Source organism: Arachis stenosperma, chromosome 3 (assembly GCF_014773155.1).
Source record: "Arachis stenosperma cultivar V10309 chromosome 3, arast.V10309.gnm1.PFL2, whole genome shotgun sequence".
NCBI lineage: Eukaryota > Viridiplantae > Streptophyta > Magnoliopsida > Fabales > Fabaceae > Arachis > Arachis stenosperma.
The window spans coordinates 21,951,062-22,015,483 of record NC_080379.1 but is presented as its reverse complement, the minus strand read 5'-3'; the positions used below and the strand labels follow the sequence as shown (position 1 = coordinate 22,015,483).

General features: G+C 36.0%; 2 protein-coding genes across 3 annotated transcripts; one reads left to right on the top strand and one right to left on the bottom strand.

Moving 5' to 3' along the window:
* Positions 1 to 25,512: 25,512 nt before the first annotated feature.
* On the top strand, positions 25,513 to 27,860 carry LOC130970299 (universal stress protein PHOS34-like). The gene is made up of 3 exons (XM_057896336.1): positions 25,513 to 26,109; positions 27,158 to 27,459; positions 27,555 to 27,860. The coding sequence occupies exons 1-3, from the start codon at positions 25,766 to 25,768 to the stop codon at positions 27,560 to 27,562; spliced, it is 654 nt and encodes a 217-aa protein (XP_057752319.1). The 5' UTR covers positions 25,513 to 25,765; the 3' UTR covers positions 27,563 to 27,860.
* Positions 27,861 to 29,549: 1,689 nt separating this feature from the next.
* On the bottom strand, positions 29,550 to 34,952 carry LOC130968988 (pentatricopeptide repeat-containing protein At3g49170, chloroplastic-like). 2 transcript variants are annotated; one of them, XM_057894529.1, is made up of 4 exons: positions 34,511 to 34,952; positions 33,230 to 33,573; positions 30,567 to 32,644; positions 29,550 to 29,835 (listed from the first exon to the last, which is right to left on the bottom strand). In XM_057894529.1, the coding sequence occupies exon 3, from the start codon at positions 32,591 to 32,593 to the stop codon at positions 31,091 to 31,093; it is 1,503 nt and encodes a 500-aa protein (XP_057750512.1). In that variant the 5' UTR covers positions 32,594 to 32,644; positions 33,230 to 33,573; positions 34,511 to 34,952; the 3' UTR covers positions 29,550 to 29,835; positions 30,567 to 31,090. The 2 variants fall into 2 exon arrangements, with proteins under 2 accessions (XP_057750512.1, XP_057750511.1); XM_057894528.1 differs by having other exon boundaries at positions 34,516 to 34,952.
* Between the last annotated feature and the right edge of the window lie 29,470 nt (positions 34,953 to 64,422).

Below are 64,422 nucleotides of genomic sequence, written 5' to 3'. Positions count from 1 at the left end.
AGGCTGTGATTGATGCTGACAGAGGAGAATTGATCATTCAAGTGAATGAAGAATCCTTGGTATTTAAGGCTCAAGGATATCCCTCTGTAACCATGGAGAGGAAGCATGAAGAGCTTCCCTCAAAATAGAGTCAAATAGAGCCCCCACAGTCAAACTCTAAGTTTGGTGTTGGGAGGCCACAAGCAACTTCTAAGTTTGGTGTTGAACCCCCACATTCAAACTCTAAGTTTGGTGTTGGGAGGTTCCAACATTGCTTTGAACATCTGTGAGGCTCCATGAGAGCCCACTGTCAAGCTACTGACATTAAAGAAGCGCTTGTTGGGAGGCAACCCAATGTTATATTTATCTATTTTTCTTTGTTATTTTATGTTTTCTGTAGGTTGATGATCATGTGAAGTCACAAAATTAATTAAAAAAGAAAAAATAGAATGAAAAATAGAAAGAAAAATAGCACACCCTGGAGGAAAACTTGCTGGCATTTAAACACCAGTGAAGACAGCAATTGGGCGTTTAACACCCAGTCTGGCACCATTCTGGGCGTTTAATGCCAGAAAGGGGCACCAGACTGGCATTTAACGCCAGAAAGGGGCAAGAAGTTGGCGTTAAACGCCAGAAATGGGCACCAGCCTGGCGTTTAATGCCAGGATTGGCAGAATGGGCATTTTTGCTCACCACTTGGTGCAGGGATGAATTATCCTTGACACCTCAAGATCTGTGGACCCCACAGGATCCCCACCTACCCCACCAATCTCTCTCTTCTTCTTCCATTCACCAATCACCTCAATACCTCTTCCCCAAACACCCCTCACCTATCAAATTCCACCATTCTCTTCACCACTCACATCCATCCTTCATAAAACCCCACCTACCCCACCATCCAAATTCAAACCACTTTCTACTCCTTTCTTTCTTCTTATACTCTTTTCTTTCTTCTTTTGCTCGAGGACGAGCAAACCTTCTAAGTTTGGTGTGGTAAAAGCATTGCTTTTTATTTTTCCATAACCATTTATGGCACCTAAGGCCGGAGAAACCTCTAGAAAGAGAAAAGGGAAGGCAAAAGCTTCCACCTCCGAGTCATGGGAGATGGAGAGATTCATCTCAAGGGTGCATCAAGACCACTTCTATGAAGTTGTAGCCATAAAGAAGGTGATCCCCGAGGTCCCTTTCAAACTCAAAAAGAGTGAATATCCGGAGATCCGACATGAGATTCAAAGAAGAGGTTGGGAAGTTCTTACCAACCCCATTCAACAAGTCGGAATCTTAATGGTTCAAGAGTTCTATGCCAATGCATGGATCACCAAGAACCATGATCAAAGTGTGAACCCGGACCCAAAGAATTGGCTTACAATGGTTCGGAGAAAATGCTTAGATTTTAGTCCGGAAAATGTAAGGTTGGCATTCCACTTGCCCATGATGCAAGGAGATGAACACCCCTACACTAGAAGGGTCAACTTTGATCAAAGGTTGGACCAAGTCCTCATAGACATTTGTGAAGAGGGCGCCCAATGGAAGAGAGATTCAAGAGGGAAGCCAGTTCAACTAAGAAGGCATGACCTCAAGCCCGTGGCTAGGGGATGGTTGGAGTTTATTCAACGCTCAATCATTCCCACTAGCAACCGGTCCGAATTTACTATAGACCGGGCTATCATGATTCATAGCATCATGATTGGAGAGGAAATAGAAGTTCATGAGGTTATATCCCAAGAACTTTATAAGGTGGCGGACAAGTCCTCTACCTTGGCAAGGTTAGCCTTCTCTCATCTCATTTGTCACCTCTGTAATTTAGTTGGAATTAACATAGAGGGAGACATCCTCATTGATGAGGACAAGCCCATCACTAAGAAAAGGATGGAGCAAACAAGAGATCCCACTCATCATGAAATCTCTGAGATGCCTCAAGGGATGCACTTTCCTCCACAAAACTATTGGGAGCAAATCAACACCTCCCTAGGAGAATTGAGTTCCAACATGGGACAACTAAGGGTGGAGCACCAAGAACATTTCATCATCCTCCATGAAATTAGAGAAGACCAAAGAATCATGAGAGAGGAGCAACAAAGGCAAGGAAGAAACATTGAGGAGCTCAAGCACTCCATAAGATCTTCAAGAGGAAGAACAAGCCGCCATCACTAAGGTGGACCTGTTCTTTAATCTCCTTGTTCTTCATTTTCCTGTTTTCGAATTTTTATGCTTATGTTTATTTATGTTTGTGTCTTATGATCATCAGTGTCCTAGTGTCTATGCCTTAAAGTTATGAATGTCCTATGACTCCATCACCTTTCTTAAATGAATAATGTTCTTAATTGAAAAAGAGAAGAATTGCATGAATTATGAATTTTATAACAGATTAATTATATTGATGTGGTGGCAATACTTTTGTTTTCTGAATGTATGCTTGAACAGTGCATATGTCTTTTGAATTTGTTGTTCATGAATGTTAAAATTGTTGGCTCTTAAAAGAATGATGAAAAAGGAGACATGTTACTGAGGATCTGAAAAATCATAAAAATGATTCTTGAAGCAAGAAAAAGCAGTGAATACAAAAAAAAAGAGAGATTATGTGCGAAAAAGAAAAAAAATCGTGATCCAAGGCAAAAAGAGTGTGCTTAAGAACCCTGGACACCTCTAATTGGGGACTCTAGCAAAGCTGAGTCACAATCTGAAAAGGTTCACCCAGTTATGTGTCTGTGGCATGTATGTATCCGGTGGTAATACTGGAAGACAGAGTGCTTTGGGCCACGGCCAAGACTCATAAAGTAGCTGTGTTCAAGAATCATCATACTTAACTAGGAGAATCAATAACACTATCCGGATTCTGAGTTCCTATAGAAGCCAATCACTCTGAATTTCAAATGATAGAGTGAGATGCCAAAACTGTTTAGAGGCAAAAAGCTAAAAGCCCCGCTCATCTAATTAATACTGATATTCATAGATGTTTTTGGAATTCATTGCATATTCTATTCTTTTTATCTTAGTTGATTTTCAGTTGCTTGAGGACAAGCAACAATTTAAGTTTGGTGTTGTGATGAGCGGATAATTTATACGCTTTTTGGCATTATTTTTAGTATGTTTTTAGTATGTTTTAGTTAGTTTTTATTATATTTTTATCATTTTTTAGTTAAAATTCACTTTTTTGGACTTTACTATGAGTTTGTGTGTTTTTCTGTGATTTCATGTATTTTCTGGCTGAAATTGAGGGACCTGAGCAAAAATCTGATTCAGAGGCTGAAAAGGACTGCAGATGCTGTTGGATTCTGGCCTCCCTGCACTCGAAGTGGATTTTCTGGAGCTACAAAAGCCCAATTGGTGCGATCTCAATTGCGTTGGAAAGTAGACATCCCGGGCTTTTCAGAAATGTATCATAGTTCATACTTTGTCCGAGATTTGATGGCCCAAATAGGCGTTCTAAGTCAGCTCAAGAATTCTGGCGTTTAACGCCGGAACTGGCACAAGAATGGGAGTTAAACGCCCAAACTGGCACAAAAGCTGGCGCTTAACTCCAAGAAAAGTCTCTACACGAAAATGCTTCAATACTTAGCCCAAGCACACACCAAGTGGGCCCGGAAGTGAATTTTTTCGTCATTTACTCATCTTTGTAAACCCTAAACTACTAGTTCTCTACAAATAGGACCTTTTACTATTGTATTTTTAATCTTGGTTCTTCTGGTTCCCTCTCTGGGGCCAAAGCCAATGACCACCATTATCACTCATGTATTTTCAACGGTGGAGTTTCTACACACCATAGATTAAGGTGTGGAGCTTTGCTGTACCTCGAGTATTAATGCAATTACTATTGTTCTTCTATTCAATTCAGCTTATTCTTGTTCTAAGATATTCATTTGCACCCAAGAATATGATGAATGTGATGATTATGTGATGCTCATCATCATTCTCACTTATGAACGCGTGCCTGACAACCATTTCCGTTCTACGAGCAAACAAGGCTTGAATGTTTATCTCTTGGATTTCTTAATCGGAATCTTTGTGGTATAAGCTAGAATTGATGGCGGCATTCAAGAGAATTCGGAAGGTCTAAACCTTATCTGTGGTATTCTGAGTAAGATTCAAGGATTGAATGATTGTGACGAGCTTCAAACTCACGATTGTGGGGCGTTAGTGACAGACGCAAAAGAATCAATGGATTCTATTCCGACATGATCGAGAACCGACAGCTGAATAGCCGTGCTGTGACAGAGCGTGTTGAACATTTTCACTGAGAGGACGGGATTGTAGCCACTGACAACGGTGATGCCCAACATACAGCTTGCCATGGAAAGGAGTAAGAAGGATTGGATGAAGACAGTAGGAAAGCAGAGAGGCGGAAGGGACAAAGCATCTCCATACGCTTATCTGAAATTCTCACCAATGAATTGTATAAGTATCTCTATCTTTATTTTATGTTTTATTTAATCATTTATCCTCCATAACCATTTGAGTCCGCCTGACTGAGATTTACAAGATGACCATAGCTTGCTTCATACCAACAATCTCCGTGGGATCGACCCTTACTCGCGTAAGGTTTATTACTTGGACGACCCAGTGTACTTGCTGGTTAGTTGTGCGAAGTTGTGATAAGGAGTTGAGATTGCAATTGAGCGTACCATGTTGATGGCGCCATTGATGATCACAATTTCGTGCACCACTTGGTAATCAGAAACACAACAACTATGCTCTTATTTATTTCTTGTATTTCAATTATAATGTTGAAATCTGAGAGTAACCAAGTTGATGCATGAGCCAGATATGCCATTTTGTTGCTGAAATCGTATTTGGGTCCGGTGACATTTTAAGTTGATTCCATCGAATACCCAATTCTGCATGCAAAATTATTATCTTGCTGTTTGAAGTTCCAATCTTTATGGATTAATTGAAATGAGTTTTGGTGCTGTTGCTATGTTAATTTTCATTTTTGCTTGATTCTAGCTCATTGTTAGTTCGAGAAATTGGTTCTGGGTTTGGAAATTTGAGCTTTGTGCTATAAAAATACTAAATTTGAAGCCTTAGAATCGCCTAAATTCCATGTAAGTTAGGTTTTGTGTGTGATCCATTGGTCAATGGAGTAAAATTGATGAACTATTTAATCCTAAATTTGTGTTGTGAGGTTAGCTACTTGATTGTAAATTGTGAGATATATTGAAGCTTTGCAAGTAACTGCTTGAATGTGCTTTGTTTTAAAGGGTTTTTGAATTGATGACATGGTATTCGTGATTGAAATCAAATAAGCTTTTAGTAGATTATCTTGTTACTAGAAATTATTGATTTCAAGAATATGATGATAAACTCTTATCTAAATTATGATTTCAAGAAGAGTTAAAGAACACTTTTTATGATTTCAAGAAGAGTTAAAGGACACTTTTTTTATGTTATTTTCTTTTCTATTATGAAGTGGGTTGAGTAGTGTCGGTTTTGGTTCATTTAACTTTCTACTGTGCTACTTCATTTTATTAACTAGTAATATTCAAACTATGGTTTTTAACCTTGCAGGCCACTTTTTGCTAATAGTTTATTAGGGATCATTCGCACTCTTATAGAGCAAACTCAGGCAGATGAACTGTGGATCTTAGGCTGCAATACTCTTGTTGGGTTTATAGATTGCCAGGTATTTGGCAACCTTTCTGACTTCTTAGCATTAAATACAGTTAGGTTATGATGCAAGAGTTTTGCTGCCACTTTAAGGCATATTCACTGATTTTAACTTCTATTTCTATCTATATCAGTCCAACTTTCTGAGTCTTGCTACTTGATGTTGTTGCCTTTATAGAAAATGTAGAGTACTCTTTTATTCATATTCTTTGAATGGCTTTAGTGTAGAGGTACTGACACTTCTGAGTTAAAAGTAGACAGATGGTACATACATGTTCAACTTAGAAGGTTTTATCCCAAAAATATGTCAAATGGCTCAAGAAGTGAGAGATGATGATCGAGCTCTGTTTCTACGTTCTGTTGGATTGCAAGCTCTATCCTGCATGGTAATGCTTCTGGTCTGGTTCATTTGTTATCTCCTGCAGAATATGCTTATGCATTTCTGTGTTCATGTAAGAAAGGGTTTTACTTTACTTTATTGATGAATATACACAAGGATCTACGTGTCCTATTTTCTCTACAAAAAGGAGTGCAGTGGGTATACATAGACAATTGAAAACATGGTTATTAGAAGTTTCAATTTGTCTGGTTTATAGTTTTTAAATAGTAAAAAGGGTATGTGCTGGAGGAGATAGAGTACAAACTGGTAAAACCCAGTAATTAGAGCTGAAGAAGGCTAGAAGCTTTGTTCGCAAAAAGTTTTAAGAATAGTACTTTTAAATCATTTAAATGAGCTAATGGCTTCCTTGTTCAGTTGTTCCTACCACACTATTCTTCTGTTAGTTTTCTTTAAAGGTCATTCTTTTCTTCTACTGATGCCTTTTGTTCTCACCCCTTTTTCTTTTCTTGACTAGGTGCAGTTCATGGACGAACACTCACATCTTTCCATGGATCTTGACAAAGTGAGTATTATTTTACACTATTTTTTTCAATTATTGTTGATTCATGCAAGCAGTGGCATATAGATGGGTTGGATTATTTTAGTGTGTCTGATTTTTTTTATCCTCTAACTTTTGCACTGAAACTTGGGTGAATTTTGTGGTTAGTTTGCACTTGAACCAAAACTATTTTTTGCTAATCTCATTGTTTTTCTTTTTTTATTTCTTGTTCATTATTTGGATTCTGTGATAGATTATATCAGTGGTTTTGGAAAATTACATGGATCTCCAATCTACGTCCAATGTTACTACGGTAGAGAAACTTGATTTACAATCTCATAATCAGTTGGCTCAAGGATTTCCTAAAGAAGCAGATGGTGGACATTCTTTACCAGATATCTCTACAAATAATTCTTCCTCGTTGACAAGAACTGAGATGGAGTCTAAGTTGTATGTCTTATTGTTATTTTTGTCCCCTCTTTATTATGAATCTGACACTGTTGACACCTGAGAGCCTCACCACTTTTACAGGGACATCACTAAGGATCCGACGTATTGGTCAAAGCTTTGATTGTATAATATGGCCAAATTGGCAAAGAAAGCTACAACTGTGCGGCGTGTCCTTGAAATATGATTAAATTCTCAAAATTGTCCAAGGTAATATCTAATATGAGTAATATGCTTGGGCTAACATTATCTTAAAATCAATTTCTTTTAGTTTTTACAAACACATTCATAACAAGTGTTACTTAGGCCTAATTAACCCATTGGTATTATGCATTTATGCACATCTTATGCAAGGTATGTTCACAATATGTGTTGATAAGCTAAAGTTGCAGTCTAGTAGCTTGTTGAGGATGTTTTATAAGCACATTTGCTGAAATATGATTTTTATTTTTGTTTAACAGGATGAGTTGTCCAACATAAAGACACAAGGTCATCAAATGGATCAACTCATTTTCCGAACTTAGATGTGGTATATCCTTATTTATTCCTTGTTCCATAGTTTTTTACTTGCATTTACATTAATTGCTATGGCTGGAAATGTTTGTTGGGTTTATTAACACTGAAGTTGTATTGCTATGGCTGAAATTTATTTGTGCAATTCTGGTTGTTGTATTTTTGATTTTGTGTACTTGGTACATATGAATTTGTCCCTATATCTAATTTAAGTGTGAAAGTCTGGTTAATTAGTGCATGAAAAATGCTATAGGGACATATCAGGATTGTGTTAAAGGAAATGGAAGAAAGAAACACCTGCAGATTTTCATGGTTTGAATGAAACAAGATAATATATAATTCCTTGAATTCACCTCTTTTGCTGTGACCATGTTATTTTTTTTAGTATATGCTTTCTTGGTTTACTATGTCTACGTGTTCCATTTAATTTTTATAATTACGAATGTCATTATGAATATTTTTTAACTACTTTCCTATATAATTATGTAGGGTAACAATGAAGATTAAGCAATGAAAATTAAGCTGACTATTATTGTGGTTTATTGGCTAAAATAGAGTGCTATTTAGAATATTTACATGTATGGTTGATTAATGACTTTTATTAGAAGATACTTTTATTGGCTAAGTGATATTATGGTTTTGATATGGCTATGCTTACTTTAGTGTGAGATGTATGAATTTTTACAGTTAACTTTATTCTAATACTTTTGGATCAATATTATAAATATATTTTGGTTAGAGATAATTTTTATTATTTAAAGAAATTATTTAGTATAATTATGTATTTATTTTTATTTTGTAATATTCAACTCATTTAAATAAAAATGTAGAATTATTATACATGTAATCATATTAATTATTATATTGTATTAATAATTATTAGATAATTATATATATATATATAGAAAATAAAAAAATGAGACCTAAGGCTACACTTATATACAGCAGCTATAGTATAAAAAAAAACGAGACATAAGACTACACTTATATACAGTAGCTATAGTATACAAAAAAAAAAGAGGGACCTAAGGCTACGCTTATAAAAAGTAGCTATGGTATACAATGTGGTTACGCTTTACAGGTGATGCAGTAGGGTTGAAAAGCGTAGCCTATTCTGGAAAAATGAAAGCTAAAAAGCGTAGCCTTTGGTCCTGGACAGCATCACTTGAAAAGCGCACCCTATTCCCAAACGCCAAAAGGGTAGCCCTTGGTGTAGAAAAGCGTAGCCTTTGAGAATAGGCAACGGCCGAATAGGAATCGCCCCAAAAAGCGTAGCCGTAGCCTAAGGCATCATTTTTTTTTCACTTTCAGCTACACTTTTCAAGTGTACCTGAATGGGTGTTTTTCTTATAGTGAACTTACAGTGTAGTTGAATCTGGACTGAATTTCTACAATAATAGACTTCACCTTTATCGACGGGTCTACTTCAACCAACGACCTAATAGCATCTGCAATTGTATCTGAGTCCAACTTGGCATGATCTTGTGAAATTGTCCCCATGGTGCACGTGTATTTGCCGTTGTATCTCCTGATCTCCCAACAACCTTTCTTTCAAATCATGCTAACTTGGATAAGCCAATCGCACCCTACACCATAACCCTTGCATTTCGCATAGAATGTCTACGGCTCAGACTCATACACAGTGTAATCAACTCCTCTCGAGATAGTGCAACTTTTGATTGTAGATATCAAGGACTCTCTAGAATCAAATTCTATTCTGACACTAAACTCACCATCTTCAGCCGCAACATTGCCTTCGCCTATGACATGCAAACCACCGTTATTCGGACAAGGTAAATAAAATAAATGGTAGTGGTAACTTTAATTAAAAACCATAACATACCCATATTCGCATACTCGGGAAATTTCGGGACATGCATGGCTTCGAGATGCAGAGTCTGCATAAAAGATGGAACACCAAAGGCATGCTAGCTTACAATCGCATCCGCTTCATTTTGCACCGCCGGATTTCCTGTCAAGTCTCCGTCCTTTTTTTCGTCATCGACTTCATAGTTGGCTTCGAACTCCTCTTTACTGTCATTTTTATCTTCTTCCCAATCTATATCCATGAGCTCATCAAAATTGACCTCCTTACCAACCGTATCCATCCCCGTATGCTGTTCGAACTCAACGTACAACTCTATCAACAGCACGTGAGACTGGGTTTGTTGATAAATATATAACATCTTATGCATACTTGCATCGTCAGTGATGGACATTATTTGAAATTGTATCAGCCCACCAAATATTTGTACAAGATTTCTATACAAAATATTGCTCACCTTTTTTGAAATGTGACTTTGTATGTTCTCACAAAGACCATTTTGCAACTCTACAAAACTCATGGTGCATGGAATAGAAAATGAAAACGAATATTCACAAACAAAAGTCTTTTGTGTGTGTTTGCTATAATCTCACCGTTATAATACACTCGCAAATTTGTAATACTTTCCATAACCTCAACATCACCTAACCCGACTTTTTTTATATAATTAATTGCCAAAAAAACTCACAAGTATGAAAATATATGAAAGAAAAAGGAATGAGAATAGAAGTGACTCAAGTGAAGTACAACTTTGATTGAATTGAACTTCGTATTTATAGGTAAGGATCTCGATTAAAATATTTATTTTTATACAAAATGTTGGGTGCATTTTGCAGTTTTTGAAAATATTTTCTAACCCAATAAAAACGCAACCTGCATTTTATTGTTTCAAAAAAAAAAGCCCATTTTCATAAACGCAACTTGCGTTTTGGGCTAAAAACAAAGACAAAAAATTTAAAAATGGCAACAGGTCATAAATGCAACATGCGTATTGGTTGGGTTTCATAATGGCAAAGAATAATTGAAAATGTGATAAAAACAAAACGTAACCTGCGTTTTACCTTACACCCATAGCAGTGCAAATACTCAGGGATGGACCCAGTAAGAGCCATGAGGGGGCACTTGCCCCCACTGGGTTTTTATTTAAAAAAAAAAATAGTTATATATATAATAATGTATCTCTACTTTAAATTTTAAATAATTTTACTACAAATAAATTACATTCAATTGGCTAAAGTTTCAAATTAATTTTTTTATTTTTCTATTATTTTGACTATTATTTAACCTAATTAAATTTAATTTTTGTATCGTCGTTCTTTTATTCTCTTAAACTCTTTTTTTATTTTTATATTTTTAACAATTTTTTCTATTCCTTCTCTAGTAGTCATATTCTGTTCATCAAAAAGTAAATTTTAAATTCTCCATGTTTTTTTATATAACTTTCTATGACTCTATGTATCTTCCAATTTCTTTGTTTTTCTTTTTGATATTTTCAATTGCAAATTTTAATTCAAACAATTATAGTTTAGGTATTAATCTAATATTTCTCTTCATGATTTTATATATTTTATTTTATTCTCAATTTATTCATCTTTATTACTTATTTTTTATCTTTTGTTCTATTATATGTACCTGTGTTGCATATAAAATCTTAAAATAAATTAATTAATTTACTAATTTAGAATATATTTTTTATTTTTGAAAATAGTAAAGACAAAATATTTTAATTATAATACATAATTAAACAGATGAATAAAATCTTTCATCTAACATTATATCAAAATTAAATTAAAAAGTATATAACAAATTTAATTATTTTAAAAAAAAATTGTAAATTAAGGTTATATTATTTTATATAAACATATTTTTATATACAGATTTAATTTTTTTAGTATTTATATATAATTCTAGTTTTAAATTATAAATACTAGTGTGTCATTAGTTGCTAATGTGTCAATTGAGTCCGTCTTTTATTATTAAATGTGTATAAAAAAATTAGTTAAGATAATAAGTTATCTATAATTTAATTAAAATATTTTAAGTTCAAATTTTAGAAATAAAAAATATTTTTTATAAATTATATATAATGAATAGTATTTTAAGAATAAAAGTGCTCATTAATTTTTTTTAATTTTATATCTTTATATAATTAATAATGTTTAACAAAATTTATTTTAGTATTATATTTTTGCCCCCACTTCTAAAATTTTTTGGGTCCGTCACTGCAAATACTTGATACAAGTTTATTACATTGCATTACACCATAATCATTTTTATTTTTAAAAAAATTAACTTTTAAATTGATTCCTTACTAACTTAAGAACTTTATACATTTTTTTCTCAAGTCTTTTCAAAATAAAATAATAATTCATATCAAATATCTCACCAATCTAAAAATTTTATATATTGTACCGATCTTTTTATGCAAATTCATATTAGATACTCCTTAATTTAAAAACTTTACATATTTTTTTTATAGCTATTTTTAATGTTAAATATTACTATTAGATCAGTCTGCAGAAAAATCTATGATGTATAAAGACACACAATATATACATACGAACATTAAGAAGTTTAAAAACTTAACAGCTTCAGTTTAAAACCTATCTTTATTTTAAAAGTAGTTTAAAAATATTATCTAATGGATACGAATTATTCTTAGATTTATAAAAATGTATTTTGAACTAAGATATAATGATAAAATTTCATATATAGATTACAATCTTAAAATCTCTGTTAAGATAGAAAAGTTATAGAAGAGAATAATAAGGAGTTAGAAGAAAGCTTAAAAAAAATTTGCAGCACCTTATTTCAATTCGTTAATTCTTTGTATTACTTTTAAGGTTTATTCGTTTTTTTATAGCGAGAGAGAATTGAAGATCTATTGAAAAATCATCTTTTCTCTCCATCTCTTTATTCCTAAAAATGAATATAAAAGACAAATGACTTTTGCTTATAATTGTATTATTTTCTTTTAAGGTAGTTTTTGTATTAATACACTTGTATTAGGTGAGAGAACAACTACATTGAAAAGGTTTAGCTTGTTAGATGACGTGCGGTAAATATAATACTAAATAATAAGTGTATTAGCCGCTTTAAATTATAAAAATGATGAGTAAAATATTATTCTCACGAGAAATTATCAAATATTAAAATTGTTTTTTTCATTATTATTTGGATTGATAAAATTTAGTAGTTGTAAAATACAATAAAATATAAAACAATAACAAGAGCATTTGAAAAACTTTTTGCATGTAATAAATCATAATTGCTAGAACGTTTGATTTCACTACATTATAGACTTAAATATGTTGGATTTAATGCTTTCAGTAGTTTATTTGTGTGTAAATTCAAATTGATCAAGTTTTCTTTCTAATGTAGCTTCTAGTTTTTCTCAAGATTAAAAACTTTCTTAAACTCATATAAATGTACTAATCTCTTAGATACAACTTATGTGAATAAAGGACTATATTTTTTTAGAACTTGTATAATTAACCATATAAATCGCATTTGTTTATGTCTAGTTTTCGTCCATTTTATGGTATTTATTATTAGTAGTTTCGTCTACAATTTCTTTTTCAAGTAAACTGTAAATCAACATACATCTGAAAGTATTAAAATCAATTATAAATACATATAAATCATAACATAAATAATTAAATAACATCATTTCATCACATATCAATTCATATAATAAGTTATATCAATATTTTAGTCTATAATTTTAGTTCATAACAAAAGAAAGTGAAATAAAAATTATAATTGAAATTGAGAAAAAAAAATACATGACTGTAGTTAATAAGAATTAGGTTTGAAGTTGCTATTCTGATACTTCATTGCTTTTAAAGATTCTAAATCAATTTTCTAACATTCTGTGTTTTTCTTTGGTTCCTCACTTCTCTCCCTTTCTTTTTTTTCTTTTTCTTTTTGTGACTCTTTTATACCAAAATGAGTAAAATATGATTATGAAATTCTATTCTTACTTGATTGCCATTTTTTCTATTTTTAATAAAAAGGTATTTTAAAAATAAGCCGATTGAAAAAATAATAAAATTTTTAGTGGAGAATAGATTATAATAAAATGAGCTGGTAGATAGAGCATAATGGTGGAATGTGTTGTTATTAATGCTGCTGCTTTTTAGTGACTTTTTGCATTAGTATACCTAAAAACAAAGAAAGAAATTGATGAAATAAAAATTACATTAAATAAGAATAAAATAAAATATATTTTTTGCAACTCTTTGTTCCGTTTCGTTAATTCTTTGTATTTTATCTAGAGTTTATTGGTTTCTTATATATTATGATGCATGGATATTATATAGAAATGATATGACGTGGGATGTTAGACAGAACAATTTTAAAATTTTATAAGACACAAGAATATCATATATATAAAATATAAATTATTTTTTTATATAAATTATAATGATATTTTGATATTTTATTAATATTAAAATATAAATTAATTTTTTAATTATTTTAATATCTTATTTTAATTATATAAAATATTTAAATTATTTTTTATTTTAATAAATAATAATATATACTATTTTTAAATTTATTTTAATAATATATATTAAAATTAAAATTAAACACGCTAACACGTGATAATATTTAGAATGTGTGAAAAAAAAATTTTATTTTTTTATTAAGATACGCGATTAAATATAATAACCATACATGTCGAACGAGTATCGTATTATGTCTGAAATGTGTCCATAACTTTGCATCAATAATTTAGAAAGCATTAAAGATTTGGGGAAAATTCATCTTTTATCTCCATATCTTTGTTCTTATATATATATATATATATATATATATATATATATATATATATATATATAAGACAAATAATTCTTCCTTTTACGTGCGTTATTTTCTTTTAAGGCAAAGTATTCGATGGAGTAGCATATGAGAGTTCCATTTGATGGAACTACAAAAGATAATTACAAGATTGACCCAATTCACTTTCTTATATTTATTAATAATCACCAACTTTTGAAAATTAATTTTAAATTCTAAAAGAGGGTAGTCTACAGTCTATATCCAAGGACGGTTGATAAACTATTATTTTATGATTTATATTGTGCTAACTTGAGTGGTTTTTATTAGCTTTTCACCCACTTATTTATATGATTAGCATGATATTACAATTCCTTTCCAAAGTTGTTCTATGGTTAAAAACTTGCTTACTAGAGATCTTTTTATTGTGTATTTTAATTCTCCTTTATACCATTCGATGCCGTGATCCATATGTTAAGTGTTTCAGGCTTTATAGGGCAGGAATGACTTAGAGAATGGAGAGGAAGCTTGCAAAAAAGGAAGGAGCACAAGAAATAAAGGAGACAACCAGCGAATAGCGACGCGAACAAATGGCTGACGCGTGCGCGCGATTTGGACAAAATCACAGCGACGCGTGCGCGTGCTTAACGCGTACGCGTGGATTGGAGTTCGCGCAAATGACGCGAGCTCGTGCCTGACGCGCACGCGTGGAGAGGAAAATCGTCAAACGACGCGTACGCGTGACCGACGCGTACGCATGACAAGCGCGATCTACAGAATTAACAAAAATCGCTGGGGGCGATTTTGGGCTGCGTTTTGACCCAGTTTTCGGCCCAGAAACACAGAATAAAGCCAGGAAACATACAGAGACTCAAGATATACAGGACACAACATTCATAATACATAATTTTAGGTTGAGATGTAGTTTTTAGAGAGAAAGGCTCTCTCCTCTCTCTTAGGTTTTAGGTTTTAGGATTTCTTTTAGGATTAGGATTTCTACTTCTCAATTTCCAGATTCAATGTCCCTTTTATTTATTTTTTCAATTTAATTTATGAACTTTTCTATGTTAGATTTGATTTCTTTTATTAATGCAATTTGAGGTATTTCAGATATATGATTTTTATTTAGCTTTCTATACTCTTGGCTTTGGTTGAGTAATTAGAAACTCTTGAGTTATCAAACTCTTTTGTTGATTGATAATTGGAAGTTGCTAATTGACTTGAATTCCACTAACTCTAGTCTTTCTTTAGGAATTGACTAGGACTTGAGGATTCATATTGATTTATCCACTTGACTTACCTTCATAGTTAGAGGTTGACTAAGTGGGAGCAACGAGCAGTTCTCATCACAATTGATAAGGATAACTAGGATAGGACTTCTAATTTTCATACCTTGCCAAGAGTTTTCTTAGATATTGATTTATTAATTCCTGCAATTTATTTCTCTTGTTCAAACCTTTTAAAAACCCAAAAATAATGTTTTCCATAACCAATAATAAAACACACCTCCCTGCAATTCCTTGAGAAGACGACCCGAGGTTTGAATACTTCGGTTTATAAATTTTATTGGTTTTGTTACTTGTGACAACCAAACTTTTGTACGAAAGGATTCTCTGTTGGTTTAGAAACTATACTTACAACGCGATTATATCTTTGTAAAATTCTTTGCTAGCAGAAATTCGCTCGTCAACGGTATGAAAGAGGAAGATTTTCCTGTGATGGAGTTATACCCAAATTCATCTGTTATAAATTCCAAAAAAGCTAATGAGATTCTCCACCGAAAAAAAGTCCATTACCGCTGAGGTTCAAGAAATGCAAGGTGTTAGGAATAGAAGAGCATTCTCGGCGGAAAAGGAGATGCTACCGTAAAACTGGTTTGCACTCAAATCAACATATTCTGCATAGTGAACGACAGCAAAAACATCAGTTATGTCATCCCAGCGTTTAATGGAGTGTAAATGGAGGACCCAAAGCTGTGGAGGTTTTGGAGGGCATTGGGGAAGCCACCCTTAAAGCGGTTAAGGGAGAGGTTGACATGGACGAGGCCCCATAGGTCATTGATCCGTGTAGGATGAGGCTATAGAAGGCGTTGTGTGAGAGATCGAGGTGGTGTGTCAAGAGGGAGGGAGATAGGCAACCGGTAAGTTGGTTACCAGAGAGGCTGAAGTTACGGAGCATCTTAAGGTTAGTAAGAGTATGAAACTTGTAAACTCTGTAAAATTAGCAAATAATTAGTCAATAAATCAAATTTTAAATAGAAAAATTAAAAATTTAAATCCAATATCAAAATAGGATAGAGTTCTTTCAAGTGAAAAATTTGATACCAATTTCAAAGAATTCGGCCCAAAATTGAGTCGAACGGGCTGAGCCGATCGAACCGGGTCCCTAATGGGCCCAAGCCCAACTCAACCCCACTTAATTAAGTAAGCACAGCCCATTCTCTCTCCCCATACATGCAAGGAACGCTGAAACATTTCAGCAAGGGGAGGAAGAACACTTCCATTACCAAAACCCTCACTCAATCTTTAATTCCACTCAATCTCTCTCCCCATACAAAGTCCAGTATGTTGCAAGGTGAGGAAACCACATTCTTAATTTCAATTCTTTCTTCTCAAATCCGAAATTTCATGGTTTTGGGGGTGTTGAAATTTTAGTTAATTTGATGTTTTAGGATCAAATTGACTTGAGAGATTAATGAATTTTTGCTATATTGAGGCATATCTAAGGTAAGGATTATTAATCCTAGTCAATTCCTTGATTACATGTGTTAGGTATTGAATTTTGTTTATAGATATGTGATGTTATGTATTAGGTGATATAAGTATAAGAGTTGATGCATATTTGTGGAAATTGGAGGCTTGGAAACTGGTATTGGTGGCTGGATTTTTGGTGTAAGGGCTTGCAATCTTGCCTTGTAGGTTGTCTCGGAAAATACACGAAAATCGGCTAAGGTATGCTTTAGGTTTCATGCGTTTAATATGTAAGGTTGTGTGAAAACTTAGGCTAGAGAACTATAGAATAAGTTAAAAAGGGTTTTATGCATTAAATAGTTAGTTTCGTGATGTTGATGGTAAATTGATGATTAGGCTTGTGTTGGAATAAATGGTCATGAGATGAATAGAATTAACGAGAATATGTTATTGGAACTAATAATGGTGAATTGATGATGTTGTCGGTATATGTCCAGGAGATTTTGTGGTTATGACTTGTTGATTGGTTAATGATGATTTATGGGTTGTTATTAATGAATTGAAGAAGTAAATTAATGAAATTTCAAAGCTGTAGCTTGTGGTTGGAATACTGTGTATTAATGTGCTATTGGTTGGTGTTAGTGAAAAGGGACTTGATTTGTGGTAAATTTGCAGGTTTTGTGGGTAACGAATGTGAATTTGGTAAAAAAGTGGGGTTTGGTATATTTTGGTAAAAAGTGAATTTTGATGAACTTTGGTAGTCCATAATTTACTCTACAAATTTTTGATAAAGATGAGGTTCATTTCAAATTAAAGAAGGATTTGAAAGCTTGAAAATGATATAAGGTTTACGGAAAACCAAATTCTGTAAAGGAAGTTATGGTCACCGAAAATTTGGTGCGAAAAATTGAAATTTTGAATCTTGCAGCAGAACCAGGTTTTTTTGATGTGTGCCCACGCATACAGCTGTGCGCACGCACCCAACAGAAGCAAAAATTTACCTGTGCGTACGCACGCCTTTGTGCGCACGCACACCTGGTGTTTTTCATAAAGTGTGCGTACGCACGCCCTTGTGCGCTCGCACACACTAGGATAGGCCTTCTGTTGGTGGCGCTAGCACATGTGAGGTGCATGCACACCAAGTGATGTGTGCGCATGCACATGTTTTGCTTTCTTTCTGAGTTGTGCGTACGCACAAGTGTGCGTACGCACACACCCTGTTTTCCAGCACCTGTATTTTTCTGTTCTAAACATGATTTTGAACCCCTAAACCCCTATTTTTGCCTTGTTCACCTTAGATTCTACTAGCAAGCTTAGTAAATAGCAGAAGTTAGGATTTTAAGGTAACTTGGGAATGAAGAAAGAGGTAAATATGATGAGTTATGTGAAAGAAAAGTGGTTATTGAATGAAGTAATGATGCCATGGCTTGATAAATGACTAAACAATGATCATGAATATTAAATGGCTTATGGATGATGATATCTGAGATACGAGTTTTCCTGGGTAACAGAACTGTGGCTCACCACTACGTGTTCCAAGTTGAATCTCGATACTTTGTTGATCCTACGTCGTAAGGGTGATTGGGTACGTATAAATTTTCGGGTATGGATTGCCCCCATTGAGTGATTTATGAATGAATGTTTGAATGATGAATGACTGTGAAATCTATGCATAGACTCATGAGGATGCGCGACGGGGGACAACCTAAGGTTTTCGAACTTGTCGGATTGGCTAGATAACCGACAGATGAGCCTCATCAGCCATAGGATAGACATACATCATGTGCATTTTTTGTTTTGATTGCTATGCATTACTTAAAATTCCCTAACTGAATATATATCCTGCTACCTGTGATTACTTGCTACTTGCACTATTTGTTTCTTACTTGTGCGTGAACTTGTTTGGTTGCTTGTCTCTGCTGAATTTATGGATGACGGAGGAACGGAGGATGGGTGAATTGGTTAGGTGATAGGAATTAGGTTTTAAAGCAAATAAGTATAGGGTACTTAGATTACCTACCCTCTTTATGGTTTCTGCTTAAAAATTAAGTTTTATAATTGTATGATGGAGTTCTAGGATTGCCGCTAGCATTCCCAGGACCTTATTTATTATACGCATGGCACATTTACCATGCTGAGAACCTCCGGTTCTCACCCCATACTGTGTTGTTGTTTTCAGATGCAGGTCGAAAGGCTCCTCACTAGGTGTCTGGTTTCTTGAAGCGGAGTAGTCCCTAGGATATTTTTGGCTTATCAGCTTATGTATAGATGTACTTAGTTACTTAGCTTTCTCTCCAAGAAATTCGATTATTTTGTTCCTCATAGAGGTTACAGGAGAGTTAGGATTCTATTTCTGTATTTTGGGCATTTTGGGATACTTGTATATATATGTATATATTCTCTGGCCAGTTTTGGCTTCGCAGGCTGAGTCAGGAACTAGTTATGCTGTATTCTTGGCTCTCTATTCACTTTTTCGCTCTATCATATCTATAACTATAACCTTTAGGTTTCTTAGCACGCAAGTAATTCTGTTCTTGAGTGCTGCGTTTTTTTTTTATTTTGCGATTTTGTTTTACCTATTTTCAAGACTCTTAGTATATTATATCCTTTGTTATGTATTATTATATATATTTTTTATTTTTAGAGGTCGTAGCGTCTCGTCACCTCTGTTTTACATCATAAGTGTAAAACTCTGTGTGATAGGATATTACAAAACTTAAGCTCGTAGCCAAGGCAGAGGCAGTCGAGAACGATAGCAGTTACGTTTTTGGAGACCTCATCGCGAACCACACCCTCCCAGGTAGGGAAGTTGGAAGAGTCGGCGAAAGCAGAGGAATTCCATGAGTTAAGGATATGGTAGAGCCCATATGCAGTTTTCAAAAATATTGTTACTCAATACTCATTAATAAATACAGATAAATGAATTGGGACATTTTTTTAAATATTTTTTACTGTTTCATTTGATGGAACTATTTTGGACAACTCCATCAAATACTTTTCCTTATTTTAAAGTAGCTTTGTATAATTGTATTGCAGTTGTATTAGGTGAGAAAATAATAATTACTTCAAAAAGGTTTAACTTACTAGCCATGTTCATTATTCTAAAAGAGAAAGTATATGGAATAATACTTTTATTAAAATTTTGAGTAATACTCAATTAATAAAAAAAAATGAATAATTTTACACTATTAAATATAATTTTATACTATTAAAAATACTAATAATAACTAATTAATAATTACAAATTATAAAATCTGTGTTGACTTCTAATATTCTTCATTTTAAAATATTGGTGTCAAAACTTAAGAGTTTTATTTTGACGGAAACACTCTGTGCCTTTGAGCTATTTGCACATGGAATACAAACGTTGCTTCTTATGTTAATTATTACTTAAGCACAAGGTGATTTATTTACTCATATTTAGTTTCTGAAGTTATTTTATTCTTTCTCAAATTCAAATTTTACCTAATTTACATATATTATTACTTAATGAAGAATTATTTAGTTAACTTGAACCAGCGTTATATAATAATGAATGAAATTATTAAATTTTATTAGAATTTATTAATCATTAAAATTCAATCTGATCTATATTGTGGAACTAATAAGACATATATTGTATATCTATTTATAGATTCTTACTTTTTTGTAACTTTTAAAACAATTTATACTTATAATAAAATATCTTTAAACTAGATCTAAAAAATTGGATGGGTTTTTAAATGAAGTTGTTAAACTTCTAAACTTCTCAGCATCTTATAAAAAGATTTGAGTATTTATACTTCACATATATTTTTTATAAACGGTCTAATAGTAATACCGTAATTCTGAAAAAGTTTGACAAAAAAAAAAAATATCTAACACTTTTAAATTGGTGAGTTATCAATCTAAGTCTTGCGTCACTGGAATAATGACCCGTAACCATAAATCCAGACACATGATTAGTGCCATTTGCATAATTCCAAGTGTGTAGCCATGGACGTAACAACAAACAAAGAAACAATAAAGACAATAAATAGAACATACTAATAAACACTCCTCTGTCCGTGATCTGAAACCTGTTTTGACAATCACACCTCACAAGCTAGCTACCAGCACCAATTAATTCATATATCACTTACCATTTACCAATTCCACTTTGATAGTGTTATTGATCTTCACATAAACGAATATGTTTATGTTTAAATCACATTTAATGTGTTTCAAAAATATTTATAATAATATATTCTTAAATTATTATATAATTTTTAAATATTATGAATAAAAAATTATAAATAGAATTTAACTATTATGTGCTTTAAATTAAAACACATGTTAAAATTACTAATAATAAAAGTTTTTATTTTAATAAATACACAATAAATATGTTAAAATTTTAATTTTATATTCTCTTATAATTTTTTTTTAATTAATAACTTTAACGCAGGTCTTTATGTTCCATGTTAGATAACCTCATTAATAAACAAAATATACATTAAATCTGCTACAAAATAATTGAGTACAAACTACAAAGTTTTCTCAATGACACAACCCTTTGTGGCCCAATTAACAAGAAACGCATGTATGTCTTTTTGCTCCTCTTGATCTTTATTATTTCCCCATGACCTGTCTTCTTTGAAAAGCCCATGTACGGCTTCACTAGTCCACAACAGAAAAGTCTTAACATGCATTTAATTAGTCTAACTCAAGACAAATTAAATATAAATACACAAAAAGGGTTACTCTATCCTCTGATCTCTGATATTGAAATCATTTTTATCCAAGCACCAACCGTTGTTATTGAAAACAAAACATAAATTAGATTCATGGGAAAATTTGATCTTGTCTTAAAATAAATTTATTGATCAATGTAATAATATCATCAAGACATAAACTGAGTGATGATGACCGCAAAGGAGTGGAATATGAAGAGGCATACCAAAATGTACTAAAAGTCTCTGGTACGATAGATCGAAAATTTGCGAATTGAGACGGTTGCCAGATTATCTTGCTGGAACAATGTGAGTGATAGTCTGCAAAGACACTTCGACGCTTAAAGGAGGCCTCTGGCTCCTTTTATATAACTAGTGATAGTTATCTCATCTTATCTTATTTTGTTAAGATAAGGGAAGTATTTGGATTCGAATGTTATTAGAGATTGTGGGCCGGTATGAGCTGTCATCATCTTATCTTATTGATCCGTCTTTGGGACGTGAGGATGACCCAATCTTGGGATTGCCAAGCTGGTGTTGTTGCACTCTACCGCGACTTTCCGGTCCTCGTGTATCGTTCCGATGGTGCCGTTATCGGCTTGGAACTTGGTGAAGATGACGACGGATAGGTCGTTGATCGTCTTTCTTTCGAGGATGATGTTGTAGGCAGTGGAGTTCTTGAGGACAACGAACTCGGAGAGGATGATCTTCCTTTAACTTCCGATTCCGATGGTTAGTGGTAATACTATGGAACCATCCGGTTTGAGAAAGTTGTTCTCGAGTCTGGTTATCCTGTTGCGGTGGGTTTGTAGATTTTTGTTTCGGAGACCCAGCTTGTCGAAGGCTCCTCTAAAGAGGATGATAGAATTTGCTCCGATGTCAACCAGTAATCTCTTTACGAGTTCGGTCACGACTTTTGCCGAGATGACGAATGGGGCGTCTTCCGTCGAGGTGCCATATTGGCAGTCATCGGGGAATGTGATCGCTTCTGCAACCAGAGAGGTTGGAACTTGGTTTCTTACGGTTAGGATTTTAAGATCATTTCTTAGTGTCGATTTTGACTTTTTCAACGCGTCCTTTCCAGTGATAATGTTCACAATTATGGTGGGGTCGGCCTCCGAACTTTTCTGAGGTGCTTGTCGTAATGTCCTCGGATTGTGCCCTTCGCATTCTGGTGATCCTTCTTTTTCAGTTCTTCTGGGTTCCCGGATGATTTTGGCGAACTCGGAGAATTTTTCGTCTCGGATGGCTTGTTCGAGGGAGTCCTTCAAGTCGAAGCAATCTTGGATTTTATGCTCGTATCCTCGGTGGTAGTCGCAGTACAGGCTCTTGTTGCCGCTTTTCCGTTCCTTCAGTTGTCGCGCCTTTGGGAGGATGCCTCGTTCTGCTATTTGGTGGTAGATCTCAGTGATGGGAGCAAGTAGGAGGTGTGGTTTGAGAACTTTCCCACCCTGGGTAGCCGGTTGGTGTTTACGGATTTGGGATGTTCTTTCTAGGTCTCTCTTGGTGACGGGTTATTATGAGGTATCGTATTGTCGTGCTGCCATTTGTCGGTGGCCATGACTTGACTCACCTCTTCGTCGTTTATGTATTCCCTTGCGACATTTTGAATTTCGTGCATAGTCCAAACTGGTTTAGTGGTGAGGTATTTTTGGAAGTCCTCATTTATAAGGTCATTGGTCAGATAAAGACTGGCGACCGAGTCTGTGAGTCTGTCGACTGTCAAGCCCTCATCGTTGAACCTATCGAGGTATTTTCTTGTGGATTCATCTTGTCTCTGAGTGATTCTGAGCAAGCTAATGGGGTGTTTAGTTTTGGTGATCCTGGTGGTAAACTTAGCCATGAACTTTTGAGAGATGTCGTAAAAGTTGGCTACAGAGCTGTTCGGGAGGGCGTTGAATCATTTGATTGCGGGGCCAGCTAAGCTTACTAGGAAGGCCCTGCACCGGACCGTATCGGCGGCTCCTTCCAGGTTCATCCTAGTCTCGAAGGCCGTTGGGTGTTCCTGGGGATCTTTAGTCCCATCGTATTTTATGTCAGTGGACTTGTCGAAGCACTTCGAGAGTTGGGCTCTCGAGATTCTTTCTGTGAATGGGGTGGCTCCCATTATCACGTGTTCGCTTCGTGCTCGTTTTGCTTTCCGATGGTGCCATTGATCGTCTTTTCCGCGTCAGTATTTTGGGTCTCGGGAAACGCGGCGGTCGTGTTGTTTGCTGTGTCGCTGTTTTAGGGACCTGTTGTTCCTGGTATCACAGTAAGATCAGGTTCTAGAAGTCGGTTGGCCTGTATGCTCTGGGTGATACCGTTCTTTGGGCGTAACTCGGCCTTCGAGGTTTTGCACCCTGAAGCATAGCTCTTGAATTATTTGGACCGCTTTCTCTCCCAAGCCGTCGTGTGCCCGGGCTTCAATGGGTGGATGGTTGTCCTCTTTTGGTTGCTGCTGGAGCAGAGTTGGTTGATGATGCACAATGCTCGTTATCCTCCCGTGGGCGGGAGGAGTGTTATCTTGGAGTTCGGGAGTTGGGTTTCATGGGTGTGAGTCATGGTGGTGGTTTGAGAATTGCTCCTCGTGATCCGTCATGCCGCGACGATTTGGCAGTCCCCATAGACGGCGTCAATGTACTAGAAGTCTCTGGTACAAATTGTGAGATGGATAGGGGACTTGCGAGTCGAGGCGGTCGCCGGATTATCTGGCTAGAACAATGGGGTGGTACTTGCAAAAACACTCCGACGCTCAAGTCAGAATGGATCTGAGAGGTATAAGGTGTGTCGAATGAATAACGTACCTAAGGGAGCCTCTGGCTCCCTTTTATATAGCTAGTGGTAGTTATCTCATTTTATCTTATCTTGCTAAAATAAGGAAAGTATTTAGATTCGAATGTTGGTTAAAAATTGTGGGCCGGTATGAGCTGTCATCATCTTATCTTATCTAACTAAGATAAGAGAGATATTTAAATTCAAATATTGAATTAGAATATTAGAAATTATTGATATGTCTTTAGACCGTAAGAATGATCCAATCTTAAAACTATTGGATTTGGTGAGCGTTTCGGAAAGGACTTAAAAATTGAATCCGGAACACAAAAAATATCTGATTTAATTTGTTTGTTTCTTCCTTAAGTTTATATATAATAAGAGGAGAATTCCTTTTTGTAAGGTCCTAATAAATTTTCACAGTAAAAATTTACATTATGGACTGCTTGCTTGGCACGGAAAGATTTCAATATTGGATTTTTATTTATTACATATTAATTTTTACGCATATAAAGCAAATGAAATTAAAAAATATATATGTAGGTAATTCTTTATCGTGAATTAACATATATAATTACTGTTTTTCCTTGATTTTCGTGTATGTTTTGATCAGTTGTATATGATAAGTGGTATAAATCTTTAAGTTAAGCTAAATAAATTATAAAACAAATTAAAAAATATTATGTATATAAAAAAATTAATTATTAAATATTTATATTTATTTTAATATATATTTTATACGAATACAAGTTAAATGATTGTTTTTTTTTGTATGGTTGCCAAAAATTAATATGGTAAGTGGTAACATGTTATATTCTTATTTTAGTAATTATATGTTTGTTAATTAAAAATAAAAAATATTTATATTATTTTTTTGCAATTTTTTTTCGTATATTTTCTTTTAAGACAAATTTTTTAATCCTTTTTCTCTTTGTCAGTTACTTTTAATAAAAAAACAAAAAATATAAAAAAAAGGTTTACACAAAATTAGTGTATGTAAGATTATTCTAAAAATAAATCGACGTATGTATCAATAATTTTGGGTATGTATTAACAGTAAGCTATTATTGACGTATATTTCACTTATACAAATTACAGAGACACTATAATGTATAAAATAAAAAAATATTAAAAATGATCAAAATTTATTATTTTTAATTATTACTTAATTATTAATTCAAATTTTTAATATATTTTTTTAATGTAATAATTTAAAAATATATTTTATCTTATATTTTTAAATATTAATAATTAATTAATAATAAAAAAATAATAAATTCTAATAGAGTTCTAACATTTCTCTAAAATAAATACGTAGCAAGTAATCATAAAGATGTGAGTAACGTGATGGGTTGAATTGAACCATAATTAAATATCATGACTTGCAACTTGCAAAATGCAAAGAAAGACTTTTGATACAACAAACTTGGAAAGAAAAGTAGACATAAACACAGAAAGTAGAGAAACAAACTTCTCCAGTTACCTTGCTAACTCCGTTGTTAATTTTTATATGCTCCGTTATTTCCGCTTCCAAACTTCAACGCTTCACCGAAACAAAAAAGCAAAGCACACGTTAACGTTGACTGCGTCCAACTCATCACCATGAACGTGACGAATCCACAGCCACCGGTTCCGTCGTCTCCGGTTCTGTCTCCCCTCGCTGATTCGCAGCGCAAGATTGCGATCGCTGTTGACCTAAGTGACGAGAGTGCTTATGCTGTCAAGTGGGCCGTACAGAACTACCTCCGTCCCGGTGACGCCGTCATCCTCCTGCACGTGCGCCCCACGAGCGTTCTCTATGGTGCTGACTGGGGCTCTGATGCCGGGGCTACGGCAGAGCCGGGAGAGGAGTCGCGGCGGAAGCTGGAGGAGGATTTCGTCAGCTTCACGAGCAGCAAGGTCAGTGACCTATCTCAGCCCCTTGTGGAGGCTGAAATTCCGTTCAGGTATGTTTTCTCATGGAGTTTTGTAGTATATATATATCATAAACAGATTTCTTTTTAGGAGACATTTAATTTTGATAAATAATGTAAAATAATTTATTTTAAAAATAAGATAGAAACTTAGATACAGTTATTTCACATCAAATTAATAACGGAGAGTTATTAGATAAAAAATTAGCCAAATCAATCCAATCATTTAACGGTTTTTGACTATTAACTTTATATGAAGTTGAATATACCTAAATTTTTATCTAAAAATAATCACTAATATAAAATATGTTAAAATATAAAATATATATTAAAATAATTTAAACACGTGTATTTATACATAAATATGGATAATAATTAATTTAATGACTAATTTTTTATGTATACATAATATTATTTATATAAAATATATATTAAAAATAAATTAAAGAACACATTCTTATACAAATATATTTGTAACATTTTTTGTAAAGCTCATAGAGTGAGTTTGAAATGCAGTAAAAAAAATATAAAATTATTTAAGAGAAATATTAAAAATTATCAGAATTAATTATTTTTGATAATCAATTAGCTATTAATATTTAAAAGTATGAGTTAAAGTATGTTGTTGAATTACTAAACTAAATGTATTGGGTTGATGGTTAAATGATGATAAATTTTGTCCCTGGCATCTCTCATTATTTAATGAGCAATGCTAGGGGGCCAGCAATTTTTGTGATTGTTAACCATCAACTAGCCATCAATGATGATTTGATGGTGTGAGATTGGTGTGAAATTTCATCCAATGGCTTACCTTCCTCTGCTGGTTATATGCTGGCCAAAATTCAATAAAACTGCTGCCCCTAGACTTTTCCTTATTTACTTATACATTATTACATGATGGAATATACAATTTCTCCGTTAGCTATAAGATTGCCAGTAATAAGCTACAATAAAATTTATGTTTTTTTATATATTTAAACTTTTTAGTTTTTGAAGGAAACTCTATTTTTTTTTATTCTTTACTCATAATTGTATTGAAGATACATGGAAAAGAATTTGTTACACATACATAAAATTGCAGCATCCACATAGTGAAAGACCACGACATGAAGGAGAGGTTGTGCTTGGAAGTGGAGAGATTGAGACTGGGCGCTGTGATCATGGGGAGCCGCGGATTTGGCGCAGGCAAGAGGAGTGTTAAGGGCAGGCTTGGGAGTGTGAGCGATTATTGCGTGCAGCATTGCGTCTGTCCTGTGGTGGTTGTCAGGTATCCTCACCACAAGAATAGTAACGCCGCCCAGGATGAGACTGACGAAGTCGCAGAGTTGCTTCCTGTCCCCGAGGAGGAAGAAGAGTATCATGATGCCTCAGATCAGCATAAAGGTTTTCCCTTTTGATTAGGTTCTAAGAGAAATTGCTCATTGATGAATATGTTAGCTTTGCTATCTTCTTATTGCTACATATGAATGATGTATCAGGTGTTTGATGAGACTATTTGGCACAAGTGGATCACAACATTGAGGGAAGAGATTATTTTCATGCCAAATACGGACAAGAACGTGTTATTTGTATTTCGTTCTTTCTTTCTCCCCGCTCTTTTTAGGACAGATCATGTTAGTGTTGAGCAGTCAAACATTGGGATGAATTTATGATGACAAATAGGGAAGAATGAGCTAGTGTTAAGAATTAAACTTTGTAATTTGTGAAGTTTCACTTGTTGAATTACATATTTACATGCAAAACTTTGTTTTCCTCCACATCTTCAATAATCATTCATCAGTTAATTGACTTGTGCTTATTTCGCTAGTGGGCTTTTGGTGATTTTTCCATAAGCTCGAGTTTTGATTCATGTTGGGAAACTATTTAAGGGCATAGAACAATTTCCTAGTAAACTTAACATAGTTAAGAAGTTGCAAACAATTGCTATTACTTGTAAAAGTTCATTGGATTTTGCAAGGTATAATTATAATTAATCTTTTGAGGGATCCTTGCTTACAAATTCTGAACCAGACTTCTGCCCTTAAGAAGCATCCTTAATTTACAAGACGTCTTCAAAATCAATCCTAGAAGATCAGTTATGATGTAGGAAGTAAAACAAAGTCAAATTCTCTATGACCTCCAATAATCATGATAATATGATATGTAAGCAGGAATCCGCAGGACGCATGAATGTGTTCAGACATAATTTAAGAGCTTATTCAAAATAAGATAAGAGTTTAAATAAGAAATAGAGAATTATAATACCTAAATATTATTTCAAATGATATGCATATTCACACGATTTCAGCTAAGGATGCAATAATAATAATAATAATATAGAATGTCCACCGGATATTAGAAGGAATGAACCTGGTTAAGGTTAATAAAAAAAGAACAACCTTGATTTTGGTTAACTAAAAGTTTGATTCAGGTCAATAAACCTAATTGGTTTTATATGAAAAAAACTGGTTACAAAACCAATACCAAATTTGAAAAAAATAACAGATATTTCCATTCAAAAATCAATTTTATACAAGATCAATTTGAGCATGTAAATCAATTTTTAACACTTTAAAAAATCTTTTTTCTTAACCATTATAAAACCGATTTAAACCTATAAACTGAAATTTTTTGGTGAAAATTCATCCAAATTTGCACTACCGGGTCATGTTATGACCACAGTATATTAGTCCATGTCAACAAAGATCAATTGAGAACGAACATATATTAGTCCTCCCAACACCATATACCACAGTATATTCTGATTTATGAGAATGCTAATTGCTAACACTAACTATATCAATTTTAACCCACAGTAACACATTATTCCTTATCATTTATTTCAAAGCATGAAATACTCTATAGAGTCAATTAAAAGAATAGTTGGGGAAAAAGAGAAACCTTGATTTGGTCGCAACATAGTAACATAAAATTTTCACAAATTACATGTATCGACACAAAGCAACACATCATCAAAGTATAACATTAGTACATAACCACATACATCCACTATAGCCATCTTTGTAATAACATTATCAACAACATCCCTCACTATTTATATTGTATTAGATTTCAATAAATACCATCCATTGGAACATGACTAAAAAAAACATGAAAAATGACTATCTAAGCTTTCAATTATGCACATAACCAATGGTTATTATATGCTAAACCGTGTTCCTCTGTCGATATAGCCAAGTAAAATACTATCTTTGGCCATAAAAAAACACAAGAATGGAACAAAGCAAAATGTCAAGCAAGCGAAGCCAGTTCTCTTCATTAACTCGTGAAGCACATAGTCTATGACACTATGGCTAATTGGCTATGATGCCAAACAACAGAGACATACAACTGTTTTTGTTACATGAACTATGAGACAAAAGATAACCCAATTCTAACCTATTTTCACAAAAATAATTTAGTGGAAATTTTATGAATGTTGGGATATTATTCTGGGTATAGTCGTAAATATTTGCCAAACTATGAACCAATCGAAACCAAAACTATAATTGTCATATAATCCACTGAATATCCAAAAAGTCTGACTCGTTGAAATTTAATAGCAATTACAAAATTGAAGTAAACAAGACCAAGAGAGACAGAAGCAATATGAGGCTATCAAAATAAACGAATGTTCCAAAGGCCTAAAAGGCCTTGCCTCAACAAAAGAAAAATAAAAATCTAACACTCTAATTCCGTACCCACAAAACAACAATCTTTCAATCCAAAAAGCTTAAGCAGCCGCAGCTGCTCCCTTTTTCCTTGGTTCAGCTTCAGTACCTACTTCAACAGAAACAACATTGCATTAACGAAATGAAAAACAATCAGGCAAAAGAGACCACAAGGACTGTCATGTACTTGAGTTGCTGGGGCTCAAATCGAACAACCGAAAGCAATTACTATTGTTATATAGATACATAGATAGACAGATAGATAGTGTTGATAGGCTGCTTGATGGAAATTGTAAGAGTAAATATTATTAATGGAAATTGAAGTCAGAAAGTATGTTAATATCCATATTTCTTGCCCCTTGGATTTCAAAAATTTGGTTAAGTTTGGTGAAAAAGCACTATTCTATGAATTAAATATTCTTGACCAGGGCTGAATCAATCATTTACAATTGGCAACCATATTTTTCTGTTATTAGAAATCAGAGAGCTGATTAATATACTCAACTTGAATAAATTAAAAAAAAAGCATCCTTTATTTACATGACATCTCCAAAATCAATCCTAGAAAAACAGTTATGATGTAAGAAGTAAAACAAAGTCAATATCATGATATATAAGCAGGTTGCATGAATATGTTTAGATAAGAACTTATTCAAAATAAGATAAGAGTTTAAACAAAAAATAGAGAATTACAATAATACCTAAAAAATGATCTCAAATGATATGCATATCCACACGGCATCAGCTGACGATGCTATAATAATAATAATAATAATAATAATAATAATAATAATAATAATAATAATATGGAATATCACTAGGCATCAACATCTCAATCACCTTTTGTTGCATAAAATTTGTTCTGGATAAGCCCAACACAGAAATGCGTCCAGCACAGCCCAGAGGCACCCCAGCAGCTCATCCAGGGGCCCAAACAGTCAACCATAACAGTTGGAGGGGAATCTGACCAAAGCAGAAAAGATCCCCGACGAATGGCAAAATCTCTCACACAAGGGACCGCCATAATTCTCCAGAACCATGGGAAACAATGGCCGGATCATAATCTCTACTCGTATATGAAAAAGGGGAGACCTGAGCTCCTCCATCTATGTTGAACCCCTATAAGATTTCATCTACTACCTCGAATACATCTTGCCTCTTGTTATCAGCTAAATTTTCGAAGAACAACAGGGATAAATTGGAGTCAGTATCCAACACGTTGGATTTTTTCTGGAGATTATACTCTGCCTCAATCAACATCTGATAAATTAACAACATGAAAGTATTCAAGGTTCTCATCATAAATTGGAATCCGTAATCCATAGGAAGCAAGGAGAGTAGACCTATGCTTAAATATTGATATACTATGATATATAAGTTGGCACTTCTATAATTCCCAGATAAATCTTTTCCAACTCTGCATAGATCTCAATTGATTGTTGATGAGTTACATCATCAACTGCAAAGACATGAAGCTTCTTATCTACCTCTATCCAACTCCATCCTGCAGGTTTTCTTATTCTCCTTCTTTGCATAAGGCTTCTGACTTCAGCCACTTTGTTCCATAAACCTTTTTTCGCATAGATTTGTGCTAGTGATAAATATGGTGCTGCATTACATGGTTCCATCTTAATGAGCTGATCCGCAGCCTCCCTTCCAAGCTCTACATCTCCATGAATCTTGCAAGAATTCAAGAAGGAACTCCAGATTACAGTATTTGGATCATAAGGCATTGCTACCATTAAATCTCTTGCCCTCCTAAGATTTCCATTTCTAGCATAAAGATCAATCAAGCAAGCATATTGGTCTATATCAGGAGATAATTGGTAATCTGCGCTCATTTTGTTGAAGTACTCCACCCCTTTGTGAAGAAATCCAGCGTGATTGCAAGCTGTTAAGATTGCTGTAAAGCACACATGATCAGGAATGAACTCTTTCTCCACCAATAAATGATCAAAAAGTTCCAGAGCCTCCAAACCTCTACCGCAGTGAGCATAAGCCATGATCATAGATGTCCACAACACACTATTTTTGTTAGAAGCCTGGTCCAACACAGCTCGAGCCTCACCAATGTCACCGCCCTTTGAATACATATCAATCAAAGCACTGACCACGAACACATTCTGCTCTGAACCCATCTTAACAACAACAGAGTGCACTTGTCTTCCTTGAAGAAGTATTGCAATGCCACTGCAAGCATTTAATACAGAACATAAAGTGTGATCAGTAACACCCAAATTCCTCTGCCGCATTTCCACAAATAGTTTCAGCGCATCATCATAGTACAAGTTTTGACAATAACCAGAGATCATTGAATTATACACAATACTATCCCTTTCAGTACTTTCATCAAACACCAAAGCAGCATCATCAACACACTCCCATTTTGCATAACAATCAACCAATGAGCACAACACAAAATTCATGGCACAAAATCCTCGTTTCACAACATGTGCATGAAGAATTGAACATTTTTCAAGGCCGCCATTTTGCCCCACACAAGAACCAATAACACTGGCAAAGGTAAAAGAATTAGGCTTAATTTGGGTACCCAACATATCCTTGAACAACAAGAATGCATCTTTTCCTTGTCCATTTATTGAGAACCCTGAAATGAGTGAAGTCCACGACACCTTATCGTGCACCTTCATGGATGTGAATACCTTCTTTGCCTCCAAAATGGAATCACATTTTGCATAGAAATCAACGAGTGCACTGCTAAGGAACAAATTATCCTCATACCCGGATCGAATGATATGAGCATGGATTTGTATACCTAGAGGCCAATTAAGGGTTTTTGCGCAAGAACTAAGTGTGGCACAAAGAACATGCTTCGTTGGTTTTGTTCCTAATGCTATTGCATTCATTGCATTTGATGACTCTGGTATGCAAGAGATTGTGAATCCATGAACACACTCCTGATCAAGGTTACGAGAATCAAACCGGTTAGTGAACCAGTCAAGTGGCGGGTTTAAAGGTTCAATGATCTAACCATGGTTGAACCGTAATTGAACCAGTTTAATTAAGTATAAAATAAAATTATTTAAAATATAACCATATAAATTTCTAAATATCTAAATTAAATGTTTCAATAACAATAAAATTCAAAATTTGCCTCACTACCATGGTGTTATGGAAGATATGGAATGCAAGGAACATGAAGATTTTCGAAGATAAAGAGGTCATTCCACAAGAAATTGTTAGTGCTGCATCAAGATTGAAGGAAGAAAGGGAGGCAGAAAGGGAGATATGGGTAAAAATTGAAATACAATCATAGCTAACATTGATTAAGAAACAGAATAGCCCACAAAATCAGCACCACAAATATTAACAAACAACAGCAGCAAACAACATCACAAAATAAAAATCATGAAGCAAAATAGAATTTTAAAATATAAAAATAAATTACATTATCAGAAACTTATTATTAATTAGGATAAAAGCAAATTCATGAAGCAAAATGCCAAAATCCAAGCAGAAAATAGGGGACCAGTGAAACTTACCAGGGACGAGGGAGAAGCGGCCAGAGAGGCGAGAGACGCCGGCGAAGATGCGAGCAGAGGCGCTGGTGGCAGCAACCCGGAGTAGCGATGCAGGAGGATAAATGGAGAACGGCGGCGGCGCAGTAGTGAACGGACTGAATGGAGTGGCGATCCGGAGAACGGATCAGTGACGCCGGCTGACTTGGAGAGCAGAGAAGGAAAAGGGGAGAAGAGAAAGCTAGAAACTAGCAACTCTCAACTTCGTAGCAGCACTACGAAAGCACCGAATTTGATGGTCCCAGCACGTAAATGCTCTCCTAACCAAGGTTGCGAGAACTGGACCGGTCAATGAACCGGTCAAGTAACTGGTTTAACAGTTCAATGGTTCAACCGAGGTCGAACCGTGGTTGAACCGGTTTAATTAAATATAACATAAAATCATTAAAAATTCAAAGTGACATATATTGTGAGATAGGGTGCAGAACAATTAAAGCATTGTATAAATTAAACAATATCTGTTTCTCAATCTTCATGTATATATAACACACTAGCAATAGGACTTCTAAGCTTGGTCAAACAATATCATTTCCAGATATAACAACAGAAGATAGGCAACCAAAATTTGAGGCCACAAATTTTAGTATGGTGCAAGGTGGAAAAGAAATCAGTATAGTCTACAAGTTGAGCTGGAAGAAGCAATTCCACAACACAGTATGAAGCCCAGAACACAAAAAAAACCTGAACAATTAAATTAACTAAACAAAACAAAAACACAATAAAGAAGCATAAATAACCTTTATAAATTAGGTTTCCATTCCTGAATTTTCCATTTTCATAAATTAGGTAATCTTTTTGTTCTTTGCTTCTTAACTTCATTCTCTTTTCCTATGAGTAAACCATCTCCTTGTCTGAACTTCACCCAACCCTTATTTTGAAGCCATATAGTAAATCCAATGCAGAATTGTAGCCATGTTTCTCTTTTGAATCAATGACAGCAAAATAACAAGTAAAACAGATTGGATTTATACCTCAATCTCAGCAGAATTAATTCATATCAATCTCGGCAAAAATCATTCTCAGCATAATTAATAAATTAAACTTAAAAAAATTTAATTTATAACTCCATCTCAGCAGAATTAATTCAACATCAACTGACTGAATAAAAAAATTAATATCTCAAAACTCAGCAGAAACATCAATCATACATCATATGTATATTCAGAACAAAACGAAGAAGAAAATAATATAATACAATTACAACAAATTGAACATTATTGAAGAGGATAAAGGGCAGGTTTTTACCTTACCTGGATTGGCAGCAAAGGGGAGGAAAAGACAGCATAGAGCCAGAGAGCAGAGAGACAGAGAAATTCAGATTCGGAACTTCAGTAATGTGAAACAGAGAAGCAACGACGGTGAGACACGTTGTGGAGCAGAGAAGCAGCGACGACAAGATTGGCGGGGAGTAGAGAAGGGGCCACAGCCAAAAACGGCGAGGATGGGAGGAGGAGAAAAAACGCACGGCAAGTAGGGAAGAAGCAGCGACAACTCACGGCGAGGAGCAGAGAAGCGGTGACGACCAACGGTGAAGGAGCAGAAAAGCAGTGACAGAGAGAGCTCGGACAGGGAAACGGCGACGCCAACAACAGCCCCAAACCGACCTTAGCTTCTGGCGACACGAGGAGAAGGGCAGAATGAAAGAAAGGGGAGATGGTGATGGTGGCTCTGATAGGGTTTAGGAGAATCTAGCACTGGACTTGTGTTTCTCTGGAATCAAAACGGCGCCGTTTTGATTGTTGGATCAGCGAACCGAAACTTGAAAAAATCCGGCTGGTTCGCTCGATTCGCCAGTTAATCACCGGTTCAGTCGGTTTTTAAACCGATTTTTTTACAAAACGGTTTTAAAAGTCAATCGAACCAGTCAAGTGATCGGTTTTTAATTAATTCAGTCGAATCAGTCGGTTCGATTCGGTTTTTAAAACTTGCTCCTAACAAAACATATTTGTTCAGTTTTAACGATTAAATAGTTTTTTTTTTAATTTTAATTACAAATTAATTTTATATAATTTATTTAATTATAAAAACTATTTTTTATTTTATAAATTATTATTTTATTATTTATCTAGTATATTTATTAACAATAAAAAACAAAAACAATAACGAATTAGATCTTCCATTAATCGTAATAACTTTTTAGCAATCCTAATCGATTAAAAGTTTATTTTTAATCCGTTAGGCTGCGTTTGTTTTTAAAGACAGGACAGAACATGACACTGAAACGGAGACACTAAAAATTATCTTTTGTGTATTGTGTTTGGATACTATGGACAAGACACTAATGTAATGTCTAGTATTATGTTTGGATACACATGGACAAGACTAAAATATTATATGAAATGACTAAAATAGCCCTGTGATTCTAAATTTTCTACATCAATACAAATTAATTTAATAAAAAACGAGAGTACATAGGAGTACAGACGGAACTTGAAAAAAATATTTGAAGAGGCAAAAAATTTTAATAAAAAAATATATTAGTATTTATATTAAAATAAAATTTATAAATATAATTATTTTATTTTAAAATTTATTATTAATATGTAGAAATACATATGGTTAAGATTAACAAAAAAAATAAATTTGAGTTTGATTAATAAAAAATTTTGTTTAAGTTAATAAGTCAAATTAATTTTAAATAAAAAATTAATTTAAAAAAATCTATTTTTATATGAAAAAATAATTAGTTTTTGCATATAAAAATCTATTTTTATTTAAAAAAAACTAATTTTTTTTTATCTAAAAACTGATTTTTCTTTATAAAAAACTGATTTTTTTTAAATTATATAAAATCAATTACAATTTATAAATTATTTTTTAGCATTTTAAAAGATCAATTTTACTTTTGATAATATTTATCTTTCAAAAGTTTTAAGATTAATTATTTTTGTTATTATTTTTATTACAAATCAAATAATATAATATAAGGTTAAAATGGTATTGAAGTAAAACGATAAAAAAAAAAGAATTATCTACCCCCAATAAAAAATTCTACAGAAAAGAGAAAGTACATGGAAAAGAAAGAGATAGAGAAAGAACAGGAAGAAAAAAGTATTTCTGAACAACGCAATAGGAAAAATAAGAAGGGGTAATAGTGAAAAAAAAAAGGAAAACAAAATTTATAAAATTGTCCGTGTCCACTCTTCCAAATCCCGTGTCCATCGTTGTCCTTCCTGAAAGAGTGGACACAAAAGTATAAAAAACTGTCTCGGAGACAATATGTCCACTGTCCATGTCTCTGCTTCCAAACACTTTTTAAACAAGTGTTGTCCATGTCTCCATGTCCTGCCCCCGAAAACAAACGCTACCTTACATCCCTCGAGCGTTGTGAAATCGTGTTTCAGAGAGAATCAATCGATTGGATTAACAAAACAATCGATTGAATTTCAGGTTTCCCATAACTCAATCGATTGGATTGGATAACAAATCAATCGATTGAAAGTTGCAAGGTAGTATGGTTTTTTGCAAAAATCAATTGATTGGTCATATTATCCAATCGATTGAACAATGACTAGAATGTGAGTTTTTTTATAATTCGATCGATTATTTATATTACCCAATCGATTGAAAGCTTCAAAGTAACTTGAGGTCTCATGATTCAATCGATTGGTTATGTTACCCAATCGATTGAAGTTTGTACATGACTAATAGTATATTCCAATTCAATCGATTGGGATGTGATGTAAATAAGTTTTTTTCTGCATTCAATCGATTGGTAAGATAATCCAATCGATTGAATTTTGAAATGCGCTATATATTAAACCTGGTAACCATGCGTATTCAGACTCTCTCCCCATTTTAAAACATAACAACACCATTTCTGCATCTCTCTTCTCTCTCTAAATCCAGAAAGCTTCTCTCTTCTTCTTCTTCTTCTCCAATCTCACCAACATCCATTCCAAACTACATACATATTATTAATACTCATCTAAATCCTTACAAAACCCACCGAACTAATATCCCCAAAATGGCCAGAACTAAGAACGCCAAAAGAGTTAGGGTTGAGGGTGAAAGTTCTGCATCCGCCAAACTAGTTGCTTCATCCAATTACATGGCAAGGTGGCTGCCATCTTTGAGGGCATTGAATAACTATGTGGAGAAGTTCGAGTCAAGGGCAATTGTTCCTCCCAGGTACATAACAGCCGAGTTCATTCATGATAGACATTATAATTTGGTTTGGAATGCTTTGCAAACATAGCACTTGACTGATTTTGTACAAACTAAAGGATGATTATTATCCGCACTTGGTTATGACTGTTTATAGTACTTTAAATTATGTTGTTCCTGAAACTGATGAAGAGGGTGAGGAAGTAATGCCACTGATTGAGTTTGATTTAGAGTCACGACATTATAGAGTTACTTTGGAACAATTAGCTGAACAATGGAATTTAGTTTATCATGGGGCAAAATTTACTGGAGGTATTGCGGCAGATGAGGAATGGGGTGAATATAATAGATTGGTTGGTTTGCAGAGTCTGCAGTATGAGAATCCACATATGAATGCTAGAGGTTTTATAAGTTGCAGATCAAGCATATATCACAACATGCATATCTCTCATGCATCATCATACCATCAAGACATCAATAATCATAATCACATATATGACCACATAATATATCTCAACCAAAACCAAACATACCTCATCTACATAATTTCACCTAAAATTACTAAATTCCACACTTCAACTCCTCAAACCTTATTATTCAATAACCAACCCAATCATTCATATATTCATTATCTAAAATTCATCCAATCACTTGTATCATCATACAATGCACACATCAACTTACCTTCCTTACCTCTTTCCGGCCTCCGGCCCAATTTCACAATTTAAATGCATAATCCACAAATTAATACTCATTACCCAATACATCAAATTCACAATACACCAAGCATACAAGGCCACATAATTCTCAACCCAATCATTAACTCACATTACATACCAACTATGCATATTAGCACCAACCATTTACACAATCCAAATTTAATCATAGGGGCATCTAGCCTAGGAATCCTCATCACACCACACGGTACTTAAATGAAACTTAAACCGTACCTCTTGTAGCCAAATCAATTGAGCCTCTTCTATGGAAGTCTCCACCAACCTTTAGCTCCAAGCCTCACCAAAGCTCCACAAGCAACACCAACCTCCCAATTGTGCATCAAAATCACCAAATACACTAACATAACTAATTTCACATACATACATCAACCTATGGCTCATAAAAATGATAAATCACAAGGGTTTGAGTACTTCTTACCTCAGTCCATATGAAGTAGGGATAGAACCCACTTAAAATTCATGTTGGAGTATCCCTAAACACCAAAAATCACAAGATTTTAACACTAACTATCCAAAAACGTGTAACAGTAGAGAATTTCGAAAACTGGGCAGAGATGAATGGAATACTCACCACAAAACTTAGATAAAATTGTAGAGGATGAGAAGAGCGACGCGTGGCCACAAACGGCTCGTCAATCGGAGCTCCGTAGCTCAAGTTATGGTGGTTTGAAGATCAAAGAGAGTTAAGTTTTCTCTCTTCTCTTCTCTCTTCCCAAATCAGCGCCCCTCCTCTTATTTTTAGGGTAAAATGAGCTGAAATACTCATAACTAATATTTATATATGTTGGGTCTTACGCCACTTAGGCCCGATTCACTTATTTTTGTTCGTTGGCCCAATTTTGGGCCAAAATCCTTCAAGATTAGCGCTCTAAATCACACTTTAAACATTTCTATCTCCCCTAATTATAATTCCTCATTTCTTAATCTTATTTACTCATAATCAATTTTCTCAGCTGCAGTACCAGACAGATCTCAGCCGGTACTGCCGGTCAAAATTTTACTGTGCGCTTTTACGCAGAAAACTATGTTTTCCGACTCAGAAAAATTCACTGAATCCAAATGTGCCAGCGAGGGCGCTGGGCTCCCTTATGGGGGGGTGGGGTGGATTGTAAGGTCCCACATCGGTTGGGGAGGGGAACGAAGCATGCCTTATAAGGGTGTGGATACCTCTCCCTAGCATGACGCGTTTTGACGAGTGAGTGTGGGGGGCTTTGGCCATCATCCCTATCGTCAAAGGTAAAACCGTGAGGCCTTGTGTGCCAAAGCGGACAATATCGTGCTAGCGGGTGGCATGGCCTGTTACAGATGGTATCAGAGACAGAACTCATATCGATGTGCCAGCAAGGGCGCTGGGCTCCCTTAGGGGGTGGATTGTAAGGTCCCACATCGGTTGGGGAGGGGAACGAAGCATGCCTTATAAGGGTGTGGATACCTCTCCCTAGCATGACACTTTTTGACGAGTGAGTTTGGGGGGGCTTCGGCTATCATCCCTATCGTCAAAGGCAAAACCGTGAGGTCTTGTGTGCCAAAGCAGACAATATCGTGCTAGTGGATGGTCTGGGCTGTTACAGATGGTATCAGAGTCGGAACCCAGATCGATGTGCCAGCGAGGGTGCTGGGCTCCCTTATGGGGGTGGATTGTAAGGCCCACATCGGTTGGGGAGGGGAACGAAGCATGCCTTATAAGGGTGTGGATACCTCTCCCTAGCATGATGCATTTTGACGAGTGAGTGTGGGGGGCTTCGGCTATCATCTCTATCGTCAAAGGCAAAACCGTGAGACCTTGTGTGCCAAAGCGGACAATATCGTGCTAGCGGGTGGTCTGGGCTGTTACAGTTTGGGTAATGAGCAGCATATATTGATGTATTTATTTTTATAAATGTTGATTCCAAGAAAACATAATCATGAAATCTTGTTTAACAAAGATATTCTAGTGCTTTGGGCTATGGTGATTGGAAAGGAGATAAACTGGCCTTATTTTATAGTTCATCATATGCTTGAAATGAAGAAAGGAAAATCAAGTGTTGGTTTAGGATATGCTTGCCAATGGACCAAGATTTTCAAATGGCTTGGAATTGACTTGAGTGAAGAGAAAAGTATCGTCTTGAGTAATGTAGCCAAGATTGATAACAACACTCTAAGACAGATGGGAAGAGATCCGGATGCCCAAGAACCTCAGATCCAAGGACAACCACAAGATCCTGAGGTGCAAGCATAATCCTAGGAACCCCCACCACCACCGCCTCCTTCGCCAACAATGCGAGATTTAATGGATGAATTGCGAAGCATAAAATTATATATAGAGGGACAATTTGTTGATATGAGGCAGCATCAAGACAGGCAAACTGAAGCTATCAATCATCAAGGAGAAGCAATTGATCTTCTATACACTAATCTAGGCATCACAAACCCAAGGGGCATCATCCCAAGGCCTGGACCATGAAGAAAATGTGTCGAAGAATGAAGAAAATCTGTTTTAGGGTCTTGAAATTGTTTCAGTTGTTCTTGAAATCAATTGATATGCATTCAATCGATTGAATTAGAAAACCAATCGATTGAAGAATGCTTGCAATCAGGAGTTTGTATACATTCAATTGATTATTTTGTTAGTGCAATCGATTGAATTATCCTCAATTACTGATTCAATCGATTGTTTTGTTAATGAAATCAATTGAAGTATCCTCAATTATTGTTTCAATTGACTGGTAAGTGCTTGAACACGTATAGTGCTATTCAACTAGTTTGTTCTTGCTTTTATTTAATTATTAGTGATCCATCTAATCTTATTATTATTATTATTTGAGTATTTATCTACTTAAAAATAATTATAGATAAGATATAATCATATGAATTAATAAAATTTACTTTGTTAAATTGTAAAATAAAAATTAAGATAAAATTCAATTTGTATTTGATTTTAACCAAAAGATAAGATAACATAAACTTTTTTAGAATTGTACACTTAATTTAAAAATTTAAAAAAAGATAGAATTAAAATTTGATGATCTTTATTGGGTGTATATATATGTGCTCACTCCAACTAATTTTTTATACTTTGACAAATTATTTTAAGTATTTGCCTTTTAACCGAATTTACTCATACAATGTTCTTCAATTGATAATAATCATGGATATTTCTCCTAACAAAGATTTAGTCCCCAATGATGTATGTAATATACAGAATATGTCACTGGCTACAGACTGTGATCTTATCACACTTGATTTTGGTGATCAAATTGAAACTACAATTCCTAATGCTAAGGTAAGACGTAATGGGTTTTTAACTTTTAGTAGAATATATTATGAGTAATTTAATCTTTTATGTTTTCTTTCTACAGGATGACCTAGTTATCAATGACAATGTTATTCAAAACAAGGATCTAAATAAAAGTGAAGAATTATCTAGTAAAGTGGAAGAGGTCATCCTTAACATGCAGGTAATTTAATTTGGCAAATAGTAATGCAATTTATATTATGTAATACATTTTATATATTATAAATATTTTTTCGCTATTAGTTGTGATTAGAGAAATCTTTGTCTTATTCCATTGACAATCTTTGTCTTTGCATTTCGGGGCAAAAAAATTGATAAAATCCTTGAATTTGTAAGCCGCATTGAGATAATGATATCACAACTGAGTCTGAACAATGATTTCGAGACTCCACCAAACTTTCTTCACAAAAGACATGTCCATTCTCAAATAGATTGAATGCTAAGAGTTCGGATATTGATATTCATACTGCTATATCAGACGATGAGGATGATCTTATTGAATTGGACAAGAGGACTTTAACTCACGATGATGCGTTCAACATCAAAATCAATATGGACAAACCAGTATCTCCAACTATAAGAGCTGCAACAAAAAAGAAAAATATATTAAAGGTATATGCATGTGTAGTAAAATTCATGCATAATATTTTTTACTAGTATATTCCTGACATGACAATAAGTGTTTACTGACCTATTATTTTTCTTAGGGTAAGACTATTATAGGGACACAAAAAATTATCGTTCACTCCCCTAGGTGGAGTTAGAAAGCCAAAGATTAAGCCCAAATCATTCAATAAATCCAAGGTGTCTTATGCACTAAGCTAACCCACAAAAGACTATAGAAGACCTATTTATTTCTTTTCCATCACCAATGTAATTACCTCTTAGCCACCAATTTTTAATTATCTAATTTGTTATGAGTAGTGCTAATTAACCATCTAGTCTACAATGAGTATTGCTAATACTCTTGTGTTAAACTTTGTAGTCAATGAAGTGTAAATTTATGCCAACTCCAACCATGCGTCTTTTGGAAGATCAGATAAAGGCTTGTGCATATGCATTTTTAGCCTCGTTAGATCCATCGTAAGTTATTTTGATATTATCCGTCTTATCGATCAATGAGAACCCATCTTATGTATTTTGGTTTTTAATTGATATAGTGAAGAACTTGTGGTAACAGACACAATCAGAGCTACTAGATCAGACTTTGATCATTTTCTACCTGACAGATCCATTACGGATAAGGTACACAAATCATCTATTAATTAATTTACATTTGATTTTTTGCATAATTTAGTAATATATTTGGATTATGGTTCAGATTCTTGAATTAATGGCATTGAGATGCACCGATGATCAATCTGATGTAAGTTTCAAGACAACATGGCAACTTCCACCGAAATTTGTGGTATGTTCTATAACACTTAATAAGATAATTTTACTAATTATAATTTATAAATATAATGCTGATAAAGAACCATGCTTTATCATGTAGTAACAGTTATATGAATGCATTAATATTTTTAGGTGGATGTCTTTAGCAAGATACATTTAGAGCAAAAGATGCAACACTATATATACAAATTTATGCAACCTACTGCTGATTTAAAATTTGCAAGATTTTTTTTGGATATTCTTTGTTGAATATAATTTTTCCTTATCAACATACATAACATACGGGCAAATTTTATGGTCTAGATATATGTTTCTATTCAAGAGGATGACCATTGGTATCTAAGGGTAATCTCAATTGACGATCGTACAATCTATCACTTGGACACTCATTTTAATGATGACAGAATTCACTATCGTGAATGTGTTATCAAGACCCTAGTAAGGCCATAAAAAGATTTTATAAGCTTATTTGCTTTGGATTTTTCGTTTTTATTATTTAACTAGTTAATTGAAATCAGGCAAACGTACTACAACAAATCATCATGTCGAACTTTTACAAGGATGATGATATTCAAGAGTATAATAAATAATTTCATGACTACAAAATTATAAGGCCAGAAGAAGTCACGAATTATAGCGTCGGCCAATGGGTTTGGGAATATGCACACAAACCATGAGATGTAAAGATAATAGTAGTTACTTTGATAAATTACAATACTTTAGTTATTGATTATTTATTTGTTAGGTTTGGTGGATGTACTTCTTTAGTTATTTTAGAATAACTTCTTAAATTGATATTTTTGGTTTTGTGACTTTTACAATTTTTCTCTATTTCTATGCCCTATATAGATATCTTAGTTTAACAAAACTCATATTTTAATGATGAAGTAATGTCATTTTCATTTATTATTTCAGCAACAATACCATACAAATATTATGTATGGTGAATTATATTTTACTTTATACAAATAATTTATTTTAAAGATAAAATCCCATTTTTTTATTTGTGTGCATTCTATTTTTATGTTTTCATATATTCAAAATTTGAACTAGTATGATAAATGATCTTTCACTTCCCAAAGGGTTTTTTCCCCTTAAATCCTCTTCCTTATTTATATTTGTGAGGCGTACGTTAAACTTATTCAAGTCCAAAATAAAAAATAAAAAGAAATTTTCACTAATAAGGATTTTGAAAAATCTATTAACCGATACTATAATCACTACAAGAAACATCGTTAAAATCGACGGCCAAATCAACGGCTAAGCCGTCGATAATATTAAAATTTGATGGCAAAATAGACCGCAGAGGTGGTCGCTATTAAGCTTGTTAATTTTTTAAAATTCTAATAAAATCGATGGGTTGCCTAGCCGTCGATAATAATTTAATAAAACCGACAGCGTTTCTATCTATAATATGAGTTTGAGAATTATACCTTCGTACTAAAATTGACAACGTTGCCGTCGATACTATTATATAAAATTGACGCCATTTTCATTGATATTTGATTCAATAAAGTTGACAATATTTACGTCTATAATATGCTTAATAAAATCGACAACGTTGCCGTTGATATTTGATTCAATAAAATTGACACATTTGCCATCGATTTGATTATTTAGATACCGACAAATTCTGTGTCTATATTTTGATTTTTTTGTCTATTTTAAACTTAAAAAGCGACAATTCTGTCGTCGATTTTAATAGTTATATGTTTTAATTATTTTTTTATTTAAAAAATAATAAACAATTAATACAAATAAACTTTTAAATATAAAAATAAAATTTATATAAAAAAATGATTATCTTACTATATTCAAATTGCATTCATAGATGTACAAATAGATGCAGATCTTAAGAGATATAATCTATTACCTGAAAATTACCAAACTCTTTTCTGATATAAAGTAATCACACCAACAGAGATATTACCCATTTTTAGCAATTTTTACACTAAACTAAATCCACCATGATTAAAGTTATGAAACACATTCTATCTTTCTGGTGAAGATAGATGTTAACTTTCAACATATGATTGTAGTGCAACGGTAGGCACTAATAAACAATTAGATACTCTAATTGAATAGATAATTATTTTATTAAAGAAATAGAAAATTTGTAATCACATGAAAACAATAAAAACAACTAAGAAAGACAGGCTTATAATATAATCATATACAAAAGATAACCACACATCTCAAAGTGCAAGTAGAGAATTGCTTCTGGCCGAAATTGATTTTACAAAAGAGTGCAGCAATGGCAGATTGAGAAACTCCTGAACTTATACAATAAAGAGATACAGATTTGGCACTTGCCATGTAATTGTGTGATGCCATTCTCGTTGAAAGCAAAAAGCAAATTGCATAATCCTCACACCTAAAGATAACAGAATTATAAGAAACATTAGTGGGAACAGTGCAAAAAAGGAGACAAACCAAATGCTCTAAATTAACAATTTTTCAATTGATGACAGGGACTTTAAGCATTCGAGAGCTAGGAATAGCTATAACATGAACAAATACTATTCACAGAATCTTATTATTCTTCAATCAATTAGCTCAATTTCAAGTGTTTTTATACCTTTCTGTCCATATCTTCTTTGATCATTCTTGATTCTTCTTGTTCCATCTTCAGCTCCTCAATAGCTCTGCAGAACTTGGTGTTTAATGTCTCTGATGCCTTTAGCCTTTTCTCCATTGTTAACAGTTCTACTTCTTTCTTCTTAACCAGATTTTCTGAGTTTTCAATTTGATGACTTAAATGGAAACTTGTGTCTTTGGCTTCATGCAACTCTTTGTCCATTCTCTCAATTGACTTGTTCAGATAAACATTCTCTGCTTCTGTCAACTCAAACCTTTTCCTCAACTTGTCAAGCTCCTGCTTAAGATCACAATTCATACTGCTAACATTGCCGAGGCATGATATATTAAAAAAACAAAAAATAGAAACAAAATATATAACAAAATATATAACAGAGGGGTAAATTGAGAGTGAATAAAGCAAGAAAAGAATTGTTGGCTCCACATAGATGCTTAAATGTTTTACATTAGAAGAACCACTACCACCAAATGAGGCTATATTTATTACAAACTGGGGAATAGAGCATTATTTTATACTTACTACGTCTGCAACCACATGATCAAGAGATGGTACATACCCATGCAATCCATCACCCCCTCCATGACCTGTAACAAGTGAACAAATAACTCCAAACTCGTCAGAAAAAAGGGGTAAGGACAGACAATCCAAAGAAAAGGGTTGAATATACATATAAATATATATCATATACTACAAAAGAAAACTACATAATCATGTTGAAATTTATTGTATGTTTATAGGCAATTATCATGGTTTGTATATTTGCAGCAACCATTAAGGAAACTTTCTGCATTAGGATATTTGATGAAGGAAGTACTATTAAACTATAAAGATTAGCTTGCGCGAAGATTGAATAGTTGTAGCATACCAAGATCCCCATCCCTGAATGGACTTCCACTTGCAAAAATAATGTTGGAGAATGCTACTTCAGGGCTGCATTCAGCTGTCAAAAGATGAAACAATTATGAACATATGTTGTCTGCTACAATAGTACGTGATATTAAGAAAACAAGAGTAGATAAAATAGCCATACCATTCTTTGTTGGATTTGACATGGCAAATATAGCTAGTCTTGTTCATGTTGAATCCTTGAGGGCCTCTAATACCTACATAACAGAATGATACATCAGTACCATGTCAAAGTAAGTTAACAACTCATTTCTACTTCTGAATGATGCAAGCATTGAACCTAAGGGCATATCATTTTCTTCCATTAGTAGATAAATAAAAAGGGGAGGAGTGTAACAATGTGTCATAACTACTTGGGTTCAAATATAAAACTGAGTGATTCTAGAGAGAAAAACTGTCAATATTATTACATTGATCAATCTTATATTGTGATTTTCAAAATTGGTAAATCAAGTAAAGAGATAATTTTCACAAACGACTTCCATAAGGCTTGCTCCTTCCCTGAGTCCTTAACGATCCATTTCTTTCAAATTTCTTGCAAAAGGTAGGGCATCTGGATCAATATTTTCCCGTCCTTCAGTGATTATTGATTAACCCCTGTATTTGGTAAAAACAATGAGCAAACTGAATAAGACATGGTAATCCATAAAAACCTGCCAAAAATCTAACTCCAGTTAAAAACTTGAAATTTCACGCGCTAATATTTTTTGACATCTTCAAAAGTGCTAAAACAGGGAAAGTGAGGTGATGTTTAAGATGAAAAATAGTGAATCATTGACTAATCAAAATCGGAATCTAAAGCAAGCCAGTGTGATAAAAGAATAAAATGCTTTCATTGTAAAAATGGCAAAACAAGTATGTGTATTTAATGATATCAATTGTTTTAAATAGCAAGTCATTTACAGGACATTTGAATAAATAATAACATATTAAATATATACAATATAATAGGGTTGAATAACTTTGATTTTCCATTAGATATACTACTACCTAACAGTTTTAAGTTTTGGAAGAGATGGTTCATAACTGTTCCGAGGGTTACCTGAAACTATAGGTCGATGTCGGTCGAGATCTTCTGCGTTGGTCGGAGCCGATGTGTCTGGCGGGTATATAGTCGCCGGAGCTTGTGTGTCCGACTTGTGACACTTGAAAGTGCTGCTGATCCTTCGTCCCCGGAGGGTGGGGGGTACCTGCAAGGGACTCCGATGCTTAAGTTAGCAAGGGTATTAAGCAGGTATTGAGTAGAATCAGAGTATGAGTTATACCTGGGTGCTCTAGTGTATTTATAATGGTGAGATGTGGCCTCCTGTGGATAAGATAAGTTAGTTATCTTATCTTTAAGTGAGGTCATCTTTAAGGGAACCGCCTTTATCTTTATGGGCTTGGGCTGCCCTTGGATTTGGGACGTGTTCCTCTATTTGGGCCCTTTGTTTGGGTTTTCCTGTGACTTGGTCGAGCTCTTTGAGAAGAGGTCGGGTTGTCCTGACCTGAAGAGGTCGGTCGCTTTGTCTGTAGAACATCCCGGGTCGGACAGCTCGACCCAGGGTATGAACAGTGCCTCTGCTTGAGCTCGGTCTTCTTTTTTGAGGCCGAGTCTTTTACTTCGGTCCTTTTTTGGTGAAGCCGAACTCAAGCATTTTGTCGATTCCTTTGTATCAGCTTTTGAATGTAGAACGTTTCCTCTAAAAGACGCGCGCTTTTATACCGGTGCTTTTTTTGGGAACGTGCGAGGGTTTAATGCTTTTAATTTTGAGCATTAATTGCCCCGTTTCTTTTAGGCTTTTTGCTTTGGATTTTGAAAAACCTGAAAACGGTTTCTCTCCTTTTGCTTCTTTCGTAACTTTTTTTCTCAGTTCTCTCCACTCTCTATTTTTCATTTGCACTTCTGCTTTCCTTGTGTTTGCGGCGTCATTTGGTGTTTCTGGAGCTTGGGATCTTGCATTTCTTCCTACGACATGACTCTTGTTCGCATTTTTTGTGAAAAGGCATTCCCAGATTTCGTCTTCCCTCTTTGTTTTTGCTGAAGCTCGCTACTCTTTCTAGGTTGGTACTAGCTTTTCTTGCTTTTTTCGTAGCTTCGTCTTTAATTTTGGTGAAGTTCTGGTTTTGCATGTTTGAAAGTTTGGATCTTTTTGCGATCTTATATTTACTTGTTGCTGTGATATGCTTTTCCTATCTTCTTTCTTGTGGTTTTTCTTGGAATTTTTGTTGAGGCTTTCTGGGGTTTTACTGTTGCTTCTGGTTGCTTTTGATACTAGTAGAAAATCTGCATCTGTTTCTCACTTTTTGGAGATTGCTTCCTCTCTGATCTTTGAAAAAAGGTTGTGTCTTTAATGTCTCGTGCTTGATGCTTGGGAATGTTTTTTGCTTGATAGGCTTGTAATGATTTGCTGTGTTTTTCTTTGATACAAAGCACTTTGTTGTTTTAAGTCCTTTTTGAGAAATGCTGGGATATAATCTGTAGAGTATTTCTGGAAACCTTGCTTTGTTACTGCCTCCAAAGGATGCCCCAGGACTTTTGGTTTGAGTCTTGGGGTTTTCCTTTTCGTGGTTTCATCATCTGAGAAGTATTGACCGAGTTGTTTTCTCCCTATCCAAGATGTTTGTCGAAACCCCTATCTTCTTTTCTTACTTGTAGGATTTAGTTGGCCTCATGTCTTCTCGCAATAACATTGTAGAGATGTCTTCCAAAGTTTCCGAGGGGATGTCCGATTGGCTGGACTCCCTTGTTTTGTTGTGTGTTTCCGTTGTGGATGCTGAATTTTGCACAGAGCTAAGGAAGCGTCATAGGATTTGTGGTAACAATGCTCACGAGGGGGATTACGAGCTTGTTGCTCTTGATTCTGATGAGAGGGTTTGCTTTCCGACTTCCATTGAGAGGGAGCGTCCCTTCTTCTATGCCTATGAATACTTTTTCAGCCAGTTGAATGTTACTTTTCCTTTTACTGCTTTTGAAACCGACCTGTTGTGGTCGTGTAACATTGCTCCATCCCAGCTTCACCCAAATACCTGGGGTTTTATTAAAATTTTTCAACTTCTCTGCCGTGAACTAGATGTAACACCTTCCCAGACTCTGTTTCTTTACTTGTTTGTTTCTGCCAAGCCTGACGGTTCTTCAAAAACGAAGGCTTCTTGGGTTTCTTTCCGGTCCGCCCAGGGCCATAAAGTGTTTGCGATGTATGATGAGTCTTTTAAGGACTTCAAGAACTACTTCTTTAAAGTTCGAGCTGTTGAGGGGGCCCCCCATTTTTTCTTGATGAAAATGACGAGCCTGCTTTTCCTCTAGAGTGGCAAAAAAATGTAAGAGTGCCACGTTACACATGGGAAATGCTTAGTGAGGTTGAGTGGGCCTTTGTAGTTGTTCTTGAAGATTTGTGGGGGAAGCCTCCCCATCTGGATACGAAGAGATTTTTGAGTGATCCATCTTTGGTTCGGGCTGCTTTGGGTACTGTCTGCTTTATTTTTATACTTGCTTCCGAGCTTTTTCTTCTCCTATGTTGTAACTTGTCTTTTGTGGTTGATTTTGTGTTCTTCAGAGATATCGAAGAATAATGATTCTATAAAGGCCTTCAAGAAGGCGAAGAAGGCAACTGCTGCTTTAAACATTTCGACCAAGGCGGCCGGAGAGGGATCTTCCCAGGTTCCAGTTAAACCTCCTGTACCTAGTTCTCCTGGGCCGAGGAAAGCAATTCCTATTCCTCGGGTTTGTCTGGTCGATCCTCCACAATCTTCTGCTGCAGCTCCTGGTGCCCCTCCTAGTGTGAAGATGGCTCATATGGGCGCGGCTATTTTTCGAACAGTTCTGGGAATCCCGATTCATGCCACTAAGTCCTTCATGGAGGAGGCCAAGTCCGAATTTGATCGAATTAAGGGTCTGAAGGAAGAGTTGGAGGTGAAGTTGGCGAAAGTGGAGAAGGAGCTGGAAGGTGAGAAGGCCAGGTCTATTGCCTTGGCTGCTTCTTTGAAGTTGGCTGAGGACATGGCACTGAAGCACAAGGATAGCTATGTCTCAGCTTATAGGGAGTTGATGCGTCTCTGGGATGATTTGGAGACTGCTCGGGTTAACTATGGTGAGCTTCAGGGTCATCTTGTGGGCAGCGTGACTGCCGCCTCCGAGAACCTGATGGAGCAGTTCCGGATTGTCGCTTCTGATGCCGACTTGACTCTCATCAGTCTGGACAATGTCGTGAGGGATGGTAAGATTGTCCCTGATGACCAGGATGATGATGATGCTGACCCTCCCCTAGTGCCTTCCACTAAAGTGTCAACTTCCTCAGCTCCTTTCGCTACGCCCGATCCAGATTGTCAGATTTTGAACCGGGATGATGGAACTGTAGATGCTGTGCCTATTCAGACTTACCCTCCTTCTCCTCGTGCTGATGCTGTCGGGAAGGCTCCCGATCTTAGTTGATCTTTCTCTCTAGGTGTTTGTGTAAATAGCCTGGTTTGTGGGCTTTTGAACTTGTTTATTGCTTTGTTTAACTGTTGACACTTTTTAGTTGCCCGCCTGGCAACTTTATTTTGAAAAACAAAAAGTAGCTTTCTGAGGTTGATTTCGGTGGCCTCTTGAAGCGTTTATCATACTATGCTTTCACTGTGCTTTTGACATGGTATCTGTTGAAATTTTACTGTTTGGCCTCTTTAGATTGCTTTCGTGCTTGTCGCTTGTAGCTTGGATCCTTTTGAGGCCGTGATTGTAGGGGGTCCGGCTTGTTTCTCGGTTTCTTCGCTATCGTTTGCATTTTTAGCGCCTCATAACCGGGTTCTTTATGTTGGTCCCCTTCTAAGTTATTTTTGTAATCCTCGTTCCCGGACCTTTTGTCAGGTCTCTTTTAAGGGATTACTTTTATAACTTATCTTTGTGGGAGACCGATTTCGTTAGGTCGATCTCTTCTAAGTTGTTTTTGTAATCCTCTTCTTGGACCTTTGTTAGGTCTTTTTCAGGGATTACTTTTGCAACTTGTTTTGTAGGAGACCGACTTCGTTAGGTCGATCTCTTCTAAGTTGTTTTTGTAATCCTCTTTCTTGGACCTTTGTTAGGTCTCTTTCAGGGATTACTTTTACAACTTGTTTTGTAGGAGACCGACTTTGTTACGTCGATCTCTTCTAAGTTATTTTTGTAATCCTCTTTCTTGGACCTTTGTTAGGTCTCTTTCAGGGATTACTTTTACAACTTGTTTTGTAGGAGACCGACTTCGTTAGGTCGATCTCTTCTAAGTTGTTTTTGTAATCCTCTTTCTTGGACCTTTGTTAGGTCTCTTTCATGGATTACTTTTACAACTTGTTTTGTAGGAGACCGACTTCGTTAGGTCGATCTCTTCTAAGTTGTTTTTGTAATCCTCTTTCTTGGACCTTTGTTAGGTCTCTTTCAGGGATTACTTTTACAACTTGTTTTGTAGGAGACCGACTTTGTTAGGTCAATCTCTTCTAAGTTATAGCAATTCCTCTTTAATAGGGTTGGCCAGACCTCTTTCCAGGGATTTGCTGATAACTTGGGTTGAATTGGTCCGACTTTTTGGTGTCGGCCAGTCTTTTTAAGTTATTATATAGCAATCCATAAGACCTCGTCAGGTTCTTTTTTGGGATCACTTTCAATAACTTCTTGCATTATTCTGTGTTCATCTTTTGCCGATTTGTAGATTGTGATTTCTGTCCTGGTTTAATCGACCTTTAGGTGAATCGCGTTTTCACCTTTGTCGGTCGATTATTCCTATCCAGATCGTATAGTGAATCTGTTTTTCACTTCTTGTTCGATTCGTTGCTTTATAATCGGACGATGAATGCTTCAGATTAATGCGTCTTGAGCACTTTGTAGAATATCTGAAATGTATTTTTATTTAAAGAAAGTGCAAATATATACAGGCGGAAATTTTTCATACCCTTAAGTCGGATTAAATCTCAATCTTTGACGCCTCATTAAAAAACCTTTTCAGGAAAAAGAGTGCATCTTGAGATCTTTTACCTTTCCTAGCTATAGTACCTTCTTAGGTTACAAGCGTGCCATGATCTGGGGAGTTCTCGTCCCTTGAGTTCGGACAGTCTATAGTAGCCCTTCCCAAGTACTTCTGTGACTCGGTAGGGTCCTTTCCAGATAGCTGCCAATTTTCCTTCTCCGGGTCGAGTTGTTCCAATATCATTTCGGATTAAGACGAGGTTGCTCTCCGCGAAATCTCTCGGTACTACCTTTTGATTATATCTGGAAGCCATTCACCGCTTTAGTGCTTCTTCTCTAATCCGGGCTCTTTCCTGGATTTCTGGGAGTAGGTCGAGCTCTTCTCTTTGGAGTTGAGAATTGGCTTGTTCATTGTAGTGGACTACTCGGGGAGATCCTTCCTCGACTTCTATTGGAATCATTGCCTCCACTCCGTATGCTAGTCGGAATAATGGGGGGTTGTTCGATACGCCCATAGGACCTGTGAAAGTTCCTCAGCCCAAGCCCCATTTGCTTCTTGTAGTCTCCGCTTTAGTCCGACCAATATGACTTTGTTGGCCGCTTCGGCTTGTCCATTGGCTTGGGGATGTTCGACGGAGGTGAACTGGTGTTTTATGTTCAAGTCGGCCACCAGTTTTCTGAAGCCTGCATCTGTAAATTGGGTACCGTTGTCTGTGGTGATGGAGTATGGTACCCCAAACCTCATAATAATGTTCCTGTATAGGAATTTTCGACTTCTTTGAGCGGTGGCGTTGGCTAGGGGTTCTGCCTTGATCCATTTTGTGAAATAGTCTACTCCCACTATGAGGAATTTTACTTGTCCCGATCCCTGTGGAAAGGGTCTGAGAAGGTCGAGTCCCCATTTCGCAAATGGCCAGGGTGAGGTCACGCTGATGAGCTTTTCTGGTGGGGCGATGTGAAAGTTGGCATGCTTCTGGCATGGTGGGCTTGTCCTCACAAATTCTGTAGCTTCCTTTTGTAGAGTTGGCCAATAGAATCCCGCTCGGAGTACCTTTTTGGTGAGAGCTTGCACTCTGAGATGATTACCACAAATGCCACTGTGCACTTCCTCCAAGATTTCTTTTGTATTAGAAGTCATACGCATTTTAACAAAGGTGTTGAGATCCCTCTTTTGTATAGTAGGTTGTTTATGATAGTGTAGTACTGTGCCTCCCTTTTCAGCCTCTTTGCCTCCTTTTCATTTGTAGGGAGTGCTTCTGTTTTGAGATAGTTAATTATGGGGGTCATCCATCCTTGATCCCGACCTATTATGGCTAGGACTCTTTCTTCTTCTGATATCGATGGGTTCTGCAGTATTTCTTGGGTGAGGCTTCTATTGTTGCCCCCTGGTTTGGTGCTGGCTAGCTTTGAGAGTGCGTCAGCTCGGGCATTTTGCTCGCGGGGTATGTGGCAGATCCTGTATTCTCCAAGTTGTCTGAGCTGTTCTTTGGTTTTATCCAAATATTTTTTCATGGTAGGATCTTTGGCTTGGTAGCTTCCCGTTATTTGCGAGGTAATGACTTGTAAGTCACTGTAGATGTTGAGTTTCTAAGCTCCAACTTCCCTAGCCAGCTTCAAGCCAGCTAATAATGCTTCATATTCTGCCTGGTTGTTTGAGGCCGGGAATCCGAATTTCAGGGAAAGCTCAAGTTGGGTTCCCTGGTTACTTTCGATTATCACACCTGCACCGCTTCCGGCTTTATTTGAGGAGCCGTTCACGTATATGTTCCACTCTATGGGGATTTCTGTGGTGTCTGTGAATTCTGCAATGAAGTCGGCTAGGTATTGTGATTTGATGGCTGTCCGCGCCTCGTATTGAAGGTCGAACTCGGACAACTCGATTGCCCACTGTAGGATTCTTCCTGCTAGATCTGTTTTCTGCAGTATCCCTTTTATGGGCTGGTTGGTCCGAACTCTGATGGTGTGCACTTGGAAGTATGGGCGAAGTCGTCGGGATGTGAGTATTAAAGCGTAGGCGAACTTCTCTATTTTCTGGTAGTTTAGCTCTGACCCCTGTAGTGCTTTACTAATGAAGTAGACGGGTTGTTGTCCCCCTTCATCTTCTCTAATTAATGCTGAGGCTATTGCCCGACTTCCTACGGCCAGGTATAGTATGAGTGGTTCTCCCTCTCGTGGTCGAGATAGGATGGGGGGCTGTTCTAGGAATTTTTTAAAGTCTCGGAAGGCTTGTTCACATTCCGTTGTCCACTCGAAATTTTTTTTCCTTCTTTAAGGTGGCGTAGAAGGGGAGGGATCTTATTGCTGACCCTGCTAGGAATCTGGACAGGGCTGCCAGTCTCCCATTGAGTTGTTGGACTTCTTTGACGCAGGTTAGGCTTTTCATGTTGAGTATTGCTTGGCATTTATCTGGATTTGCCTTGATTCCTCTTTGTGTGAGCATGAAGCCCAGGAATTTTCCTGCCTCTACTGCGAAGGTGCATTTAGCCGGGTTGAGTCGCATGTTGTGCTTTCGTATGGTGTCGAACACTTGAACCAAGTCGGTTAGTAATGTTTCCACACTTTGTGTCTTTAATAACATGTCGTCCACATAGACCTCCATGATTTTTCCGATGTGGTTTGAGAAGACTTTATTCATTAGCCTTTGATAAGTGGCTCCCGTGTTTTTAAGGCCGAAAGGCATTACGATGTAGCAATAATTCACTTTTGGTGTGAGAAACGAGGTTTTTTCTTGATCTGGTGGATACATTGGGATCTGGTTGTATTCTGAGTACGCGTCCATGAACGAGAGATACTTATATCCTGATGAGGCATCTACTAGAGCGTCGATGCTTGGGAGTGGATAAGGGTCTTTTGGGCAAGCTTTGTTGAGGTCGGTGTAGTCAGTGCACATTCGCCACTTCCCATTTGATTTTTTCACCAAGATGACATTTGCTAGCCATAGTGGGTATTTAACTTCTCTTATGAATACTGCCTCCAGTAGTGCTTGTACTTGTTCTTCTACAGCTTGAGACCGTTTTAGCCCAAGTTTTCTTCGTCTTTGTTGTACCGGGCGAGATCCCGGGTAGACTGCCAGCTTATGGCTCATTAGTTCGGGATCTATGCCTGGCATGTCGGCAGCTTTCCATGCGAAGAGATCAACATTATCTCGTAGAAACCGTATTAGTGATTCTTTTGCGTCTCCTTTCAGGATTGTGCCAATATTAGTCGTTTTGTCCGAGGTATCTCTGATCTGAACTCTTTCTATTTCTCCTTCGGGTCGTGGACGGAGTTCTTCTCGTCTCTGATCTCCGCCGAGTTTGATTGTGTGGAACTCTCCTCCTTCGCCTCGGAGATTTAGACTTTCGTTGTAACAGCGACGTGCCATCTTTTGATCTACTTTTATTGTAGCTATCCCTTCTGTAGTTGGAAATTTCATACATAGATGTGGAGTTGAAACTATTGCTCCGAGTTGATTTAACGTTGTCCGACCTATCAGGGCATTGTAGGCTGAGCTTACGTCGACCACGATGTAGTCTATCTTGAGTGTTCTGGATTGGTTCCCCTTCCCGAAGGTTGTATGCAGCGATACGTATCCCAGCGGTTGAACTGGGGTATCTCCAAGTCCGAACAGGCTGTTCGGGTATGCTCTTAGCTCTTTTTCTTCTAGGCCGAGCTTGTCGAAGGCAGTTTTGAATAAGATGTCGACAGAGCTTCCTTGGTCAATTAGTGTACGGTGGAGGTTGGCGTTTGCTAGTATGATCGTAATGACCATGGGATCATCGTGTCCCGAGATAATTCCGGATGCATCTTCCTTGGTAAACGTGATTGTTGGGATGTCCGGCGCTTCCTTCTTTCCTTCGACATGGTATACCTCTTTGAGGTGTCGCTTGCGGGATGATTTGGAGATTCCTCCCCTAGCAAATCCGCCGTGTATTACGTGAACATGTCTTTCCGGTGTGCGAGGTGATTGTTCAGATCGTCCGACATCCTCATCCCTTCTTCTTTTTCTTGGTTCGTCGTCCCGATTGGCCAAAAACCGATCTAGCTTTCCTTCTCTTACTAATTTTTCTATGACGTTTTTCAAGTCAAAGCATTCGTTGGTGGAATGCCCTCGGAGTCGGTGATATTCACAGTATTCATTCCGATTTCCTCCTCCTCTTTTACCTTTAAGTGGCCGAGCTGGGGGGATTTTCTCCGTATGGCAGACTTCTTTGTAGACGTCTACCAAGGATACCCTAAGAGGGGTGTAGTTGTGATATTTTTTGATTTTCTCCCAGGAGCAATCTTCCTTTTTCTTGGATTTTTTATCTTTATCTCGGTAGGCAGGACCGAACCTCGCGGCTTCTCCAAGTCGGGAATTCTCCTCCATGTTGATGTACTTCTGCGGCCGTTCTTGTACTTCGTCCAGGGATATAGGATACTTCTTTGATATAGATTGGCTAAACGGTCCTTCTCGTAGGCCATTTATGAGACCCATGATGGCAGCTTCTGTTGGTAGATTCTGTATGTCCATGCATGTTTTATTGAATCTTTCCATGTAGTTACGAAGACTCTCCCGATCTCCCTGCTTGATTCCTAGTAGGCTGGGTGCGTGTTTAGCTTTGTCCTTTTGTATGGAAAATCTGGCCAGGAACTTTTTGGCCAGGTCGTCGAAGCTTGAGATGGATTTTGGAGGTAGGCTGTCGAACCATCGAATGGCTGTCTTGGTAAGAGTTGTTGGAAAAGCTTTGCAGCGAACTGCGTCTGGGGCGTCAGTGAGGTACATTCTGCTTCTGAAATTACTGAGATGATGGTTGGGATCTGAGGTGCCGTCATACAGAGTCATATCCGAAAGTTTGAAGTCTTTTGGGATTTTGGTTTTCATAATTTCCCTGGTGAATGGATCTTGATCCTTGCGAGAGCTATCCTCTGGAGTGGATCGAGTAGCCTTAGTTTTGAGATCAGCTTTGAGTTTTAGAAGCTTATCTTCTAATTCTCGGCGTCGCCTTATTTTTCGATGTAGATCCTCTTCTTTTTCGCGTTGATGTTGGGCTTCTTTCTCAAGTTACTTTAATCGATCTTGAAGTGCCTCTATTACTCCTGTATTTGATGAATTTTTGTCTCCGTTGGGTTTCAGAGTATCTCTGAGTATAGTATCCGCGTTTTTATGCGGCGTTCTGTCGTCCAAACCTGAATCGTGGTCATTGTCTTGGTTGTCCGTCATGTTGATGGGATGACTTCCAGGTTCCCCGGCAACGGCGCCAATGTTCCGAGGGTTACCTGAAGCTATAGGTCAATCTCGGTCGAGATCTTCTGCGTTGGTCGGAGCTGATGTGTCTGGCAGGTATATAGTCGCCGGAGCTTGTGTGTCTGACTTGTGACACTTGAAAGTGCTGCTGATCCTTCGTCCCCGGAGGGTGGGGGGTACCTGCAAGGGACTCCGATGCTTAAGTTAGCAAGGGTATTAAGCAGGTATTGAGTAGAATCAGAGTATGAGTTATACCTGTGTGCTCCAGTGTATTTATAATGGTGAGATGTGGCCTCCTGTGGATAAGATAAGTCTTATCTTTATCTTATCTTTAAGTGAGGTCATCTTTAACGGAACCGCCTTTATCTCTATGGGCTTGGACTGCCCTTGGATTTGGGATGTGTTCCTCTATTTGGGCCCTTTGTTTGGGTTTTCCTGTAACTTGGCCGAGCTCTTTGAGAAGAGGTCGGGTTGTCCTGACCTGAAGAGGTCGGTCGCTTTGTCTGTAGAACATCCCGGGTCGGACAGCTCGTCCCAGGGTATGAACAATAACATAATATCAAAGCTTCTAAGATAAAAAGGTATAAATTTCAATTTCTGTTTCTCCCATTCTTTTGAATAAAAATCAATATTAATACAAGGTACCTGTGGACCTGTGCATTTTTGTCCATGCCTTAAGACAAAAAGATTGGCTATTACGTGTGGAGGCGTATTAGAAACTTTTCAACCATGAATGCATTTTGGCATATCATGATAGAAAGAAAGCAAGTTCATTAATGTGACGAATTTCATGTGATGAATTGTCTATAAACTAGTTAAGCTAAAGTAATGTGATGAATTGACTATGGTAATTGGGTTTAACAAACACAAATTCAGAATTTCATGATAAAAATAGTAGATACAAAAATTGCAAAAATAAATATGATAATCAAAGAGAGACATGGAGGAACTTACAAGAAGCTGCGATGGCGACATGCTCTGGCATCGGGCTCACAAGGACGGCGATCGGCAAAGACATTGCAACGGCGAGTCTACGGAAGAACAAGAACTTACATGCAGATTCACAAATCACAATGAGAGAGAGAGAGAGAGAGAGAGAGAGAGAGAGAGAGAGAGAGAGAGAGAGAGAGAGAGGAACTCACATGAAAAAGATTGCACGACAGCGGGTTCGGCAGAGCTCTACTCTCAGGCGGAGGAGAAGAAGAAGAAGACGACGCTCTGCGCTCAGGCGGAGGCTGACGGGTTTTCTCAAGCATCGGAGAAGAAGAAGCTCTGCTCTCTGCCTCTCTACGTGACTGTGATTCCATCTCTGATATCTATTCTCAGGCGTTGGAGGAGAAGAAAAAGCCTCACTATGAAGTCTGAATTTTGATTCTACGAAGGTTTGGGGTTAAATTTTGGGGAAATGAGTGAAACAAGGATGCGGGAAGTCAAATGCGGGAGTGATTTTTTTGTTGATAAAAATTGACGGCTCTTTTCGCCGATTTTAGTTAAATCAAAAATCAACTCCTTAGTCATCTATTTTATGTAATAAATCTATACCATTCATCCAAGTTAGAAAAGAGATCTTTATCATCTAAATTTATTGACGAAAAAATTTGTCAATATTTTAATTATTAAAATAGACAACTAGTCCATCGATTTTAAAGAAAAAAATTTTCAACCACTCTTTTGTCGATAACGTGACGATAGAATTTAAAGGTTAAAAAGTTACCAAAATAATAGACGACATCGTCGTCGATTTTAATAATTTATTTATGATCATCTCTTTTTCATTTTATCGACGGCAAGCTGTCGAAAAATATCGACGGAAAACTTGACTGTCGATTTTTAGCGTCGATAATTACACTATTTCTTGTAGTGAATATTCTTGATGCAAATGTGATTGAAATTGTCAATTACAAACTAGCAAATTTTAACTAGAAGTAATTATTACAATGGTTTATGTTAACCGTTCAAATATCAAAAGTAATTGTAGATTATAAGTTTACTAAGACCATTGTATTCAATTATCACACTCAAAAAATTTTTTTTTCCTCAAATCCTTTAATTGACACAAAGCATATTCATTGATATTTGATTAATCTTTATAATAAAACTCAGAAGTGAAAATAGGAGAAGAATAAGAAAATTGAGTGAGAAAAAAAATGAGAAATATTTTATTTAACATAACAAACAATATACTTCTTTCATTTCCATATAATGAGAAATATATGTGGTTTTACTTAATTTACAATTGTATTATTTTATTTAACAAAGATTATTAGGTGAATTTTAACAACAATTATAAAATGATATAAATTTGTAGTTTTGAATTAATTTTCATAACAACGAAATAATTTTAATAATTTGCAAATATATATAATTTTGAATGATTACAACTCAATGAAAATCCTGGTTGAAACCTTCCATGTTGCCTTAAGTTGAAGATTTGTAGCACCTTCAACTTTGCTCATCTACAACTACTTAAAGTTAAAGAAGAGAAGAACGAAAAACATGGCCTCTGTCTCAAAGTCTCACTTGTCCAAACCATTAATCCATGACAGAATAACTTTTGCTCCTTTTTCCCATGAAATGTCCAACATCATATCATGCGCAACGGCATCAACACAATTCGGCGGCACCCTGATGAGCGGACAATTTATACGCTTTTTGGCATTGTTTTTAGGTAGTTTTTAATATAATCTAGTTACTTTTAGGGATGTTTTCATTAGTTTTTATGCTAAATTCATATTTCTAGACTTTACTATGAGTTTGTGTGTTTTTCTGTGATTTCAGGTATTTTCTGGCTGAAATTGAGGGACCTGAGCAAAACTCTGAAAGAAGGCTGACAAAGGACTGTTGATGCTTTTGGAATCTGACCTCCCTGCACTCGAAATGGATTTTCTGGAGCTACAGAACTCCAAATGGCACGCTCTCAACGGCGTTGGAAATTAGACCTCTAGAGCTTTCCAGCAATATATAATAGTTCATACTTTATTCGTGATTAGACGACGTAAACTGGCGCTCAACGCGAGTTCCATGTTGCTGTCTGAAGTCAAACGCCAGAAACATGTCACAAACCGGAGTTGAACGCCCAAAACACGTTACAACTTGGCGTTCAAATCCAAGAGAAGCCTCAGCTCGAGGATTGATCAAGCTCAGCCCAAACATACACCAAGTGGGCCCTGGAAGTAGATTTATGCATCAATTACTTACTCCTGTAAACCCTAGTAGCTAGTCTAGTATAAATAGGATAGTTTACTATTGTATTAGACATGTTGGATCCTGGATTGTATTTTTGATCCTGTGATCATGTTTTGGGGGCTGGCCATTTGGCCATGCCTGAACCTTCATCACTTATGTATTTTCAACGGTGGAGTTTCTACACACCATAGATTAAAGGTGTGGAGCTCTGCTGTACCTCAAGTTTCAATGCAATTACTATTATTTTCTATTCAATTCGATTTATTCCTGTTCTAAGATATTCGTTGCACTTCAACTTGATGAATGTGATGATCCGTGACACTCATCATCATTCTCACCTATGAACGCGCGTGACTGACAACCACTTCCGTTCTACCTTAGGCCGGACGCATATCTCTTGGATTCCTTAATCAGAATCTTCGTGGTATAAGCTAGAATTGATGGCGGCATTCATGGGAATCCAGAAAGTCTAACCTTGTCTGTGGTATTCTGAGTAGGATTCCGGGATTGAATGACTGTGACGAGCTTCAAACTCCTGAAGGCTGGACGTTAGTGACAGACGCAAAAGAATCAAGAGATTCTATTCCAGCCTGATTGAGAACCGACAGATGATTAGCCGTGCTGTGACAGAGCATTTGGACCATTTTCACTGAGAGGATGGGATGTAGCCATTGACAACGGTGATGCCCTACATACAGCTTGCCATGGAAAGGAGTAAGAAGGATTGGATGAAAGCAGTAGGAAAGCAGAGATTCAACAGGGACAAGCATCTCCATACGCTTATCTGAAATTCCCACCATTAATTTATATAAGTATTTCTATCCTTTATTAATTAATCAAGTATCTCTTTATATTTCCCATAACCAATTATTATCTGCCTGAATGAGATTTGCAAGATGACCATAGCTTGCTTCATACCAACAATCTCTGTGGGATCGACCCTTACTCACGTAAGGTTTATTACTTGGACGACCCAGTACACTTGCTGGTTAGTTGTGCGAAGTTGTGAAGTTATGTTTGGACCATGGTAGTACGCACCAGATTTTGGCGCCATCACCAGGGACAATCAATTTCGAACAACAATTTAAGCATGAGTAACAATTTCGCTCACCACACACTGTAAAATTTTGCCGTCTTATTTAGTCCTTCGGCATCCTATAAACAATAATATTTCAGTGAATTCGAGTTTGACATTATCTGAGGGTGCCAGAAACTCTTTTCGAGTGTTCGGCATAGAACAACATACCACAATAAAGTCATTTTTCGCACCCAAAACAAGGACATCGACAGGGCAGTTTGGCGCCGAAGGAACCAGAAGTGATGCATTCAGCTTTCTTAAATCGAACAATGGCAATCTCGAACTTTTTTTCATTAGCTCTTGATATCTGAAATCCAAACACAAACCAAGCTAAAGGCATGATAGTGATACTCAATATTAATAGACCATTTGATATTTCACAGAAAAATGCATACTCTTGTTAAGGGGGTTTATAAGTTTAGTTTCTAGACTTATCTATTTGAATTAAACCAAATAAAGTCATAGCTATGGTAGACTAGTGTGCTTTACTTCTTTAAAAAATTATGAATTCTGTAATTCCATGGCTCCATGAAACATAACTTAAGTTCTTATCCATATTCTTCCGATATCAAATTTCGATTGACATGATGACAAACAAACCTTTTAACAATATGATCCTCCATTGTGGCTGAGAAAAATGTCTCTCTACAAAGAGAAAGAGAGGTTTGAAATGCTTTTGCTGCCAAGCTGTGTGTCACCTGTGGCCAGGTCAATGGATATATACATATAAGAAGGTAAATATAGAAGAATCACATTCTTGAGAAAGTCTGTTCAAAATACCTTGAAGGCAGCAATTGGCTTGGTAAAGAGATATCGCCAGAAAAGACCACTAACAAAAATAAAAAAGAATTCTCAACAAGTGAAATCACAATTGAGTTAGGGTACAATCACTTTATTCAAAAGTAATGATAACGCACCAGAGATCTTAGTTACTAACCTATTACCAGAAGGATGCACAGAGCAGACAAGGATAGCTCCTCTAAGATTTGGATATGTATTTTCTATTAATAGAATCAAACTCAATCAAATTAAAAGCTTCAATGAAAGTAGGTATCTGAGACTAAAATGATATATATGATATTCATATGATGGGGGGATTAGTAACATACTAGTACCTTAATTGACTACAAAAACATGTAGCAGAATTAGAAGGAAATTGGAAAGTACCTTCATGGTTGTTGCTTGCCGAAGAGGAGATATAATACTGAATGATAAGTACTCCAAATGAATGTCCATTCAAGATAGGTGGTGACTGAACCTTATGATGGACGAAATCTGCAATATCTCTAACATACGTCTACTGCAGAATCAAGTGCATGCAGGAAATTAAAGACAATAATTATTCAACAATTATTGTTATAAACAAATACCTAGAAGATAGAAGCATAGAATAAAGCAGATTCTTATCAAGAGGGAGAGCAGTGCTGATCGGTGGAACAGAGATGGCGTCGACGACGGTGGAAATGTGGAACAGAGCTTCGCGACAGAGGCAGGAGGCGAGCCACTGTGCTTCCACTGCTGAATCGTTAGCTGCACGAGCAGGAGTGAGGGAGTGAGCTTCAAAGGTCCAACTTGTGATGCGGTAGGAGAAGTCCGGCGGATGAATAGAAATGAGGGAGTGAGTGAGCTGGCGTTGAGAGGAACGACGAGCTCGAAGCTGATGGGAGGGGGGAAGTGTGTGCTGCTGTTGTTGCACCGTTGGAGTGAGTTAGGGATGCTGCGTTGGTAATGGTTAGGGTATTAGTGGATCAGCACACAAAATGGCTCAAATTCAAAAACCCGGCCTGGTCCCGGTTCGGTTTGACCTATCGGTTTTTGGCCAGTTTAACAGTTCAATTTTGGTTTTCTATTTTTGCGGTTTTAACATATAACCGAATTATAATTTATATCGGTTCGCGGTTCGACCGGTTTGTCGATATCAATGGATTCAATAAAATTTTTATTAACAATAATTCATATAAATTAATAATTCTATGAATTAAATAAATCATTAATTTGTTTATTGTCTAACCAAGATTTATTTGACAATCATTTCATCTAAAAACATAAGCACGAATATTGGAAGAATATAGAAAATTTTATTAATATTGTAAAAATAAAAAATTTAAACATGAATATGTAAGTGATTTTCTACGCAAAAATATTAAGTTCGGGGAGGTTGCTAATTATCACTATCTAAATCAAGAGTAGGTTTGGTATACATGTCGCCGTTATTTGAACCATTAGCTTCATCTTCCATAACGTTGTTGTCAATGTCCTTTTGCCAAGGACATGTTGTCTTCTTATGTCCTTCCATTTGACAAACACTACAACGTTGCCGCTTCTTCTTAGATGGTTGTCCTGAGCCTATATTGGTTTGATGCACATACAGATTCCTACTTTAGCTACACCTGACTGAGGTTGCGTAGTACCTTCGTCTGCAGTCTTGTAAGATGAATACAATCCCATAATAATGTCACGTGTCTCTTCAAATCTCTCTGGGACTTTAGCAGCAACAATAGCCAATTGTTTAGAAAATTCCATCAAGGCACTTTGACGACTAATAACAACAGCATCCCTGGTGAACCCACTTGCATCATTGAGTGCCGATTCATCTTCTTTGTCCATCTATCCAACACTAATGATGGGAGAATCTCAAAAATGTCTCTGTCAACCAGAACTTTCACAATATGTTCACAAGGAATTCTAAATGACTCAATTCTTAAACAAGAACACATGAAGATCATTTCTTCTTGACAAAATTCAACGGTCCACAGAAAATCGGACCTCCCATGCT

Bases quoted from the DNA above. Each gene is read 5' to 3' on its own strand.
- LOC130970299 (XM_057896336.1), top strand. From the start codon at position 25,766: ATGAACGTGACGAATCCACAGCCACCGGTTCCGTCGTCTCCGGTTCTG. The intron at 26,110-27,157 runs GTATGTTTTCTC...ATAAAATTGCAG, and splicing joins GAGGCTGAAATTCCGTTCAG to CATCCACATAGTGAAAGACC.
- LOC130968988 (XM_057894529.1), bottom strand. From the start codon at position 32,593: ATGAATGCAATAGCATTAGGAACAAAACCAACGAAGCATGTTCTTTGT.